We start from the raw sequence: 70,836 nt of genomic DNA, 5'->3' as shown, positions 1-70,836 counted from the left end.
TAAATTCTGTATAATTACTGCATTATATATAATGTAAAGATGTGGAGAGTTTACATGAACGTATTTTACTGGCCTTCTTTTTACAAGGGAATCCAAGCAGTTAGACAAACATTCACAAAAAAGATAAAGTTACATTTACAGGGGAGGTTACACACCAGCGGGACAGAATAATGTGTGTATGTAGTGGTGGAGGAAGTACTGATGCTTAGTACTTAAGTAAAAGTACAAGTAACCTGCAAAATATGTACTCAAGTAAAAGTAGAAGTGCTACATCAACAATCTTACTTAAGTAGAAGTCCAAAGTACTTACTTTTAAATTTACTTTTAAGTATTTTTTTAAGTAAAAGTACTCACACAATGGTTTGTCTCAACATCTGGGGTGTGCCATTTTGTAAAAGCATAGTACATATACTGACTTATGCCTGTACTGATGTCATTGCTTGTAATAATTACAAGCAATTATACAGTATATGTGTATTGGAAAGTTTGGTGTGCTTATTGTGCGTGCACTCTACAATACTGTGTGTACCTTAGAACTATGTGGATGACAAGTTATCTACTAGGTATTACCCACTAATGTAGCATTAAGATAAACCAATCAGGACATGATATATCTTTAAATCATTTATGTACTTGCAAAACTATTCAACATTTCTGTTAAGAGCAGTAAAAGGGAAACACAACAGTAACCAACAGAAGTGGGACAAAGTCATTGCTTTTCAAGTAACAAGTAAGTCTCAAGTCTTTGCCCTCAAGTCCCAAGTCAAGTGCCAAGTCAAGACTGGCAAGTGTCGAGTCAAGTCCAAAGTCAAGACTGATAAGTCTCAAGTCAAGTCCTAAGTCCTGCAGTTAGAGTTTCGAGTCCTTTCAAGTCTTTTCAACTGCAGAATAATAATATATTTTCACCGATCGTGTATGCTTTTAAAATCTATTGTTTTATTAGAACAAGTGCAATTGAAACTGCAGAAATAAATAGTGCTGACATTGCACTATTAACTTCATTTTTAACATTTAACTCATATTTTTTAAGAATATTCTTCATTTTAAACCACTGCTTTACAGAATAAACGCATCTGAAAAAACAAGTGCAACTGTAATTATTTCCATGACATATTGCATTTCAATTAGTTCCACAGCAGTTTGTCCTGTCCTGTAACAAATACATGAACATAACAGACTTAACCGCGGGAAGTGGAAAATAAGATGTACTTGTGTTTACCAACTGTTTATTCAGTTAAATAGCTGCATCCATGTTACCACGTCACGTTTGATGTGGTAATTTCACAGTTCGAAGACTCGTTCTCGCCCCCTACAGTGCAATTCGGCCAGGTATACATCCACGCTAAAATATCAAGGTGAAAGTGTACCGGTTCTTCTTTTGTATTTCGTTTCTTGAACCACAAATGATGAGCTGACACCCAAGAGATTTTCTGTGCAAAGTGTATTCTGTACAAAAAGCAAGCTCGCGTCAGTCACGACTACCGGCTTAAGCGCAGAGGTCTGACATGTTGGGAAGGGGTTTTATTCATAAACAAACAATAAACTCAAAGAAACAATGGCGCGGTGGCCGAAAACAGTTTAACGTAAATAAAGAACTGAAACAAACCCGTAGGCGTGTGGCGATTGCCAGAACTGAAAATACACATTCACATACTATACGTGCACTAACGTCCACGAAAATGCCGGAGACCTGGAAGGGGCGGAAACATCCGGCATTTAAGCGCTGTCAGGATTGGCCACCGGTGTTGAGCACAGCTGCAGTCAAACCTGACAGAGCCCCCCCTCCAAGGGCTACGTCCTCGGAGCCCCAGCAGTACCATCAGTGGAGGCGGCGGGGCGGACGGTGGCAACCACAGGGCTCCTGCCCTGCTGTATCCTCCCCTTGGAGGACCCGGTCCCTCGGGCTGGCTCCCCAGCGTGGTCAGGCGTGGCGGCCCCGGTCCCTCGGCCTGGCTCCCCGGCGTGGTCAGGCGTGGCGGCCCCGGTCCCTCGGGCTGGCTCCCCAGCGTGGTCAGGCGTGGCGGCCCCGGTCCCTCGGCCTGGCTCCCCGGCGTGGTCAGGCGTGGCGGCCCCGGTCCCTCGGCCTGGCTCCCCGGCGTGGTCAGGCGTGGCGGCCCCGGTCCCTCGGCCTGGCTCCCCGGCGTGGTCAGGCGTGGCGGCCCCGGTCCCTCGGCCTGGCTCCCCGGCGTGGTCAGGCGTGGCGGCCCCGGACCCTCGGCTTGGCTCCCCGGCGTGGTCCCGCTTGGCGGCCCCGGACTCTCGTACCTGCACACAATAATCAGGGCCGATCCATCTGGGTACGTGTGGGCCCTGTCTCCACACGTCCCCTCTGACACGTCTTGTGTCACCCCCTGCACCGCGCAGGGAGATTGTCCCAGAGCCTCCGACGACTGTTCCAGGCACCCCAGGCTGGTGCCTTCTGGGACTATGCAGCCCCTCTCGCTGCACGGCCCTTCCTGCCTGCCCCAGCTGGGTCCTCATGCCTACCCTGGGGCTCTATGGCCCATGCCTGGCCCGCCCTCCTCACCGTCTACTGGAGGACCCAGCTCAATCGCTTCCCCACCTACCCTCCCCTCAGAAGGAGCCCCCAACCCGAACTGCACCCCCCAAAAAAATTCTTTGGGGGAGCACCCCCCCCCGGCTAGACTTAGGGGTGGATGTGGTGGAGGGGCAGAGTTCGATCCCTGGCTCAGGCCGATCAAACTCCGCCCTCAGTCTCTGCTGGAAGTCCCGAAAACTCCTTCTGTCGGTCTCTCCCTGCTGCCAGAGGGCTGCGCACCAGCCCCATGCTGACCCAAGCAGACACGCGAGGATGATGGTGGTCTCATCAGTGTCTGCTGCCCGTCTGAAGGGTCCCAGGACCATTGGGCTGTCCCACATGGGGCTGGGCTCGTTGGTGGAGATGGTGGTAGGTGTGTGGCGTGGAGGGGGGTGGACATCTTCTCCAGCAGGTGTGGGCGCTGGTGCTGCTCTGCCATTTCGCTGGGGAACGTCCGGGCAGAGGAAAGGCGGGTCGGCGACTGGAGCAGGAATGGAGGATTCCCTGCGAGGCAGTCCCGGCAGCGCAGTTGCTGGCTGGCGACCTCCCGTCGCCCTCTTCCACCAGCTTTCCTCACACTGCTGGGAGGGACGTGGGTCTCCATGGACCTCGTGACGATCCTGGACGGGCACGATGGGCGGAGCCATCCCGGCACCGACCGCCCAAACGGCGTCATCCTGGTCGTCGTCCGCGTCAACCTCGTACCCCCAGAAGTCACGGGAGTAATCACGGACGCCACGATGATCTCGGACGCGCACGTTGAGCGGAAGCCATCACTGCAATGACCGCCCACCGAAAATCCACGTCATCATCGCTTTCGGCATCTGTGTCCTCCCACCAGTGACTCCGAGGGTCGTCCAACCTGCGGACATCCTGGACCCATGGCATGATCAGCTCCCATGGGCAGTACTCTGGCCATTCGGGCTGGAGCCTGCCCATCTCCTCGCTGAAGGAACGCTGCCGTTGTTGCCGCTTACCCCCCTGGAAGTGACGTGGTTCCCCACGGACCTCTCGACGATCAGGCCAACTCGCGTCTCCCGTGCTCTCGTCGTAGTCGTCGTCCATGTCGTCCCAGTCCACGGGGAGCCTTGCCAGCAGAGCGCAGAGTTCCTGGCTCCACATGCCGAAGATCGTGGGGTTCGCGTCCTCTGCGCTCGCTGCCCACGTCACTTCCTCGCTGCTGCCGACGCCAACGTCTTCGCTCCGCCCCCTCACCCGCTGACGTTGCCACTTCCGGGTTTCGCGGATTCTCCCGGGTGTGACGTCATCACGCGGCGGCGCGTACCACGGCTTATCGGGGAGAAAACGCTCCACCAGAACGGGCGGCGTGTCTCTCCCCTGGCGTCCGCGTTCTCCGCGCCGGGCTGCATCCTTCGCGTCATTTCTTCTCCTCTGCTTCTTTCCTCTGCGCTTTTGTGTGGGTCTCCGGCATTCTGTCACGACTACGGGCTTACGGGGGAAGGAAGCGCAGAGGTCTGACATGCTGGGAAGGGGTTTTATTCATAAACAAACAATAAACTCAAAGAAACAATGGCGCGGTGGCCGAAAACAGTTTAACGTAAATAAAAAACTGAAACAAACCCGTAGGCGTGTGCCGATTGCCAGAACTGAAAATACACATTCATATACTATACGTGCACTAACGTCCACGAAAATGCCGGAGACCTGGAAGGGGCGGAAACATCCGTCATTTAAGCGCTGTTCTGACGCTGTCAGGTTTGACTGCAGCTCAACACCGGTGGCCAATCCTGACAGCGTCAGAACATCGCGTCTTTCTGCACCTCTCTCTCACAACTCACGCCATGTGTCCAAGAGAACTGAACATTAACATAAAGCATTCACAATTTACAATACTGCATTCCTGTACAAAAAGCAAGGTTGCGTCAGAACATCGCGTCACACATCGCGTCTTTCTGCACCTCTCTCTTCAATATACAGTATTAAAAGAACAAAAAAAATATTCACAAAATAACACACATGCAAAATATTTCTAATATGTACATAAATTAAAATGAAAGAAATAACTTTTTGCACACAAACCCCACGCACCTCTCACAGCTCACGCCATGTGTCCAAGAGACCTGAAACGGGTCTCAAAAACAAAATAAAAGTCTTTAGGAAATAAGAAACTAAAAGATACGAGAAAGAAGAAATATACTTATAAATCTAGTGTAACCATTTAACTCCGGCACAATAGCTTGCGTAGTATAGACCCAGCTCCCAACCCAACTTTGTGAATAGATTAACGGCGCTATTTTTTTTATCGCCCGATAAAAGTCTCACGTTAATGCAGCACGTTAATGCCGATAATGGCCCACCACTAGTATAAATATATATAACACCTAAACTGTGCAATTTAAAATGAATTTTGTACAGTTGTATGTGCACTTTGGGTTCTTTTTTGTGGGTTTTGTTTTATTTTATTTTATTTAAGAAGGGAGATTTCCCAACGGCTGCACTGTTTGCCTCTGCTCCTGTGTCATTGAATCCCCTTTTGCAGAACTCTTGGGCCTGCAGGCCGACCGGAATCTGAAGCTCCACCCTTCTGCCCTAAAAAAATCCTCATGACCCCTGCTGGAGCAACCGCTACAGGAACAACAGAAACCACCACAGCACGATGACGTCACTGCTTCAACTCCACAGGAGAAATCCACCATCAGAGCAGCTGACCTATTCTCTCCTCCCAAGACTCGTTCAGGCGCCACTTATGAGTTGAATTCCTCACCATCATCTAGACAATCAGGACCCTCAACTTCAACCCTCCCCATGGACGACTGAAGATCTTCTGAACTCTTCTAAGCACCTCCCAAATGCAGATCGAGGGGGTGCAGCCCTGTCCAGAGGCGTGAATGATTTCATCAGAGAATTCACACCGACATCCACTGAAATGGCTCGAGTCCTGCTACAGACCCTGGGCAGATGCTTCAGTGCATCTCACTGACGTTCTGCGCCACACCCAGGCCAGACAGGTTGAAGCAAGGGTCAAGGAAAAAAAATAAACTCACTCCACATCGCAGCACAGCCCGCCAGCAGAGCAAGAAACAATGTGATGTGTGCTTCACCTGTGGCCAAAGCGGACATTGGGTGAGAGAATGCCCTGACAAACACAGAAGTAGAGGATTTGGCGTTTACAGTGGCGAGAGACGTGGACACAGAGGAGGGCACACACTGATACCCACATACACTCCCTGCATATTCCACACGCCACACTCTCCCCAAACATACAGTGAATTTTTTTTCTTTTCTCATTGTTGATTGTAGTGCAGCCGTGTAAAAAAAAAACCTTGATTTGCCTGTGTGAAGCTCACTGGAAGATATATTGACCCAAAGTAAAACAATAAAAAAAAGGAGGCTAAATGATATTATATGATGTATTAAGATGATGATATTGTTCTTGTTATAACTTGCGTGGTGTCCTTTTATTTTCCTTGAACACAGACCAAGAGCATTTAATATATATATATATATTAGAGGTGGGCATAGATTAATTTTCTTAATCTAGATTAATCTCACTGTAATCTTGGAATTAATCTAGAGTAATGTAAATTAATCTAGATTAATCTATATTTTAGATTAATCTACATTAATCTATATTAAAATGGCTCATTTGAATTCTGCCTAAGGCATTCAGAATATGTGTGCTACCCAAATAATGACTGTTTCCAAAATGCATCACAAACTGCTTGAGAAAGCTGTTCTACTATGATAATTGGTGATGAAAATAAATTATGTTCAATAAGATGTACTTGTGTTTACCAACTGTTTATTCAGTTAAATCCATGTTACCACGTCACGTTTGATGTGGTTATTTCACAGTTCGAAGACTCGTTCTCGCCCCCTACAGTGCAATTCGGCTAGGTATACATCCGCGCTAAAATATCAAGGTGAAAGTCATCATAGTGTAGCGGTTCTTCTTCTGCGTTGTGTTACTTTTTGATTTCGTTTCTTGAACCACAAATGATGAGCTGAAACCCAAGAGATTTTCTGTGCAAAGTGTATTCTGTACAAAAAGCAAGGTCGCGTCAGAACATCGTGTCACACATCGCGTCTTTCTGCACCCCTCTCTACAATATACAGTATTAAAAGAACATAAAAAAAATTCACAAAATAACACACATGCAAAATATTCCTTATATGTACATAAATTCCTCTTTATAGAATATTTAAATTAAATTGTAATTTTCTTGTTGTCGAACTTGTGTACAGAATCTACAACAGAGTGAATAAAATAAATGTATTCATAGTTGGGGTCCTAGTGAACCAGAATTGATCTCTTCATCGATGGTAACTTAAGCACGTTGTAAGTCGCTCTGGTTAAGGGCGTCTGCCAAATACCGTAAATGTAAATGTAAATGTATTTTTTGCCAGTAATTTTAACAACAACTGACATTTACATTTACAGCATTTATCAGATGGCCTTATCCAGAGCAACTTACAATCAGTAGTTACAGGGTTAAGTTTTTGGGTTTGGGTTAAGTGTCTTGCACAGGGACACAGGATTTGAGCCTGGGTCTTCTGGTTCATAGGCGAGTGTCTTACCCACTAGACTACTACCACCTACCAAATTTAGGCTTAGCAAACATAAAAGTACTGCTTAGTTCAAAGCGTGTGAAGTTTATTTGGAGGTTAAAATCCTGCCAAAATGCCATTGAAGTTCCCATGAGCAAAGTCCATCCCCACACACACTGCTCCCCGGGTGCCTTTCACTAAGGGTGATGGGTTAAAAGCAGAGGTCACCATGTGCTGTACTTGCTGTGTATCATTTATATAAACACAAACCCAGGTTTGTCACTGCAGCTCCTCCCATATGGCCGAGGTTTCACATACTAGCGCGGTTCAAATGAAGTTCTTATAAATAATAATGTTTACATTTTTGTTATTGTTATATGATGATAAACTATGAGCTGCAGTCATACAGTGAGCAGCCAACAGGCCACATGAAACAGAGGAATTATATTTAAGACAGGCCCAGACAAGGACGAGATGTGAACTGAGTTGTCAAGAAACCCCTGAAGGAACATTAGTCCACCACCCATACCAAGCAACACCAACAGTCCCTCCCACCCACACATATCTAAACTGTTCTCCACTTTATTTTAGATCAAAGACCAGAGTGTGTCGCCCACTCACAAGAGCATAAAAGGTTAACCAAATATCCACAAAACTCCACAGAGAGAAAGAGAGAGACATGTATATATGAATGTTGAACCATATATAAAAACACAAACCTCCTGATGCAAGATTGATTTTTAGGACCAGAAGGGGACAGATGAGAATGACCAAGATTTTCATTTCTCACATCGCCCTGGAATGATCAGATCCTCACGGGTCACAGACGCTGGACCAAAATCTGGGAAGAAGATAGAGCCGCAGGTTTCTCACTGAAGCTCCTCCCACAACCTTCCATGCTTTGTGCTCATTCCAAGCTGCCATTTACATTACATTTGTCCACCAATGGGAAGCTCTGGCTTTTTTAACTAATATAACTACTGGGATGAGAAAAGGCACATTAAACAAACAACAGCTATGGTTTACTTGAAGCTGCCTACTGCTTCCCTGCGCTAAACAGAGGATAATATTAGAGAGATTTTTACTTCACATTCAAGCAGGTTACAGACTTCTTTTTACAGATTTCTTTGAATGATTATGTCTCCTATGGTCACTAAATATATTTTATATTGCTTTATGTATTTCTTTAAACCTGCAATGAGGCATCTCTGGGTGTTGTTTGAATATCAGCAGATGAAGTTGTAAAATTATAATATTACATTTATTATATTCATTTTAGTGGTATATTTAATTTTTTACATTGTAATGATGATAAAAATACTGCATGCACACAACCGACAGCAGAAGGCTGGTTATTCAGTGCAGGAGTGTGTGAATGAGAGATGAAATGCAGCCACAGAAGCAGCAGGAATAAAAAAAAATTCAAGAGAGCGTCTTCAAACATGACAAACTCAGACAAATAATACCAAAAGCAGCTAAAAAGCTTCTGTTCCAATAGCACAGACTTGTCAGGACAGACTGGCATTAAAAAGGAAGAACAGAATGTAGATTAGAACAACAAGAACAATTACTCGTTGCATTAAGATCATCCACATATATAATACAGTCAATAGTAAATATTGAATGAAACAAAACATGAAACATAACAAAAGACAACTAATTTAGACTCAAGCTTCAAGCACTTTAGCCCGGCCCACACGTTATCCAGAGCGACTTACAACCTGCTTTCAAGTTACCATCGATGAAGAGATCAATTCTGGTTCACTAGGACCCCCAACTATGAATACAATCTTTTCATTCACTCTGTTGTAGATTCTGTAGAAAGAAAAGTATATGAGCAGTCCCTTAATTTGGCCTTACTCACGAAACCATGAGAAAATGTTTTTTGGAAGGAAATTTTAAAATGTACTCAACAAGTGGTGAAAATAGTTCTAATAATGACAGAAGCCGAAGCATCTCGATCCACAGCTCGAATTAGACTTGAAGGCAATGTGACAGTTTAAAACTATTAACCATGAGTAATGATCATGTTCCATTAAAGATTTTTTGGAGAGAACTGTTCCTTAATTTAAAAATGCAATTAATTTGCTTTTAGTAAAACATGTTTTTATTACATATACCATTTTATTCATCATGTAATAATACACTCAAATCAATTTTCAGCTGGACAAGAGAAACGTTTCACTTCACGCTGTGGCCATTTTTAGGTAAAGGTGTTAACACATTTAATAATGGATTTCCAGAAAGCAAAAAATATGTCTAAATTAGATATAAAATGCTGTAAATGTAAATAACATTTAAATGTCTTTTATGGTTATGTCATTCTTTTTGTGTTTTTTTACATGACATTATTCACATTACATCACATTGAAATGGCTGCGTGCTGAGTGCTTCTTTTCCATTGCGAGTATCACAACATCACCAGTAAACAGGTGGTAACGGTTCCTAGAATTTGTTTTTCAAATCCAGTCTTATAAAATCTGCTCCATCGTAACCATACTGACTGTATCCTTCTGTAGCTCCATCTTCATCTTCCCATCATAGGTTGGTCTTAATATTCTTTAGATGTGAGAATGACTGCCTATGTAGAGCCAAACATTGTCAGTACAGCAATACTTACAAGCTGCAGTACTCACACACTCTCCCAGTTTCTCAAAGTGTACAACCTGTTTCAATGTCACCGATGAAGAGTTCTATAAGACTGAGTTTCCAATGCCTTGCATTTTCACATTGAGCCGGTTCAGATGTTCAGTCAAGTCCACAAGATAGTAGAACTTCAGGAGCCACTCAAAATGCTTGACGTTTTTCATTTCAAGAAGTTCAGATTTTGCTCAGACAAGCCACGAAACAGCTGAGCACCTTCCCTCTTGACAACCAATGTACATTGTTGTGCAGAAACAGACCAGGATAATTATTCCCAAATTCATCCAGAAGTGTTTTAATCTGGCGATCATTTAAAGCTTGAGCTACAATAAACTTGACACCCCGAATGACCAGTGACATCACTTCACCAAGCTGCTCTCCTCACATCTGAGCACAAAGTGCAAAGGATGCAGTGAAAACTTAGGAACAAAGGGTGACGAGTGTAAGTAATACAATTGATGGAGACGACTTTCATCAGAAAGGCTTATTTAAGCAATTTCCTTCAAGAATACGTGCATTTGAACCTCCTGTCGGTGTGGGAGGGGCATTGTAGAGTTTTTTTAAAACCAGGCCAACTAACTCAGAAGAAGCCATTGATTCAGCCCAGCTCAATGTTCAACTCCTAAGTGCTCACCTTGCAGAGAATCAAGATGGGCTTGTTCTTCAAGAAAAGTAATTGTTATACATTATTATTAGTTCCTACCATACATTTGTATTAGTTTTTACCATTGTGTTCCATCCATGTGCTTACTGGTTTTTATTAAATGGAGTGTAAATGACCATTGGTCCTGCAGTTGAATACTCATCCATGTGTAGTCTCTGTACCAGAACTCATTTAGTGTCCTCTTGAGGATGTCATGTTGTGTCTTGGGGAAAATCTTAGGGAAAGCGGAACAGACCCCCCGGCACTTGACTGTTAAATGTTTGGTGAGAAGCAAATTAAATAATACTTGGAGTCAACTTTTTATATACCTGGTATAAGCTTTTTATATAACTTTGCATAACTTATATTTTTATATAACTTTCATGCCATTCAGAAACAGTGAGTGAATGAGTGCATAATTCAGTGAAATTTATAGTCCATTTACAGAATGAAAAGCATACCATGAGGTCCTATTGGAGTAGAACAATCGTCCGATGTCTGCAAAGGTCTCTGTGCACCACACTGGAAGATCTCTGAAAGCAGCACCAGATCCTGCAGTGATGAGCACTGATTGGTGACTCTGATGGCTCAGCATCACCAAGATCACTCTCAGTTTAGAAAGATTCTTGTCCCAGTTCATGACTAAAATACAAATTCGTGTCACAAGCGCCAAGCATTCAGCTGAAACTATGTTAGTTTGTAAGACCACATTATGAATTTGTCACAAGGTGAGTTTTGTGACGCATTTGCAGACATGCTAGGAGCTGGGGAGGAGGTTCGGGGGCGTTTGGTCTGTGAGGGAGAGACTGGCGGGGAATGGGGACGTGGAGGAAGCAGTGGACGTGGGGATTACCGGGGCAGAAGAGAATCGGAAGACGGCGGGTTTCAGGATTGTCCGGGAACGTGGGCTGGATGGGAGGGTGTCTTGGGCGGCAGGAAGGTTCATAAATCTATACGATTTATAATCTCAAGTTCGAAAAGGTGCCCAACTCTTGACCAGCCTCTGGTCTGCCTTATTCTGCTGCTGTCACCCTGCTTGTTTTCAGCGGCTGGCTAATGGGCTCATTACTGCTAACTGTAAAGGAAATTTTCTACACACAAGGAATGAAGGTGCAGACCACGGGAGAACGAGTTTAGTTAACCTGTCACGATGGGCTGGACATGGCGAGGAAGGAGGACGCATATGCACGATGTCACAGGACATGGGTTTAATACATAAGGCAAGAAACAAGGGAACATCAACACGCAATGACGGCGAACAGACACGAACAGGATAGTTTTATACAATTATATAAATATACAGCAGGTGAACACGATCAGGGAACATTACACAGGACGAACATGAAACTCCGGTCCGGACTCCGGATCCGGAGTCACCTCTGCCGGTCCGGATCATGACATAACCTTTTTACTCTATGTCATGCAATGTGATAATAATAGAATATGGTTAAATAATATGATTCTCTCAGAATGTCAGTGCAGCCCTGGATCCACCTTTTGATACAAACAAAACTACAAAGCTGAAACTCTTCTCTAGTTTCTAAATCTTCTCTAGAACTTTCATTAAGAACGCTTTACTCAGGCTGACAAAAAATACAACAGTAAATTATAATAAATGGTCTGTCATACTGACAGTTTTCCATAGAATGTACAGTGTCTTCATGTCACGTCTACGGACTTACGGGGGAAGGAAGCGCAGAGGTCTGACATTCTGGGAAGGGTTTTTATTATTAAATAAACAATAAACACAAATAAAGATGGGCGCGGTGGCCGAAAACAGTTTAACATAAATCACGAACTGAAACAAACCCGTAGGCGTGTGGCGATTGCCAGAACTCAAAACACATAAAACAAAACTAGGTCAAGTTCGTGCAGCGAGTTCACGAAAATGCCAGCGACCCCGAACGGGCGGAAACTTCCGGCATTTATGGGGTGTCAGGATTGCATTCCGGTGTGGAGCCCAGCTGCAGGCAATCCTGACAGAGCCCCCCCTCCAAGGGCTACGTCCTCGGAGCCCCAACAGTACCATCAGTGGAGGCGGCGGGGCGGACGGCGGCAACCACAGGGCTCCTGCCCTGCTGTATCCTCCCCTTGGAGGACCCGGTCCCTCGGGCTGGCTCCCCGGCGTGGTCAGGCGTGGCGGCCCCGGTCCCTCGGGCTGGCTCCCCGGCGTGGTCAGGCGTGGCGGCCCCGGTCCCTCGGGCTGGCTCCCCGGCGTGGTCCCGCATGGCGGCCCCGGACCCTCGGCCTGGCTCCCCGGCGTGGTCCCGCATGGCGGCCCCGGACCCTCGGCCTGGCTCCCCGGCGTGGTCCCGCATGGCGGCCCCGGACCCTCAGCCTGGCTCCCCGGCGTGGTCCCGCTTGGCGGCCCCGGACCCTCGGCCTGGCTCCCCGGCGTGGTCCCGCATGGCGGCCCCGGACTCCCGTACCTGCACACAATAATCAGGGCCGATCCATCTGGGTACGTGTGGGCCCTGTCTCCACATGTCCCCTCTGACACGTCTTGTGTCACCCCCTGCACCGCGCAGGGAGGTTGTCCCAGAGCCTCCGGCGACTGTTCCAGGCACCCCAGGCTGGTGCCTTCTGGGACTATGCAGCCCCTCTCGCTGCACGGCCCTGGTGCCAAGGGGGGGGCATTGCCAGACCATCCGGCTAGCCCCTTCTGCGTCCGTTGGGACAAGCAGGCCCTCTTCCTGCCTGTCCCAGCTGGGTCCTCATGCCTACCCGGGGGCTCTATGGCGCTCCACCCCTCTGGAGGCAGACGCAGGCCCATGCCTGGCCCGCCCTCCTCACTGGCTACCGGAGGACCCAGCTCCATCGCTTCCCCACCTCCCCTCCCCTCAGGAGGAGTCCCCAACCCGAACTGCACCCCCCCAAAAAATTCTTTGGGGGAGCACCCCCCCCGGCTGGACTTAGGGGTACCTTGGGGCTTGTCCACCTCGCCTTGGACCAGCACATTCGGGTCAGGAACCTCCTCCCTGGGGTTCGGCTCTGCGGCTGGGTCACCATCTGGTGGACACAAAGAGGGGAAGTGGGGGCGACATACGGACACATATGCCACGCACACACACACAGACAGAGACAGACAGAAGAGAGGGTCGTCTAGTTCCCTCTCTGAGCACTCCGGGACCTCCTCAGGGGGCACAGCCAGGATCTCGGGAGGCGCGACCTTCTCGTTGCCCGCCAGTGCTTGGTCTTCTTGCCCCGGATCCTGACTGGCGCTGGATGTGGTGGAGGGGCAGAGTTCGATCCCTGGCTCAGGCTCTGGCCGATCAAACTCCGCCCTCAGTCTCTGCTGGAAGTCCCGAAAACTCCTGTCGGTCTCTCCCTGCTGCCAGGCAGCGTCGCTGGAGATGGTGGTGGGCGTGTGGCGTGGGGGGTGGTGGACGTCTTCTCCAGCAGGTGTGGACGCTGGTGCTGCGCTGCCATTTCGCTGGGGAACGTCCGGGCAGAGGGAAGGCGGGTCGGCGACTGGAGCAGGAATGGAGGATTCCCTGCGAGGCAGTCCCGGCAGCGCAGTTGCTGGCTGGCGACCTGCCGTCGCCCTCTTCCACCAGCTTTCCTCACACTGCTGGGAGGGACGTGGGTCTCCACGGACCTCGTGACGATCCTGGATGGGCGCAATGGGCGGAGCCATCCCGGCACCGACTGCCCAAACGGAGTCATCCTGGTCGTCGTCCGTGTCAACCTCGTACCCCCGGAAGTCACATGGGTCCTCACGGACGCTGCGATGATCTCGGACACGCACGCTGGGCGGAGCCATCCCGGCACCGACCGCCCACCGAAAATCCACGTCATCATCGCTTTCGTCATCCGTGTCCTCCCACTGGTGACTCCGAGGGTCGTCCACCCTGCGGACATCCTGGACCCATGGCGCGATAAGCTCCCATGGGCAGTACTCTGGCCATTCGGGCTGGAGGCTGCCCACCTCCTCGCTGGAGGAACGGCGCCGTTGTTGCTGCTTCTCACCCCCCTGGAAGTGACGTGGGTCCCCACGGACCTTGCGACGATCGCAGACTGGCGCGATGGGCGGAGCCCAACTCTCGTCTCCCGTGCTCTCGTCGTCGTCCGTGTCGTCCCAGTCCACGGGGAGCCTTGCCAGCAGAGCGCAGAGTTCTTGACTCGACATGGCGAAGATCGTGGGGGTCGCATCTTCTGCGCTCGCTGCCCACGTCACTTCCTCGCTGCTGCCGACGCAAACGTCATCGCTCCGCCCACTCACCCGCCGACGTTGTCGCTTCCGGGTTTCGCGGAGTTTCCCGGGGGTGACGTCATCACGCGGCGCCGCGTACCACGGCTTCTCGGGGAGAAAACGCTCCACCAGAACGGGCGGCGCGTCTCTCCCCTGGCGTCCGCGTTCGCCGCGCCGGGCTGAGTCCTTCGCGGCGTTTCTTCTCCTCTGCTTTCCACCTCTGCGCTTTTGGGTGGGTCGCTGGCATTCTGTCACGTCTACGGACTTACGGGGGAAGGAAGCGCAGAGGTCTGACATTCTGGGAACGGGGTTTTATTATTAAATAAACAATAAACACAAATAAAGATGGGCGCGGTGGCCGAAAACAGTTTAACATAAATCACGAACTGAAACAAACCCGTAGGCGTGTGGCGATTGCCAGAACTCAAAACACATAAAACAAAACTAGGTCAAGTTCGTGCAGCGAGTTCACGAAAATGCCAGCGACCCCGAACGGGCGGAAACTTCCGGCATTTATGGGGCGTCAGGATTGCATTCCGGTGTGGAGCCCAGCTGCAGGCAATCCTGACACTTCACTTCAATTACTGCACACATTTGTACTTATAGATGGAATTCTCACATTCTCCACATCGCTAAAATACAATCACTTGTACAATTTAAGTGAGTGTTATTTGTGTGATGCATAATTTGCTGGTGAAGTTGTGTAGAGTGTCCGGTATAAACAACACAACTCATGGTCTACAACATAAATACAGAACAACAGAACAGATGCAGCATGATGGTCAGTATTTCATCATTTTACAGTTCACATGTATTTGGTAAGATGGTAGCTAGTTGTTGTGTTCCAGTTTCTCCACTTCAAGGCGTTCCCTGCAGGTACTTTCCATACAACAAAGAACCAGTCTAACCAGCACCGATTCAGACGACAGTGTAAATAGTTAGATAAAGATGGCTTGTTTTTAATATAGGAAATATTTGGATAATGTGTATAAAAGACATTTCTTTTGCAACAAATTATAATTATATTGCTATCAAACAAAGCAGAACCATTTCCAAAATCACCGTCCAGCTCTCTGAACTGTGGTAGTAGCCTAGTAGTAGCCTAGTGGGTAACACACCCACCTATGAACCAGAAGACCCAGGTTCAAACCCCACTTACTACCATTGTGTCCCTGAACAAGACACTTAACCCTAAGTCCCCAGGGGGGGACAGTCCCTGTAAATACTGATTGTAGTTGCTGATTGTAAGTTGCTCTGAATAAGGGCATCTGATAAATGCTGTAAATGTAAATGAACTTTAACTCTGAACTATAATGAACATAATAACAGTCCAGAAAGCCCAACCACTTCATGTTTAGAGTTGCCCAGGACTCCAGTTTAGTGTTTCCTTCAGGTCACATTTTGTAATTTAAATCAATTTACACAGAACAGAGTGAAATTTAACAAAACTACATGTACACACAACAGGAAGATTAATTTTTGTTTTAGGTGCTTGATTTAAAATATACAACAGAGGAAATAATTATTTGTCACGGTTGGGCTGGACATGGCGATGAAGGAGGTTTAATACAACAGCGGTTTAATACAAACTACACGAGACAGGGGAACATGTACATGCACAATGACCCGACAGCGAACAGACACGAACAGGATAGTTTTATACAATTATATAAATATACACCAGGTGAACACAATCAGGGAACATTACACAAGACCAACATGAAACTCCGGTCCGAACTCCGGATCCGGAGTAACCCCTGCCGGTCCGGATCATGACATTATTTGATCCCTGCAGATTTTATAAGTTTGCTAACATGCTCTCATTGTTGTGTTTCCTATAAGATTCTTCAAGCTTTTTTGCAGTATGGCAGGGCACGTTATCCAGCTGAAAGAGGACAATCATTTCATGTGGTTTGTACTTGAACTTCATGAGCCAAAGTGATGTCAATGTACACACTTCCCACAATGCAACATGGCGCCATGTCTTACCCAAACCTGGCAAGCATTGAAGTAAAAGGCACCTTCTCCCACTGCACCATGGTCCAATTCTGATGCTCACATGGCCACTGTATGATATTTTGGTGGTGGATACAGGCCAGCATGAATTGTTGTTGAAGTGTTCAACAATTCATGACCTGAAGATGTGTCACATTACACAAAGACAAGAAAAGCAAGTGAAAAGAAAAACATTTATTTGAGAATAAAGTCTCATAATATTTCAAACATGTAAAACTAATATTATGTAGCACAACTTATTGTGGGTCTGTTGATTGATGGTTGTGTTCTGATGATGTGTTAGAGGAACTTCCTTTTGTCAGACATGCAGCGTACCATTCTGTGGTGCCGAACCTTTCTTCAGTCATGAAATTGAGTGTCTGAAGACATTTTTGCTGTTGCTGTTGTGTTGTGTTGTGAAGAGGGAATAACAGGTGACCATTTTTTTTTAGTTCTTCTTTACAAGGTTAATGAGGTTTTTTTTTATTTTTCAGTTTTTCATATTGTACTTTTGATACTGCAGTTTTGGTTTAGGTTTTTTATTCCATTTATTTTTGCTGCTCTTGTTCACTTTCTGCTCTGACTATACAAATTTCCCACTTCTAGGACTAATAAAGAATTATGTTAAGTGATACATAAACTTGTTACTTAACAAAACACCCACCCTGTGTAAATTCCCTGCTGCCCAACTATACACTCATCCCAGGACGTTCTACACACCAGGGGTCCCTGACCTGGCTTCTATCCTGATTCATGACCCTCCCTCAGTATTGAACCTGGGCGTCTGACAGTACTATGATGTCAGGTTGTCCTGTTTCAGTCTTGTTCCTGCCCCACCCAGCAGCATAGAACCGGTCTAACCAGAGCGTGTTTGTATGAACTTCATTTCTCTTTTCTGTTCACCTCCTCAGGCATGTGTAGACCCGCCCTGTCTGAGATCATGTTATAAAACTAGATCCACTGACTGGTTTATCTGGTGATCACTAGTTTGAAAATGGTTCTACAAGAAGGATGTTTATATATTATCATACATTTTGATGCTTGATTAATGTTTTCACTATTTACTAAAACTGTAATTTTCTGAGTGATGATTAAATGAAGTAGGTCTTTTATCCATTGCTCATCTCATGGGTCTTCGTTGTCCTGTCTATTTTAGTTCTCACTATTTTAAATATCTATCTACAATGGCTTTTGTAAATTTCTTGTAATTGTTAATAATCCACATGCTGAAACTGATTTGATGATGCATACATTAAACCATTTATGTAAATGTTTCAACATTACTGTAAATGCACAGGACCAAGTGTGTAAATTTGTATTCTGTGTGTCTTGCTAGCTGCAATCTCACATAAAACAGAAACATTAACAAAAGTTCTCTTGAAATGAGTACGATCCCGCCAGTTTTGGTTAACAGATAAATAAATTGGGTGTTTAGGCGTTCAGTAAAACGTTTGGCCTTCGGTACCAATAAAACTCTAAATGAGAAAAGAAACAAATGAACTACTTTTTAAAAATTTGTTCCATTATCTTAAAACTATAAAGTTTGTGTTTTGTTGATCAGTATAAAGGACTAAACAGTCAGGCTTAAAGAAACCAGATTTTCAGTTCAGTAGCAGGATTTTATTACACAATGTACATCACACACAACCAAACACGTCTAGACATATAAAATAGGTAAACTAAACCCAACATACCTTCCTCCACACATAGGGAATATTTAAATTGAAAAGTTATATACATACATAAACTGTATTAAAGTGCAAAGATCCTAGTAATTAAGAACCAAAAGGTTCCTGTAGGACTGTACATCAGGAGCAACATTGGATCCAGATTTATATTATGTGACAAGTAACACAATATAAAATTAAAAAGAACAATATAATGATAATTTGATGTACAGGTGTAGGTCCAGGATGGAGCGACTGGCAGTACAGATGATAAGAAATGATCTGCTGTCATTTCTTTTTGTTGCAGTCACCAAACCAGACTCTAATGGAGGGACACTTAGTGGATTTTTTGGCTGCGGTGTAGAACTGGATCAGTAGTTCCTGGCAAACAGAACACGGTTCCTCTATAAGAACATTTGTGTTAAAGACTGAATATGAAAACCAGTAAACAAATTGAAATAACTTACTATGTGACCAGAGGCTCAGCAGATGTTCCAGAGCCATCAGACCCCGTATCAGAACAAACAGACGCTGGAGGAGACGCTAGATGAACAGAAAATGTTTAGTTTAAAGCACAAACATACAAATTATAAAGTCATAAGTCATGTTTAAATCCAGGATAACATTACTGATCTTAATATTACGTAATTTCTGAGATGAGTGTAATACTCACTTTTTGTCTTCTTGTAACCTGTATAAAAGAGAAGAGAAAGTATTTTAGTATTTTACTGATTAGTAGTTTCCCCACATGACACCATGTTTGGTGTAGAAGTTACTGATGTTGTTTGCTGCGTCTCTCACCTGATCTTCTCTTCACAACCATCACAACACCAACAACCACAGCGATGAGAACGAGAGCAGCAACCACCAACCCAGCAACGATGCCTGGAACATTATTACCTGCAGTAAAATATTAGTGTAAATCACTTTAATACAGGACTATGTGGAGTGTGTACTGTAATAATACAGTACAGTAATACAGTATACTAGACTGTGTGGAGTGTGTAATAATAATAATAATCTTCATTTAGGATGTTGTTCACCTGAATTGAGCAAACTGTTGACAAAACAGCAGTAAAGTTAATCAAATGCTGAAAGCTGAGTCTAGGTGTAAAATTTTATGAATATTATTTTTTAGTTTAATTCTGTATTTAATGTGTATTTTGAACCAATTACACATTCTTCTTTGTTCTTTTTAATCTACTTTATTAGGCAGTCAGTTACTTAAACGTGTCCAGTTTCTGTGTAGGGTTGGTATAAATGTGTGTAAAAGACAAGCATTCGAGTGTCCAAATTTGACCAATCAGATGGGCCCTTACTATCTTTATAGGCGCCTCCCAAGTAGGGGATATAATGCAAATAATGCTATTGGCTAGACCGGGCCATGTAATGTTAATACTGAGCAAAGCACCGTCCCCACACACTGCTCCCTTGGCGCCTGTCATGGCTGTCCACTGCTCACCCAGGGTGATGGGTTGCAGAGGACAAATTTTATTGTGTGCTGTGCTGCTGTGTAACTTTAAAAATCTGCTCCATTGTAACCATACAGCTCGTATCCATCTGTAGCTCAAGTCTCATCATGTGCAGTGTGGATTCCTGTAAAGAGAAAAGAAGCATTTTTCTGGGTGAATGTGTGGGTGTTTGTTTGTATTCGGGTTTTATTCCATATATTCAGACTTCATTCCATATATTCAGACTTCATTCCATATATTCGGGTTTCATTCCATATATTCAGTTCCCTGTCAATATATATATTATTTATTTCCTGTTTGGCTTGCCATAATAAACATATATATAGATATATATATATATATATCTATATATATACACACACACACACACACACACACACACTTCTACGCCATGTCTGGTGTAGAAGTTACTGACGTTGTTTGCTGCGTCTCTCACCTGATCTTCTCTTCACAACCATCACAACCACAGCGATGAGAACGAGAGCAGCAACAACCAACCCAGCAATGATGACTGGAAGATTATTACCTGCAGCAACATTAATACATTTTCATTATTAGATTAATTTCACATCTTATTCATGAGACTATTTCTAAATAAGCCTCAATGAATTAATCAATTAAGCTGTAGTTCAAATCGATTTAAGAATATATTTTTAACATGCAAAATCTAATTTACACTGTGTTTAATTTGCATTGAAATGTCATTTGAACAACATCACCAGTTTCTAAAATGTATCACTTGTAATTGAGTATTTTTGTCATTTTTATTATTGGTTGTATTTGTGTGACTTCTGTTTAAAGGAGCAGGTTGAAATAATTAGTCTCATTAGTGACAGACACTAGGGGGATAGAAGGGGTTTGTATGGAGGTTGAAAATATTAAAAAAAATATATTTTTTTATGCTTTCTGGACTTCATTAGAATATAACTGAAAAGTTTAAAATGAAATAAGAGAATTTAACAGGAGAATAAAGGATTAAAGGCATTTCTTTAAATAATTTAATTTTGCACAGTGTGATTCTCTCTAAGGAACCAATTTGTTTTAATACATGTTCAAATACACACATTCAAACATACAAGTTGTTTTAGTAAGTTCCTGTATTAATTAAAAATTCTGTCTGCTGCTAGAAGCTCCTGTACCTGCACTGTTGGTCCTGATCTTCTCCTCAGTCAGGATCATGTGGATTGGGTCCCCACTCTTGTGCTCCACCAAACAGGTGAACTGGTTCTTCTTCCTCTCAACTGGGGTCACTTTGAGTTCTGCACGTTTCTGGAAGGTTCCATCATGGTTGGACAACGTCTCACCAACATCTACATCTTCATGCAGGTCCTGTCCATCTTTCTGCCAGCTGATCATCACCTTATCAGGGTAGAAACCTGTAGCGTGACAGACCACTGGAGAGGACGGGTCTGTCTGCAGCAGAGACACCTGAGGAGGGACTAGAGACAGGAAGAGAGGAGGGGAACAGGGAGAGAATTTGGAAGAGAAACAGGACGTCTTAGCAGATCATCCACAACTCAACTCTAGCATTTTGTCATAAGATTTTCAGACATGAGTGATTCCTGTTTTCTGTATTTTCAGCCTGTAAAAAAATAATTCTGAATGATTATTTAATGTGTCTGGGAACAATGTTTACAATTTCAATGTAGACAATAAAAACAATATTTTAAGATGTATAACATATAGACAATAGTTTCTCGTTGTTCTGTGTGCTGCTGTACCTTTTCTCTCCAGGCTGCTCTTCCCATACTGAACATACTTCTTCAGCCAGTCAACACATATCTGTGTCAGGTAGTTCTTCATAAATTCAGCAGCAACTCCATCTTTTTTCTGTTTGGTGATTACAGCCTGTGGAACTGGAGCTACATATGATGTGCTCTTCAAATCCAGTGAGATAAAATCTGCTCCATCGTAACCATACTGCTCGTATCCATCTGTAGCTCCAGTCTCATCATCCCACTCACAGCCGTACATCGACTGAAAAGTGTGGATTCCTGTAAAGAGAAAAGAAGCATTTTTCTGGGTGAATGTGTGGGTGTTTGTTTGTTTATATATGCATCTGATATTAAACTTATTTTTAAATGCAATTATTTCTAAATACTCTAAGAAGTTTTTATACATAAATGCAGGTAGGTCTTCTCCTGCTTGAGCATTACTGCCTGGCGCACGCTGTCGCGTACACGAGCTGACAGGGGAAGAAGGCGCAGGGGCGGGACATAATGGGAAGCATTTCTTTATTAAACACAAAGGAAAATGGCGCGAGGGCCAAAAACAGTGGAAACAAAGGGGAGAACAAAAACTAACCCGGAGGGTGTGCTGATTGCCAGGAGCCGAAAACAGACATAAGGTGAGTGACAGGGTCCACATAAAAATGACGCGGCCTGGATGGGCTGCTCAACAAGTCCTTTATAACCTTTATATAGTTTGCAGGAAGTAAGGGCGCCCTCATTTTGTGAGGTGAAAGTGAAAATGAAGTGATTGTCATTGTTAAACACTGCAGTGACACAACGAAATGTGTCCTCTGCTTTTAACCATCACCCTTGGTGAGCAGTGGGCAGCCATGACAGGCACCCAAGGAGCAGTGTGTGGGGACGGTGCTTTGCTCAGTGGCACCTCAAACCGGCCACCTTTTGATTACGGGGCCGCTTCCTTAACCGCTAAGCCTCCACTGCCCCGAGTTAGGCTGCATTGGCCGGGAATTGAACATAGGCCTCCCGTGTGGCAGGTGAGAATTCTACCACTGAACCACTAATGCTAACCCAAGGATCATCACCATGCAGGAGCACCTGCTGCTTCAGGGGGGCAGCAGGAGATTCTCTTACAGGCTGGAGCGGAATCTAATAAGCAGCTCACAAAGTAAAACAAGATGCTGAAGTGGCTCCTGTATTGTTCCTGGAGGGGTGGTGATCATCCCTGTGTCCACAACACATTCTGAAATGGTATCAGTATCAGTAAGCTGTCTGGCCCAACACTCTTTTCACAGAAAATTTCACATGGGAACTGTGGATTAGATTGGTGAATGGCATTCATTTACAGAAGAAAAACTACAGTTTAAAAGCTCTGGGCCACTGAAAACTCACTCGTTAAGGGTAAATAGGATGTGTAGAAATAGTGTCAACTAATACCTTTCTGGACCAAAACATTTTTCACTGTAAAATTGACCTGGGAACTTTGCTCATCATAGATTTATGGTGAATATGGACATTTCACTGTAAACACACTCACCTATGAACCAGAAGACCCAGGTTCAAATCCAACTTACTACCATTGTGTCCCTGAGCAGGACACCCTGAGTGTCTCCAGGGGGACTGTCCCTGTAACTACTGATTGTAAGTCGCTCTGGATAAGGGCGTCTGGTAAATGCTGTAAATGTAGAATATAAATGTTCTGCTGGGCTGAAATCTCACACCTGTCTAAAGGGGAGGGGAGCTGGGTGCTACCAAAGCAAACATAAGTTATGTAAGGTGATTATAGATTTATTTAAATCATCTTTAATCATCTTCATGCTCCCACTTGAAAGCTCACGTTTCCCATCACTGTCTACGCTAAAAAACGCTGAAAATCTTTTTCATTAACTTTTCTTCGTGTTATTTAGTAAAAATGCTGAAGTTTTGTGTAACTTTCAGTTCAGTTTGTCTGGTAATTTGTATTTTACTCAGACCAAGTGGAGTTGAATCACCTTCTTCTCTCATCGTCTATCAAATCTTACATTTACATTTACGGAATTTATCAGACGCCCTTATCCAGAGCGACTTACAATCAGTAGTTACAGGGACAGTCCCCCTGGAGCAATTTAGGGTTAATTGTCTTGCTCAGGGACACAATGGTAGTAAGTGGGATTTGAACCTGGGTCTTCTGGTTGATAGGCGAGTGCGTTACCCACTAGGCTACTACCACCCTAATCTTCTGTTGTTACTTTCAGAGAAATTAAGCAGATTTTTTGGTTCGTCTGTCTTTTTTATGTGTTATGGTGGGAATAACTATTCTGTTGCTAAATGTGAGAATTAATGGCAATTTGTAAATGTTGCCAAAACTACCAAAATGTTAAGGAATTTGAATACACATTATAAAATAATATTGCAAAAATATGCCGGGTTAATTGCATACATTTACTTCCTTTGGGTGGGATGTCCAAATGGATGTATGTGGAAGTGCATATGGAAACCAGGTGAACTGAACGTCCTGCCTTAAGGTGCTTTGAAACCTTCAGCCTTAATAAGAAGTATAAAGTGGAAAATAATATGTTTGCAGGTATCTACAGGGCTCTGTTGGTCGGTGGAGAAGAACAGGAAAACTGAAGAATCTATAACAGACGAGGACCTCATGTGGACAAATAACATTACTGCACTATAATTTTACTCTTATTTTCATGTGGGTTTGTAGTTCTGAAGAATAAAGATTAAACATCTCATAGAAAAGACTCAGAACTTGACTCCATCAGCCACAGCAAATCAAACATATAAACGTTTTGGATCATTTATTGACAGCAAACAAAAGCAAACAATTTCTTCTACATTAATAAGTTATCATTTCTGAAGCTGAAATGAAAACAGGGGTGGTAGTAGCCTAGTGGGTAACACACTCGCCTATGAACCAGAAGACCCAGGTTCAAATCCCGTTTACTACCATTGTGTCCCTGAGCAAGACACTTAACCCTAAGTTGCTCCAGGGGGGAGACTGTCCCTGTAACTATTGATTGTAAGTCGCTCTGAATAAGGGCGTCTGATAAATGCTGTAAATGTAAATGTAAATGAAAACTGAAAGCTCAACTTGACCTTTAATTAACTTGAATGACCATGGAACTTTGATAAACTAAAAGATTTTACTAATGACTAATCAAATTATTATTTAAAACCAGGATTAGATTTCTACTCACCGCCTGACTGGTTAAAACGCTGCATTGCTATACCCACGTTGGCTTTGAAGTTGGCTTCATGTCCCTGAGCAATCTGGGTTACTCTGGTCCAGTATTCTGGTTCTATATTATTCTTGATCCAGTCCACCTTGGGAACATATCTCCTGGTGTTACTGTCGTAGTAAACAAACTGTTCTCCATCCACCAGGCCAACATCAGTGAATTCTGGGAAATTAATTCCCCGCGTCACTCCAGTGTAGAAGTACTGCAGGGAATGAGAACCTGTAAATAAATATTAAACACAACAAAATAATTAATAAAAATATAGAAAATATATCTCACTCAATTAACTCTAAGAAGATGAATTTAGCTGAATAAAATTCATGATAATAAAAAAAACACAACAATAACTGAAACTGAAAATATTTTATTAATAAATAAGAATAATTAGTCTGTAGACGAGAAAAGCAATAATCAACAAGAAAACGCATTAAATTAAATCAATTAAACAATAATAACGTTTGTGTAATAGCGAACAGAATCCAATTAAAATAATAATAAAAAGGCCCAAAGAACTTCCAAAACATTTGTTGTTTGTACCGCGTACCTCCAGAAACAAGATGAACGCAGATTATGAAAAGCAGAGCAGCAGCCTTCATGTAGGAGTTTAATCCAGGATCTGAATCCGGAATTTAAGACTCCAAGTGACTTGACACCCCGCCGTCCGGAGTTTTTATATCTGAGAATCTGAACCAATAGAATCGCGCAGCAGGTCTGACGTCACTTAAAACCAGGAAGAACAGCAGTGGACTTGAATCTCGGAACTGAAAGCAACGTCCTAAAAAAATGGTCACTGCCAAACACTTTATAACATGATATTTTATACCCTGTATTATTGTCCATTTTGTGTATTTCGTTAAACCCAATTAATGCAACAGATTAACTTGCAGAACTAAATTCCAGTTTGAAATAAAGGGGACGAAGGACATTACTTGTAAAAAAAATTACATTTCTAAATTCAAAACTAGTGTATTTATTATATTTAAAAATTCATCTGAACGTTCAGACTGACATGTAAACATGTTTGGACAGCCATTTTGTTGCAATGACCGATTATTGCATTTAATTTGAAACGGAAGCATGTAAATGTTGTACATGATTTGGTGGGATGTTCCTTTTAGAATTGTGCCTCGTACTATAAACTATTTACCATGATCTCTTTTGTAAAATTAAACTGATGGCAAAATAAGAGTAGGACAGAAAACATTTTTTGGCCTATAAGCAAAGCTAGTTTATCTCTACACAGAGACTCGTGCAGGGTGGTAGTAGCCTAGTAGTAGCCTAGTGGGTAACACACCCACCTATTAAACAGAAGACCCAGGTTCAAACCCCACTTACTGTGTCCCTGAGCAAGACATTTAACCCTGAGTTGCTCCAGGGGGGGACTGTTCCTATAACTACTGATTGTAAGTCACTCTGGATAAGGGCGTCTGATAAATGCTGTAAATGTAAATGTTGTGACTTGACTTGAGACTTGACTCGGACTTGGATGTTGTGATTCGTTCATTTTGTGGAATTATTTATGTAACCGAGCTGTACTTCAACATTGCATCCCTCATTTGAGTATTTCACACAGACATCTTTGGACGTAAAAATCTGCTTCGCTTTCAGAACAACGAGGACTATTCTGAACTCTCAGGTCAGGGGACCTGGCCGAACCGAACCGCCGCGTTCCGAAACAAAAGCGGGGAAAACTCTGCAGAATTAACACGAGTCTGTAATGTTCGCAAACGTCCGATTTGGTCGGATTAAAGCAAACTACATCGTGCCAACCAGTGGGAGACGAGAGACTGCTGTGTCTTCATTTTCACTGAGACAAAGCGGACTCGGATTGGTCGCTTTGTCCCGTGGAGGTGGACTGTGTGTGTGTGTGTGTGTGTGTGTGTGTGTGTGTGTGTGTGTGAACTCTGAGTGGTGCTGCAGTTGCAGATCGTGGTTTTATGGGTAAGATGTCGGCCTGCTGAGGGAGTACAGCTGCGTGCTGGTGGTCGCTGTTTACCTCCCGCCCGCCCAGCGCTAATGCTAACCAGGCGCTAGCAGAGTTGTACCTGATCCTCAGCAAACTTCACACGATGCACCGTAAATTACAAACCATGTATGAATAAATAAATTCAAATTTTATTTTTATCACATACACAGTCCTACACGGTATGATATGCAGTGAAATGCTTTAATTGTTCTATATAAATGATCACATATGTGTATAATAAAATAGTGTTTGAGTGTATTCTGTGTGAATATTTTCACAAAATGGTAGTATTATACGATATGGCAAGTCGTGTAACTTGGACAATGATGTACAGGAATTTTTATACATTTTTATTCAGAAATAACAGTTTCAAATAACAGTTTTTGATTTTAAGTGATTCCTTTTTCTTGACAACCTCTCCGGCCTTTGAAAAAACCCTTTCACGTGGCACAGAAGAAATCTATCTCCAAACTATATTAACACTATCCAAACTCTAGTATCCAAACTATTAAAACGCCATCAAAACTCTGAACTGACCGCAACTCTCCATCAAAAACCAACATTTTGACTGGAGCCTGAGGGCTTTATATTGCCTCAAACCTCATGGCAAAATCTGAACCTCTTCCTGAAGCAGTCACGTGGTACAGCCGCAGCGAGGCTTTGGACGTCATAATTTTAGGCTCCTCCCCTAAATGAAGCAAACCTCGATACGTGCTCAAAACGCCCCCTCCACTACTCGATACACACTCCAAAGCCTCGGTACATCCTGTAACATCACTACTGAAATTATGCCTGTCCGGCTGCTCAAAGCTTGTGCTGATCAGCTAGCTGAGCTGGTGTGTGTGTGTGTGTGGACTGGAGACTGGAGTGAATCTATTCTTTCATTTTGATCTAAACGTTCAGCAGGTGAAAGTTACGTGATGAGCTGTCTGAACTGAAGCAGGCTGTGTGTGTGTCTCGCAGGACGAGACTAGAGAAGAGAGAGGCTTGTGAAGCTGTTCGCTAGTAAAGCAACGACAATTAGAGTAGAACGTACGGTGAAAGCATCAAATAAGCAACTTCAGTGTCAGTAGTACTGGAGTTGTGTGATCTAACTTAGCCTGAGCTAAATACACAAGACACGGGGATGAGGAATTTTAGTGATTCAAGAAGATGGGAAATTTAATCCGGTCAGATAAACAGGGAAGGGGAGGGGGAGAGGAGCAACACACACTGAATGGAGAAAGAATAGCCATTTTTGAATAAACCGGGTTAAACTATCTCACTGAAAAAGCCTGGGTGTTAAAATACCCACATGTCCCAGTCCCACAGACCCATGCCTGCCTTGTCTACACTTTAATTAATTATTCCCATTCAATTGCTCAGCTCCACATTGGTACTATTTGCTGGCTCATTTCCGGAAACTCGTGCCCACGCAGCCAACAATAAGCATTCATTGGTTATTGGTCATCATGTGACTGAAGGCATACTGATGATTTTACTGAAATAGAATTGATTTTTAATAGTTAAATGTTATTGTTGAGGGGCACATACACTGTTAATAATACATTTATTAAAAAATAATGAGACGTGCAAAATGGTCGGTTTGTTATCAGGCGCATGAGGCTGGAAGTGTTGTGTTGTTGAGTTGATCAGTTTTTGGTGATGTGCATTGAGAGCATTGAGAACTCTGACTGCTTGGGGGAAGAAGCTCTTGCAGTGTCTGTTAGGTACAGTTCTGATGCAGCAGAACAATCTGGCAGAGCTTGTGTCCTGCAGCCAAATGTCTTTTGAAGACGTGAAGGTGCCTGATTTTCTCTGAATAAACTCGCTTTGCCTCCTTAATGTCCCTCTGGCTGTAGAATAAGCTTCTCTGTCTTTGGTTTCGCAGCTTAGCAGAGAACCAGGGTTTGTGGCTTGGCACCTTATCCAGGTTCTACGTGGGGGTGTACTTGGTCAGCAACATTTAGTTAGGTGGTACATCAGCATGAATCCAGGAACCAGGGTTTCCCATCAGAACCCAAATCATCACACTGCCTCTGCTGTCTTGCCTTCTTTCCATCATGCATTCAGCTGCGTTGTAATTCTCAGATGTAAAAGGCAGTATGAATGGTACATAAAACAAACTGTGATGCACTGTATGTTCCAGCAAGAACTTTCAGCAAACTGAGCTGCTGTGGATCTTCTGACATCAGGTCTAATCATCACCATGTGCCGCTGTAATGAGATAATATTTACATCACATGTCAGTGGTGATAATGTAATGTAATGTAATGTAAAATGTGCACTCCTGAGAGAAAAATTTAATAAGCAAAGGATATGTGGTTTACTAGTTTATGTTGGTTTGTCTATTTTACTGTTGAATTCCGGTAGAATTATAACAGAATTAATAGACTGAAGTGTCACATTGTACACAGTCGAGTAAAGCAAGTGACAACAAAAACATCCATTAAAGAAAAACTAAAGGAAACTTGCTCCCAAGCTCTGTTGCAGGTCATACAGAGAAATGTACACATATCTATGTCCTGGTTTCATCTTTTTTACCATGTACTGATAAAAACTCCTATTCAACTTTAAAATGTACTTTACTTCTAACAGACAGCTGTGTTTTATGGTTTTGATTCTGGAACTCTCTCATATAAGGTAGAAATGTTGAAATGTGAAAGTTGACATAATAAGAGACAAATGTTTAATGTGCTGCTTGCCAGATTAATTTATTCATAAATGCCAAAGTAAAAAGTAAAAAAAATCCATATTATGTTTTCACAGTTTTTGAGAGCTGCTAAGTGGACCTGTTGTAGTTTTCTTTTGGAACTATCTAATTTAAGGTCATGTTGCTGTCTCAAATTTGACATATCTAGAGACGAATGGTGGAAGTTCTTATTCAACATTAATTATTTAAGAAATGTCATTAATTAATAAAAAGTCTCCATATTACATTTTACAGCATTTATCATATATTATTATTATCCATATTAGGTATGAACAAAGAATGAAAGTTGATAAGTTTTCAAGGTCCGATGATGAACTACTAAGCTGAACAAGGTTTCTCTTAAAGAGCATCGGGCTTTCAAATGATACCGTAAATATCCTATAAGGTGTGCGTGACTTTTTAAAGCGCGTCTAGATTTACAGAATCTACAACAGAGTGAATTAAATAGATGTATTCATAGTTGGGGTCCTAGTGAACCGGAATTGATCTCTTCATCGATGGTAACTTGAAAGCACGTTGTAAGTCGCTCTGGATAAGGGCGTCTGCCAAATGCCGTAAATTTACCGTTTTCAGTGGTGTCACCAGCTGGAACTCGATATGCAGTTAATGTCACAGTTTTCCGGTGATTGAAATACTTTTTTAAAAGCTCACGTAATCCTAAAATATACTCAGCAGTATAAAAATAGATCTTTTAAAGAACAAAGTTGCAAACAACATTAAAATAAGCCTGTGAAGCATCTCAATCGTCCAGGGGAATTTGTCTGGAAGTTGAGTCATGGCAAGTGACAAAGTTGTGTGGATACAGAATAAAACGTCTCTACATTACATGACTCAACAACATTAAAATAAGCAACATCAACAGAAAACCACACATGATTTTAAAACAGACACTGTAACCAACATTGTGCCAGATACTGCCCTCTGGTTTCAGATACAAATCTGATGTTGTCTCGAAAACAATTGATTACTTATTACCCAAATTCTGTATTGAGGGAGCGCGACAAGAGTAATGAAACTGCGCCCCCTGGTGACACGAAGGTCGTGGTGACAGAAATCGGCGCAACACCTCATTCACAGGCAGATCAAGATACACAAGACTGATGCCAGCCTGCATGTCCTCTGTGGAGGTGGGGACAGATGGACAGATCGCTTTATTTTCTCTGATGGTGGTCTACAGACAGGAATGCTGTTTTTTTGTTTAAGAAAGATCAAATAATTTATTTCTAAGTTGGCTAATTATTTATTAGACACACAGCATTATAGCTAAATACAGTCATACAAATACAGTTTAACAATGAAGTACACTTCAATTTTATATAAATATCTTCATAATACTCTGAAAAGCGTACTGGATAATGGGGGTGGTTCTTTCTAATACTGTCACCCAACATGTACTTCCTGTGAAGAACAACATAACACAGTCAGACACTCTTTTCTCTTAATTAATCACAGGCAGACATATTCTCTTAATTAATGTTGAAAGTGAAATGTTGCTGTACTGATAGACGATGTTGGTTTCGAATTATTCCATCTGTACAACACCAGCTCCTTTAAGAGTCTGTTCATTTCTTTGGACGTGAGAAAGCTTACAAATTAATCAGGGCATCAAATAATTATTTCCCGCACTGTACGAACCTTTCAAGAAATAGGATTAAGTTCATCAGAATAACCCAATAAAAGCTACTGAATAGTTCGTATTTCCCCCACATGACACCATGTTTGGTGTAGAAGTTACTGCTGTCGGATCCCATCCTGGGACATTTATCTAGTGTACCGTGTCGGGAATAGAACTCGCAGCAGTCCGGTCACTACCTGCTGCACCACTGTGCGGACACGAACGATTCTTTGTTTAGTTTTATTCGATGATTATGCAGCGCTTCTGTCGACTTCTGAAACTGACGAATCGGTCGAAACTGAAAACGCGACACCGGTGTCACGGCGGCGGCGACTTGTCCGCAGCTCGGCGCCTGTAGCTCGGGTGGCTGCTGATGTTAGAATCTTAGAATCAAATTTATCTTAGAAACACACGAAGTATTTCCACAAGGGGTGGAATCGACCTGAGAGGTTTTACTCAATCCCTTTGGCAAAATGAAGATCCTGTTCATTCGGAAGCTTTTGCTCCAGATTGTGCTCAGCAGTCCTGCATCAGGAGGTATGTGTTTTATTTTATTTACTCGGACTGATCTATAGAGTTTAAAGTGGATTAGATTTGGGGTTTTATGTAAACATGGTTCAGTAACAATATTACAATACCAGACGTCCTTATCCAGAGCGACTTCCAATCAGTAGTTACAGGGACAGTCCCCTCCTGGGGACACTCCGGGTTAAGTGTCTCGCTCAGGGACACGGTGGTAGTAAGTGGGGTTTGAACCTGGGACTTGGCGAGTGTGTCACCAGACCGGTCAAGTTAAAATACCAAATTCACGCGTGCTGTAAGAATCTGAAACACATCTGGCACTGTGCTGTGTAGCCCTGGTCTAATTCTGACCTGGGAACAGTTGTTACCATCACCGGTCTTTCTCTGTTCTTGTGCTCTGGTCTGATTTTCCGGGCATAAAAACGAGATTATGAATAGTACTACGGAATTACTACAGAATATTCTTGAAAAACTTCTTTGATTTGCACTTTTTTACTCCATGTATTCATGTGGAAGACAATTTTCATTCCTAAACAAAGTAAATATTTGGCTATTCATTTATTCTATATAATTCTATATGAATTACACAGTGCATGTACTAATTGTGATAGTTGAATAATTATAAAATGTTGATGTTTTATGAAATAAAAATCTTTATAAAAACTAAAGTTGCTGTTTCTTCAACAGTGATTCATTCCTGGACAGGATTGTACATGGTGACTACAGGAACAAAGGATTTTCCTGGTTTTATTGCTTTATATTTATTTGATGATGAAATGGTTGGACACTTCGACACCAGGACCGACCGGTTTGAGTTCAAAGAGGAACGGGTGAAAGAGCTGGGCAAGCAGTATGTGGAACAGAAAAACAATTTCATAACTCTTTTAAAGAGATACAAGGATACTATGACAACGATCATAAATGACTTGGTCCACACACAAGCTCAAGGTAAGATTGACATGCATCTTCAGCCTTTTAGAATCATAACAGTTTCAATAGGGGTGGTAGTAGCCTAGTGGGTAGTAACACACTACCCTATAAACCAGAAGACCCAGGTTCAAATCCCACTTACTACCATTGTGTCCCTGTGCAAGACACTTAACCCTGAGTGTCTCCAGGAACCGAGCTGCTGGTGTAGGTCTATCCAAGTCTTGGTTAATGGCAGAAAGTCAGAAAGTAAAGATGGAAGAGCTGCTATCAAGTCTCTTATTAACTGCTGTTTTGCAGTTTCAGAGCCCACCAGCCACTTTTGTTGAGGATGAAGTAAACAGGGAGGTAGATGTTCTCAGTAGAAGTCTGTGTTGTGGTGATGATTAACTTTATCAGATCTGATTAGCTGCAGTAAACTGCAAGCAAGAGCACAATTTATATTTTGGTCATTATTCTTTTCAACAGAGTCACTTTATACTGTGTATATTGTTGTATTTACAATCCTCTTGAATAAAAAAATCACAACCTTAAACATGTTTACCTGAATAAGTCTAATGTCCTGATTAGAAATCTTTTTCTTTCTTGGCAGTGCATTATATGATGTGCAGGTCTGGCTGTACTTTGAATGATGAGACTGGAGCTACAGAAGGGTACATTCAGTTTGGTTATGATGGAGAAGATTTCATGTCACTGGACTTGAAGAACCTTTCTTGGATTGCTGCTACACAACAAGCTGAAATCATTAAAAAGAAATGGAACAAAGCTGATGATGACTTCTGGAAGAAATACCTGACTGATGAATGTGTTGTGTGGATAAAGAAGTCTGTGATGTATGGAAACATGAGTCTGGAGAGAAAAGGTACATCACACAGAGAAACACAAAGTAGGACTGTAATCAGTAGGGATCAGTTTTACAAGTCGTGCCTCAAAATTCTATAACATAAGAGTGACTGTATTAAATAAATATATTTATCAAAGAAATAAACTAATCACAGTGTGATCTCATATTTGACACAATAAAACATCAAAATAGAAGTGAGAAATACAACTGAAATAAAATAATAAAGAATGTAACTGTGTTTACAGTCTAAACTGACTGGTAAATCACCTCCTGTCTTCCTGTCTCTAGTCCCTCCTCAGGTGTCTCTGCTGCAGACAGTCCCCTCCTCTCCAGTGGTCTGTCACGCTACAGGTTTCTACCCTGAGAAGGTGAACATCAGCTGGCAGAAAGATGGGCAGGACCTGGATGAAGATGTAGATGTTGGTGAGACGTTGTCCAACCATGATGGAACCTTCCAGAAACGTGCAGAACTCACAGTGACCCCTGATGTGTGGAAGAAGAACCAGTTCTCCTGTGTGGTGGAGCACAAGAGTGGAGACCCAATCCACACGATCCTGACTGAGGAGAAGATCAGGACCAACATCAGTCCAGGTACAGGAGTGACAGCCATTAAATGGAAAATATGTAGGAGGACCAATAACGGCTCTGTAGTTGTAGTCTGTAGGGTGCTAGTCGCCTAGTGGGTAACACACTCGCCTAAGAGCAAGAAGACCCAGGTTCAAATCCCACTTACTACCATTGTGTCCCTGAGCAAGACACTTAACCCAGGAGGACTGTTCCTGTAACTACTGATTGTAAGTCGCTCTGGATAAGAGCGTCTTATAAATTCTGTAAATGTAAATGTAGATTAAATAGATCTTTGTTAATCTTACTTTAAATAGTATAGGAGGAAGTTCAGGCTCCCCTTCAACGTCATAAAATTCAGGCTTATATGGATGATTTTCCATTAACTGAATCCATGTAACACAGACTAAATCACACCCACTCCACTGATCCAGAACTAGATTTTTAATTCTGACTACACAATACACCCTACACAAAAACATCAGGTTTGTGACATTATGGTTACAACTTGTTTTATATAAGGAATTATTAATTCTTTTCTGACAATAATAAATAAATAACATTTAATATACAGTGGGTTGCAAAAGTATTCAGCCCCCTTGAAATTTTTTGTCACATTACAGCCACAAACATGAATCTATTTTATTGGAAAGACCAACATTTTTTACGAATAAATAACTGAAACGTGGGTGTGTGCGTAATTATTCAGCCCCCTGAGTCAATACTCTGTAGAACCACCTTTTGCTGCAATTACAGCTGCCAGTCTTTCAGGGTGTGTCTCTACCAGCTTTGCACATCTAGAGACTGAAATTCTTGCCCATTCTTCTTTGCAAAACAGCTCCAGCTCAGTCAGATTAGATGGACAGCGTTCTGCCACAGATTCTCGATTGGATTTAGATCTGGACTTTGACTGGGCCATTCAACACATGGATATGTTTTGTTTTAAACATTATTGTTGCCCTGGCTTTATGTTTAGGGTCATTGTCCTGCTGGAAGGCGAACCTCCGACCCGGTCTCAAGTCTTTTGCAGACTCCCAGAGGTTTTCTTCCAAGATTGTCCTGTATTTGGTTGGATCCATCCATCTTCCCATCTTCCCCAGCACCCCCAGAGCATGACGCTGCCACCACCATATTTGACAGTGGGGATGGTGTGATCAGAGTGAGGTGCGGTGTTAGTTTTCCGCCACACATAGCGTTTTGCATTTTGGCCAAAAGTTTTGGTCTCATCTGACCAGAGCACCTTCTTCCACATGTTTGCTGTGTCCCCCACATGGCTTGTGGCAAACTGCAAATGGGACTTCTTATGGTTTTCTTTTAACAATGGCTTTCTTCTTGCCACTCTTCCATAAATGCCAACTTTGTGCAGTGTACAGCTAATAGTTGTAGATCTCTGCAGCTCGTTCAGTCACCATGGGCCTCTTGGCTGCATTTCTGATCAGTGCCGTCCTTGTTCGGCCTGTGTGTTTAGGTGGATGGCCTTGTCTTGGAAGGTTAACAGTTGTGCTACACTCCTTACATTTCTGAATGATCGCTTGAACTGTGCTCAGTGGGATGTTCAAGGCTGGGAATCTTTTTGTAGCCTCAGCCTGCTTTAAATGTCTCAATAACTTTATCCATGACCTGTCTGGTGTGTTCTTTGGACTTCATGGTGTTGCTGCTCCTAATATTCTCTTAAACAACCTCTGAGGCCGTCACAGAGCAGCTGTATTTGTACTGACATTAGATTACACACAGTTGCACATTTAGTCATTAGCACTTATCAGGCAATGTCTATGGCCAACTGACTGCACTCAGACCAAAGGGCTGAATAATTACACAATTAAACTTGAAACTGTAAGGGTTCACACAAAAATCTGAAAGTGAAGTGATTGCCATTGTGAAACACTGCAGTACAGCACACATTGACACAGTGAAATGTGTCATCTGCATCACCCTTGGTAAGCAGTGGGCAGTCATGACAGGCGCCCGGAGAACAGTGTGTGGGGACGGTGCTTTGCTCAGTGGCACCTTGGGATTAGAACCAGCAACCTTCCAATTACGGGTCTGCTCCTTACACTGGGGGGCACCAATCATTTATTCAGCTAGGGGCAGTGCGAATCCTGAACCACAATGGAGCAGACCTGCTGACTAATAGTTAATTGTATTTTAAATACACATGATCAAAAAGTGCTGATGGAACATGCCAGATAGTAGCTATATGCTCAGGTAAACTTTGAAATTTAAGTTCAATTACTTAGCAAGACACAGCAGGAAGCGGGGATTTCCTTCCTCCATCTTACACAGATGACTAACAGGTTGTCCAGCCTATCTGAACCTTCCCACTCCACACAGTCCAGAATAAAAGTGATTTTTACTTTTACTGCAGGTAATGATGTTCCAGGCATCGTTGCTGCAGGTAATGATGTTCCAGGCATCGTTGCTGCAGGTAATAATGTTCCAGGCATCGTTGCTGGGTCGGTTGTTGCTGCTCTCGTTCTCATCGCTGTGGTTGTTGGTGTTGTGATGGTTGTGAAGAGAAGATCAGGTGAGAGACGCAGCAAACAACATCAGTAACTTCTACACCAAACATGGTGTCGTGGGGAAACTACTAATCAGTAAAATACTTTCTCTTTTATACAGGTTACCAGCAGGCCAGCCGTGAGTATTACACTCAATTCAAATACAGGCGTTTTTTTTTTCTTTTTTAAATATTTTATTTGTCTCGGGGAGAAATAAACCTGTAAATGTTTAAATCAGATACTTCAAATCAGAATCTTCGTTTTGTAAAAGATTCACTGTAAACAAATATGTAAGACTTTCAACATCTTCTTTTCTAGAAACTGGTCCAACAGATCTTACCAACACCCAACCTGCCAACCTGCTGCCACTAGTCACCCAGGCAACTCACCCAGGCAACCCATCTGCACCAGTTTAAAAGCTGAAACACAAGTAGGATTTTACTGTCATTTGATCTTCAACGTACATCACAAAACAGTACAAGATTTTCCTCAAATGATCTTTATTCCTTGTCTTGCTCTTTTTGTATGGAGAAAATGTTTCAGATCTTTGAGTTCAGATCATGAAAAAGGGGAGCAAAACAAGTGTTGCATTCATATATTTTTTCAGAATCCAAAAACGTTATTTATCCCAGAGGAAATTAATTACATCAAAACTACATGCGGTAGAAAGTACCAATAATTGCCCAATGAAGCTAAAAATGAAAAGGACTCAATAATATAATATTAATACTAGAGGTGGGCATAGATTAATTTTCTTAATCTAGATTAATCTCACTGTAAGCAAGAGTAAGCACAATTAATCTAGATTAAGATAGAGCAAGCAAAATTAATCTAGATTAATCTACATTACATTAATCTACATTAATCTAGATAAAAATGGCTCATTTGAATTCTGCCAAAGGCATTCAGAATATGTGTGCTACCCAAATAATGACTAAAAGTAAGTCTTTGAGAACGGGTTTCTCAAGCCAGGTGGTGCATTAGACCAGGAGCTCATCTCCTATTTCCAAAATGCATCACAAACTGCTTGAGAAAGCTGTTCTACTATGATAATTGGTGATGAAAATAAATTATGTTCAATAAGATGTACTTGTGTTTACCAACTGTTTATTCAGTTAAATAGCTGCATCCATGTTACCACGTCACGTTTGATGTGGTAATTTCACAGTTCGAAGACTCGTTCTTGCCCCCTACAGTGCAATTCGGCTAGGTATACATCCACGCTAAAATATCAAGGTGAAAGTCATCATAGTGTAGCGCTTCTTCTTCTGCGTTGTGTAACTTTTTGATTTCGTTTCTTGAACCGCAAATGATGAGCTGACACCCAAGAGATTTTCTGTGCAAAGTGTATTCTGTACAAAAAGCAAGGTCGCGTCAGAACATCGCGACTTTCTGCACCTCTCTCTACAATATACAGTATTAAAAGAACATAAAAAATATTCACAAAATAACACACATGCAAAATATTCCTAATATGTACATAAATTAAAATGAAAGAAATAACTTTTGGCACACAAGCCCCACGCACCTCTCATAGCTCACACCATGTGTCCAAGAGACCTGAACCGGGTCTCAAAAACAAAATAAAAGTCTTTAGGAAATAAGAAAATAAAAGACAAGAAAGAAGAAATATACTTATAAATCTAGTGTAACCATTTAACTCCGACACAATAGCTTGCGTAGTATAGACCCAGCTCCCAACCCAACTTTGTGAATAGATTAACAGAGATATTTTTTTTATTGCCGATAAGAGTCACGTTAACGCAGCACTTTAACGCCGATAACGGCCCACCACTAATTAATACATTTACATTACATTCAGATAACATTTACAAAATTTCTCAGACGCCCTTATTCAGAGCAACTTACAATCAGTAATTACAGGGACAGTCCCCCCCTGGAGCAACTAAGGGTTAAGTGTCTTGCTCAGGGACACAGTGGTAGTAAGTGGGGTTTGAACCTGGATCTTCAGGTTCATAGAGTGTGTCCCCCCTAGGCTACTACCACCCTACTAAAAAAAAATTATGAATTAGATAGTCTCTGTTATGACTAAAATATCATGTATTATAAAAAAAATATAGATTATTTAGAGTATGCACAGTATATAGACACAAAAATACAATTTCAATTAAGTAAAAGTATTTTGAAAAAAAGAAGCATATTGCACCTAGAAATCATTGCACAATACATTATGTATAAGTAATATTTAAGTAAGAATCAATGTATAAATACATTGCACATGTTAAAAAGTTGTTACAGTTATTATGAGGATAAGCGATAGAGGGAACGATTATAGAATCTGATTGTGGTGGGAAGGAAGGATTTTCTGTGGCATTCAGTGCTTTGATGAGACTGTTGCTGAAGGTCAGTCACCACACTGTAGATGAGTGGGTGCTCAGAATTGCTCATGATGACCTGTGTTCTGGACAGTGGTCTACTTTGTCTAGTTCCCTGCCCACCACCGAGCCTGCCCTCCTGATCAGTTTGTTCAGTCTCTTAGCGTCAGTCACCACAGCATAGAAGATTGCACTGGCCACCACCATCTCATAGAACATGAGCAACATGGTGTTGCAGTCTAAAGGATCTACAGTAGAATATTTGCTTACTACCTGGCATTCTGATTCTTGTCCCCCAGGCGACTGAAGAACTGTCATCTACTAACACACCAAGCCAAACCAGCCACCCAAGCTGCTCACAAAACGGCGTTGCCCTCACGGACTAGAACCAGGCCAGAAGCTCCAACCACAGCTGACCTGAGATGTTCCTCCTGCTTCTCTATCTCTCCTTCGTTTGCTGGGTCTGCTGTACTTGACAGCTGTGTGATGACCTGTGACCAAAATAGTCACAGGTAGGATAAGAGTAGAAGGAGTGCAGACACCCAACCAGTTCTCAGGTAAAGTGGAGCGCAGTGTTTTACCACCACCAGATGTCAGAACGATCAACTTTTGGGGAATCAGACAGGTTGTGGATGGATGCACAATATGAAACATTCACAGTACCAACAGTATTACCAGGGGAAGGGTAATACCTTGATACCTCAGCATCAAAAACAGGGGGAACATCGGTTTTTGATCCTACAGGAAAAAGGAAATCCCAAAAAGAGCAAAAAGGATCAAGGTTATCTTGAGTCATAAGTTGGATAAGACAGGTAATTCAGTTCGGCTGGAGTGGGGACAATCTTCAACAATGGGCGAGGTCCTAAACATACAATGCAATCAGATTTCGCAATGTCACCAGTAGCTTCTGCAAGTAACAACAAGTTATTCCTGTGGCCAAGTTTTTTTTTTTTTTTTTTTTTTGTCAAAACAGACCAAATATCAAATTATTTTTCCCTTTAAAAACCATTTGGTGTAAAAACTTAAGACCGATTTAGAAAACCATCTGCCGTTTCCCCAAAATGTTTAACTGTCACCTGAAAATAATGGAAAAGAACAAGTCTGCATAGATTCTGCAGGCAATTGGTGGTAATCTGGGCAAATGCATGTTGCAAGCTTAGACGATTGTCAAGTCAAATCTGTTTCTTATTGCTCAGATCTTTGATGTTTCTTCTTGTTGACTTTACCGGACGATGGTAGCGATGGTAAATCAGTGTTTATTCAGCCCCGCCCTGCTCAGCCTTGGGAGCAGACGTTTTCTCAGCGGATGTTTCGGCTGCCTTGCTCTCTTTGCCATCCTGAGGTTCGGTGGTCTGGGCGGTAGTTGATGTTGCATCTGTAGCGCCGCTGGTGGGGCTCCTGGTTCTCTTTGTCTTCCTCGCCTTCCCTCACCAGTCTGGGACGTGGGGGACCACTTGGTCTGAAGCCTCTGTAGTAGTTCTGCCTCACTGGTTTGCTCTGGTCTGGACCACCCTGGTTGTCACTTCCTTCAGTTCCTTCTGTCATTTCCTTTCGTGGTGCGCTGGTATATGGGGGGCGGCTGCCATAGCGTCGGCAGACAAAGTACGGTGGATAGCGCCACCTGCCAGGGAACAAAGTTCTGCGTTGCTGTGGCTGTGCGACCCCCTCAGGAACAATTTCCTGGCTCTCTCTCTTCTCCCGCCCCTCGCTCTGGTAGTTATCCTGGTAGTTGCGTGGGGGTCTCCTCCGGCGTGGGTACCGCCTGTAGCGGTTCCGGTCAGCGGCGTATTTGCTGCCCTGGACTGAGACCCCCCCTGGGCCGGTGACATTGGCCGCCTCGGCACCCTTCTCCCCTTCAACGACATCAAACTCCACAGTCTCACCGTCCCCAACACTGCGGAGGTATTTTCTTGGGTTGTTTTTCTTTATGGCAGTCTGGTGTACAAAAACGTCTTCTTTTGTGTCATTCCTGTTGATGAAACCGTTGCCGTTGCGACCGTTGAACCACTTCACTGTCCCCAGGACCTTTGTTGGAATGTGTGTGAGTGTGTCTGTGTGGGTGTGCATGACCTTGGTTGGAGCCTCCTTCAGGGCTGCAGCCGCGCCTTCGTTTGGAGCTCCGCCCCGCTTCACCCGTCAGTCTGTTTGGGATTGTTCATGGTGGGTGTGTTCTCCTCTTTCTTCATTGGGACATTCTCGTAACCAATGTCCTCTTTGGCCGCAGTTGAAGCACACATCCGATTGTTCCTTGCTTCGTGGTCTCCACTGTCCTCTCCATCTTTTGGTGCCATCTCGTGCCCAGTGTCCCCTTTGGTTACATCTGAAGCACACATCCGGTCCACGATATGAAGTGGAGTTGGCAGCAGCATGCTGCAACAGAGCCAGTTGTGCCCTGTGGGTTGAATCTTTGTTTTTGTTGTCTTCTTTGATCCTCGCTTCCGCCTGTCTGGCCTGGGCGTGGCGCGCATGGCGCAGAACTTCAGCGAGACGCACTGTAGCATCTGCCCACATGATGCAGGAAGTCTTTGTTGCTTCACTGAGGGGGGGAGAAGGCCATCAATGAAGGTATTTTTCAGGAGCGCTTCGTACGGTGTCATACCTTGTCCAGGGTAATCATGGGGGCGAGCAAGGCCGCTGTGGTCATCAAACACAACTTGGAGTCGAATCAAGAAATCTTCTGCTGACTCCAAAGGCTGCTGAGCACACGTGCTGATTTTAGAAAGGTCACAGGCAGTAGGAAAGTTACCAGCGATCGCGGTCACAAGTCCTTCAGCCCAGCATCTGTAGTCTGCATCTCCCCGCACTGCACCGTTTTGATCAGCAGATGCCCAACCAGGGGTGCAGGGCTGATGATGGGTAGTGAAATGTTCACGTAGCTGACCATACTGCGCAGGGGTCATGTGCCTCAGCAGGACTCGGGCCTTTCGGTGGATGTCGGTGTGAATTCTCTGATGAAATCGTTCACGGCTCTGGACAGGGCCGCACCCCCTCGATCTGCATTTGGGAGATGCTTGGAAGAGTTCAGAAGGTCTTCCGTTGTCCATGGTCTGTAAACAAATGTAGGCCCCCCTGTCCCAGCGACCTGAATCATGGGGAGAGTTGCAGTTGAGGGTCCTGATGGTTCAGAAGATGTGGTGGCAGACCGGGTCTTGGGTGGAGAATATGGGGCGGCTGCTCTGGTGGTGGTTTTTTTCTCTGAAGTTGAAGCAGTGACGCCATCATGCTGTGGTGGTTTCTGCTGTTCTTGTAACGGTTTCTCCAGTGGGAGTTGCTGCTGTTCCAGTGGGGGTTGCTGTTGGGGGTAGGGCGGAGGGATGGAGTCCAAACTCAGGTTGACCCGTGCGCCCTGTAATGACGGATACAACGAGGCAGGTGCAGTATCAGAGAAATTTTTTTTGGTATCAAGGTTCAGCGTGGTCTCCCCTGTTGTTTTCTTTCCCACAGTCAGCGCAGTCAGAGCGTTCTGGGTGTTTTGCTTGTCTCTTCGGTCGCTCTCTGCTTCCCATATTTTAAAACAGTCTTCCATTATAAACATTTTCCGAATTACTTTACTTTTACTTGACTGCAGTATTTTTTGCCTGCTGCCCTCTAGCCCCTCCTTCAGCTTTTTTAGCTGAGTTTGACTAAGAGACCCACCCGCAGGAAAACCGTAATTTTCATGCCAGTCCACCAGATGATTACACACATCATCACCATATTTCTGTTTCATCTGTATCATTAACTTAGTTTCGGGACTAATAGGAGTGTCACTTTTCCCACTTTTATTTCCCATTTTTTACGCACACAGCTTTCTCGAGTTTGCCCGGGGAATTCACAGCCCAACGAAAACAACTGCTCTTGCTAAGAGAGCTCACAGATAACTAATGGCTCACAATTCTTCCCGTTTCACGTTTTCCCTTTGTGCTCTTGCCTTATTACTCACACTGATTGAAATATTACTTAATGATTGAATGATTTTTTTTTATCTTGTAAAGAAGGCTCACACTTATTTCACACTCGATCTCCAAGATCGTTTTACTCAGAGGACTTTAACCTCTATTATCCCACACTGGATCTCCAAGATCCTTTACTCAGAGGACTTTAACCTCTATTATCCCACACTCGATCTCCAAGATCGTTTTACTCAGAGGACTTTAACCTCTATTAAACAAAATAAAAAATGACACTCGCTTAGTTGGATCAACTCAGTTGACTACAGAATAAAGCAAATATGCAATTCCCCTTATCAATTTGATTTTGGATTTATTAATCTTCTAAATTCTGCAGTTTTCATTAAATGTTTGAGAGGTGGAATATTTTAGCTCACCGTGTTCACCCAGACGACAGAAAAGAGAAAAATCCCGGCAGAATCAACCAAGGACACTGACCGCAGTCCCAGTCACTCCGAAACTCTAAGACGAGGTTTTGGAGATGGATCTTGGTGACCCAGGGTGACCAGCCACTCCGGTCATGTCCTGGCGGATTCACGCAGATCCTGTTCGTCACGCCAATTGTGGTGGAAATTCTGCCTTCTGGGGAGCTGCAATAAAGGAAGTCAACTGAATTGTTTATCCAAGTTTATTTTACCGTGCAAGGGGGGACCCACAAGAGAACATCCCCCCCGCTTGATTACAGTTCACAAGCATTTATACATCTGGGGTGTACAAGGTCGAAAAGCAAGCTCGCACCACTTTGGACAGTGGCGCCCATCAACGTCACAGAACCTTTCTTTTATCAGTTTATGTCTAGTTTTTGCGTCAAACTTTTGCATCAACAAGGTCAGACCTAAGATACACAGTTGTCTTCTGACTGTTCCATGACCAAAGGTGAAACACGTGGAGAGTCTGGCCTACTAAATTTCGTGGAGTGTCTGGGCCTACTAAATTTTCCTTCCACAGCTGCTCTTCAAAACATGTACCATGCCTCAGACACAAAGGGGCAAGAAGATGACAAGACTGCAGTGAACTCTTCTTGCTCAGGGACACAATGGTAGTAAGTTACTACCTGTGACTTTGTAGTGTTCTAGTTCATGCGACAGTGTTCCCCACTAGGCTAATAGCACCTTGTTTACTCTGGTGGTTTCATGATCCGGTCCAAAAGGGGTTACTCCGGTCCGGTATCCGGTCCAAGTTTCACGTTAGTCATGTGAAATGTTCCCTTGTAGTTTTCACCATGTGTCAAATGTATAAAGCTGCCCTGTTCGTTTCTGTTCGCCGTCAGGTCTTGAAGTTATGTTCCATGTTCACCAGTGTCATCGAATGTCTCCTCTGTCCTGTTCTTCACAAATTAAACCCTGGTTTCGTGATGTCATGCGATTGAGTCCTTCTTCGTATTCCTCGGTACCTATTCTCATCGTCTCCTTTCACCTGCGTCGTCATGCCAACATGGTTGTGACAGACTACCATCTCGCCCCAGGGTGTGGCCATGGAGCCCAAGAAGCTGGAAGCAGTGGCATTGTGTCCTCTACCCACGACGCTGAAACAGCTGCAACGGGTTCTTGGGTTTGTGAATTTCTATCGTCGCTTCATCCGTGGCTACAGTACAGTCGCAGCACCACTTACTGCTCTCACCCAGCCTTCAACACGCCCGTTTCACCTGACCACTGAGGCCATTCATGCTGTCAAGTCCCTGTGCCCTCGTTTCACTTCTGCTCCTGTTCTTCAACATCCAGATCCATCACTTCCGTTTGGGTTGGAATTGGATGCGTCAGAGGTGGGTGCTGGTGCTGTTCTCTCTCAACCCGGTCCGGACCGGGAATTGCACCCGTGTTGCTTCTTCTCGCGGAAGTGAAGGATCTGGATGTTGAAGAATAGGAGCGGCGGATGAACTGAGGATCAGACGAAGGACTTCAGCTTGCTGATGTGGAATACAGGATAGGGTGGTAGTAGCCTAGTGGGTAACACACTCGCCTATGAACGAGAAGACCCGGGTTCAAATCCCACTTACTACCATTGTGTCCCTGAGCAAGACACTTAACCCTAAAATTGCTCCAGGGAGACTGTCTCTGTAACTACTGATTGTAAGTCGCTCTGGATAAGGGCGTCTGATAAATGCTGTAAATGTAAATGGACACGGACGGTAGGAGGGAGCTGGAGACGGTAGGCGAGGCGAGCCACACTCTGTCCCACTTGGAAGCACGACCGCCAGCACACCCGCCGCACACACTTCCGAGTGGGACAGAGAGTGTCGCTGTCCACCCAGGACCTTCGTCTCAGGACTGAGTCGCACAAACTGTCCCCTCGGTACATCGTCCCATTTCGGATCCTCAGCTGGATCAACCCCCTCGCCTACCATCTCCAGCTCCCTCCTATCTGTGTCCATCCTGTATTCCACAGTCACCAGAATCAGAACGTGAGCACGTGTAGGAGGAGACGAGGAACCTCGGTGCGGTGGAACACCAGGAGGCTGATAGATTCATTCCTGCCCTGATCGAATCCTTTGTGATTTGAATTTGAAAGAGAAACAGGACGTCTTCATATCAGCAGATCATTCAACAAACACTCAGTTTATATTCAACACTTCACTGCAAGGTTGGTGATTACAATATGAATGGAAAATAATTTGATCAAAATAATATTTTAAGATGCACGTCTTAATTATAACATTATCTGTCCCGGCGCAATGTTTCTCTTTGCTGTGTGTTCAGCTTCACCTTTTCTCCTCAGATTGATCTTCCCATACTGAATATACACACAAAAGCACTGCCAGCTATGACTGCTCAGGAAATCCATGCTATGCTGAAGGAAGACGAGGCCATCGGTCCAGTTTTGTTCTGTAAAAGCCTGAAACAGAAGCCCAGCCGTAGCGAGAGGATTCAAATGTGTAATAGGGGTCTTCTGCTTTTAAGAGTGCTGGAGGTTAGTGGTACATGACGCCATCAGAGATGGCAGTAGATGGGTGGTGGAGCAACTGGTTTTACCAGAGAAATTGCACGTGCATGTCAAGACAGCACTTCATGATGACTCTGCACACTTAGGAAACCCAGGTGGCATGAATATGTGGATGCCATGACTCACAACTGCACACGACACGACTCCAGAGGGTACACACCCTACTACTTGATGTTTGGCAGACATCCCAGACTCCCAATTGATCTGGTTTTTGAGCTGTCCACCACAAGTGAGACAATCCAGACCTTGCACAACTGTCAGTTTATTTGTAATTATTAGTGTTATACTTTTTTTTCTCTTTATTCTCAGATGGGCTATAGCAGGGGGTTACACCCCTTTTTCCTTTTTTTTTATGAAAATAAAACTAAGGACAAATAGGCTAACCTATGTTTGTGAATTTCATAGTTTTTTTTTATGTACATCATGAATGTTTCACAGAAAGGTTGAAAAAATCGACAGAATACTCGATTCCAAAAAATATTTGATAGTCGCAGCCCTAATCTGCTGTTATTTCTGTTTGTTGCCGTCTCAAACCAGACTGTGATACAGGAGCACTAAGTTGCAGTGTAGAACTGGATCATCAATTCCTGGCAAACAGAACACGGTTCCTCTATAAGAACATTTGTGTTAAAGACTGAATCTGGACCCCAGTAAATAAGTTGAAATAACTTACTATTTCACCAGACACTCAGCAGATGTTCCAGAGCTATAAGACCCCATATCAGAGTGAACAGACACTGGAGGAGACTATAAAATTAATAGAAAAAAATTTGCTTAAAGAACAAACATACAAACTACCAAAAAATCAGCACAAGCCATGAACAATTAATTGTGACATAATGAGCTGGGAATGAAAATATTATGAATGAATGAAATGTCTGCCCCCAACACGATGCACCCAAAAATAGCAAAAGCCAGGTTAACATTACTGATCTTAATAATAAGTCATTTTTTTCAGATGAGTGTAATAATCATGTCTGACCTTCTTGTAGCCTGTATAAAAGTATTTTATTATTTTACTAATTAGTAGTTTCCCCACATGACACCATGTTTGGTGTAGAAGTTACTGATGTTGTTTGCTGAGTCTCTCACCTGATCTTCTCTTCACAACCATCACAACACGACCAACCACAGCGATGAGAACGAGAGCAGCAACAACCAACCCAGCGATGAATAGAACATTATTACCTGCAGTAAAAGTAAAAAACACTTTTATACTGGACTGTGTGGAGTGTGTACTGGGTCAATATTAACATGTTTAATAATAATAATCTTCATTTAGGATGTTGCCCACATGAATTTGGCAAAATTTTGTCAAAATTAGTTAAATTCTGTGTTTAATGTGTATTTTGAACCAATTATATATTCTTCTTTGCCTAATAAAGTAGATTAGATAAGTACATAAGAACAGTCAGTTACTTAAACGTGTCCCATTTCTGTCTAGGGTTGGTATAAATGTGTATAGAACATTTGGAGGCATAGAAGGGGGTGAGTTTGGAGGGCATTTATATTCTGTTTTTATTTAATTATTTATTTAAGCTCTCATTATCATCATTATTATTGGCTATTGTGCAAATAACTGAACTTTAATTGCATCCTCATCTCCATACAGTGAAATGCTCTCCAACACACTTTGTTTTAAACTGGTTCTATCAAAAGGACTTTAGAACAAGAAACCACACAGAAACCACACATCAGGGGTCACTTTGAGTTCTGCACGTTTCTGGAAGGTTCCATCATGGTTGGACAATGTCTCACCAACATCTACATCTTCATGCAGGTCCTGTCCATCTTTCTGCCAGCTGATCTTCACCTTATCAGGGTAGAAACCTGTAGCGTGACAGACCACTGGAGAGGAGGGGACTGTCTGCAGCAGAGACACCTGAGGAGGGACTAGAGACAGGAAGAGAGGAGGGGGACAGGGAGAGAATTTGGAAGAGAAACATCATATCAGCAGACCATACAACAACCTTCAGATATTTAAATATGTATAAACTTGTAGATGATTCTGGTGTACATTTAGTCTCTGCTTTACTGTGTTGTTAGTAAATATTTATTTTTTACATTATCAGGTTTACTGGATGTCTTTTGCTTATTTAATGTGTTTGGGAACAGAATGTAAATGTAAACAATAACAAGAATATTTTCTGATCTTAATAATAACACATAAACAGTGTTTGTGTTTCTTGTTGTTCTGTGTGCTGCTGTACCTTTTCTATCCAGACTGCTCTTCCATAGTAAACATACGTCTTCAGCCAGTAAATACATTCCTGGATCAGGTAGTTCTTCCTCCGCTCAGCTTCAGCTACATCCCATTTCTGTTTGGTGATTACATCCTCTTTAACTGGAGCAACCCAAGATGTGCTCCTCAAAGTGAGATAAAATCTGCTCCATCGTAACCAAACTGCTCGTATCCGTCTGTAGCTCCAGTCTCATCATCCAACTCACAGCCGTACATCATCTGAAAAGTGTGGATTCCTGTAAAGAGAAAAGAAGACAGAAGGGGAGTTTATATCTGTGCCAGTGTGCGTTTCTACTGTATTTACTGTATTTTCTGGGTGAATGTGTGGAGGTCCTGGAGATCCCAGAGAGGGAGCCAGACGACCCTCTCTTCTGTCTGTCTGTCTCTGTGTGTGTGGGCGTGTCATTTTTGTCCGTATGTCGCCCCCACTTCCCCTTTTTGTGTCCACCAGATGGTGACCCAGCAGCGGAGCAGAACCTCAGGGAGGAAGCTCCTTCACTGGTTCAGGATGGGGTACCCCTAAGTCCAGCCAGGGGGCGTGCTCCACCTACGTTTTTTTTGGGGGGTGCTGTTCTGCTTGGGGGCTCCTCCTGAAGAGAGGGGGGTGGGGAAGTGATGAAGCTGGGTCCTCTTGTAGCCGGTAAGGAGGGCGTGCAGTGAGAGGGGCTGCATGGGCACAGAAGGCAACAGACAGGGTCCGGGACCCGGGACCGCCTCCACCTCCGAATGACACCGGAAGTGTCAGAGGGGACGTGCGAAGACAGGGCCCACACGTAAATGGAAGGGTTAGCCCTGTTTTATGTGTGAAGGTTTGAGGGACCGAGGCCACCATGCGGGACCACGTCGGGACCACGCGTATTTACCTGATCTTATTTTAAATTCTCTAATGTCAGAAAAACAGTCAGAAAACTAATTTGAAGTGTCAGATTTTAGTGTTTTATTATTATCTTGTCTTGTATTATGTCTCTTGTATTATGATTGTGAAACACTGCATTATTGAATATACCTTGGAGAAGAATGAGAAGCTAGCAAGTATTGCTAAAGGTATAAAATGCTAATCACACATCCAAGGATATCCAAATTTATTCAAAGACTGGCTTACATGGTGCTTGGAGGCATCAGGAAAAAATATCAAAGTGATTAAATGTGGAAAATTTGTCTGTCATAATATAGTTTGTCATTCCATGTTTGATGCCGTGTACATCACCTCTGAGATTCTGTTACACCTTTCTGATGCTGGCTACAGTATACTTATTTTTCACCACCACTGTGTGAACCCAAGCCACTATGAGGTGACAAGGTTCACTGTGGACGGTCAAGAACAAATCCTTAGAATCCTGAGATTACAGAGGATAATGATGCTGCAGTTGACCTGTGCACAGAGGCATCCAGCTGCTATGTTAAATTAACAGGCATCACTTATTTGACATTTGAAAGTTCCTAGTGCAGGTTCTTGGTGTCTTGAAACCAGTCTCAGGTAGTAGATCTGTGCCGTGCTTCTGAGCTTGTTAGTGAGGCACTGGACTTAAAAAGCATCCATGAGGAGGACTGTTGGTGAGGGTCATCTCCTGCTGAGGATGAGTCACATCCAACAAAGAGAAAGAGAACAATGAGCAAATAAGTGTTGTGCTCTCAGCTTTGGTTCATACAGACTCTGGTGACCCCCACCCCATCATAATAAAAAGTAAAAAAGTGAAGTGATTGTCACATGTGATACACAGCAGCACAGCACACGGTGCACACAGTGAAATTTGTCCTCTGCATTTAACCCATCACCCTGAGTGAGCAGTGGGCAGCCATGACCGGCGCCCGGGGAGCAGTGTGTGGGGACGGTGCTTTGCTCAGTGGCACCTCAGTGGTAGCTTGGCGGATCGGGATTCGAACCGGCAACCTTCCAATTACGGGGCCGCTTCCTTAACCGCTAGGCCACCACTGAAAAGTCTCTGAAAAGATTCCTGCTTTGGTTAAATCCCAATCATGTAGTGTGCACTTGCCGGTACCACTTTCCCACTTCCAGGTTGTGGGTTCCTCATCACATTCCCTTCCCAGATCCCATCGGCACGGATAGTTGTCCTCCCAGGTGTAACCAGCGTCAGATGCAGCTTGCTGTGTGTTCATACGCTCCCCTTCATAAGCCCCGACCCTCATGGCGGTGTCCCTGTGTCTCTGTTACATACTGGATTGTTCTGTGCTGGAGTTTGTGTTGTACAGGAATGTGAATAAACTGCTAGAGAGTGCTGGGCAGTGGGTGTGTCAGCAAGCAGGACTGATGACCTCACAAGATAAGGCACCAGACTTGTGAAGTCAGCCACTCATCAGAGCACAGGAGGACATTATTCAGTGCCAAGCGTGGTGGTTTATTATTGTAAGACCATTGGTGGGCATATTTCACTCCCCACCTCGGTTGTAACATATTTTTAACTCATCTTTGTTCAGGGGGTTGGACATGTCTTAACATGTCATGACAAAACCAGTTATCCAGAGCACCCCACCTCCTCATTTCCCGCCTCTGTTGCCACCATGTGCCCCCTTCACATTTCTGTCTGTCCCCTCATATATGCCCGTCTAGAACCGGCCCTGCTGTGTGTTTCTCTGAGCTGTTCTTTTAGCTGCTGTACCTTTTCTCTCCAGACTGATCTTCTACTGATCTTCCCGTAGTAAACATACTTCTTAAGTCCTTTTCCAGGTACTTCTTCCAGTAATTAGATTCATTGCATTTTGTTTCAGCCTGTGCTCTAACAAAAATTCAATCAGTGTTTTTCATCCCACAGACAGCCATACCACTGCTGTAAAGTGTAGAGAATTTTAATTAATAAAGAAGCTCTATGATCATCGTTCATTTAAATGTTTGTTTTCTGCTTTGCACTTATGTCACTTTGAGTTCACATCTTTAATGTAAATAACTGTGTGATTGTGAAGGTTTATTTTATGTTGGAGTAAAGTCTAAATAAACTTTTATTTTTCTAATTTTACTGGGCTTCTTTTTGTAAAGGGATCAAGCAGTTAGATAAAGTCCGCAGCAAAGATTAAGTTGCTCATACAGGGAACTCTTGTAAAATTGTGCGTGCGTATGCGTGTGTGTTTGTCACCACTCAAGCACTGCCCGAGCTGTGCAAATAGCCCCACTTCCTTGTGGGTAACCCTACTGAGGAAAGGCTAAGAGAGAACATCCCTACAGAAAAACAATGCACTGGTGGTGTGCAAAGGCAGGCCTAAACAGAGCAAGGGCCCTTCAGTCTCCTGCAGCCAAGAAGAGGGCTGGTCATCTTGGGTCCACCAATCAGGGTTACCTCATCATGGTGAAGACTGGAGGTGACGCAATTCTGGCGCAAATAATGGCAATTCTGAAAGACCCCATAGAAGAACAGCGCTGAGCTGAATCCCTATAACATTGACATGGCAGCACTGAGTGAAACCAGGCGACTGGATTAAGGATCATTAACAGAGGAGATGAGCTACACCTTTTCCTGGAATGGATACTCTACTGGCAAACATGATCTGCATGGTGTCGGAATGGCCAAGAAGACCACACTGCTTCCAAGGCTCACTGAAACACCCGTGGGCATCAGTGAAAGACGAATGACTCTCCATGTCCCTCTGGTGAGTAATAATTTGGCACAATTCTTAGCATATAAGCTCTCACCTTGGTGGACATCAAAGGCACAGGAAATCCAGTCTTTTGCAGATAGGAATAACAGGCACAACTTCTGCAGTCAAATCTATTTATGGACCAACAACCCAGAGCATCACGCCCCTAAAAACATTAGATGATTATAAAACATGAAAGACCAGAACAAAAGACCTTCCAAGATGGATGCTTATGTGGACCCCACAATTCTGAGTGAACGGCCTGAATATCCACAAATCAAATACATACGTTCAGGGGGGACACCTCTGTCCACCAGCACTTCACCAATACATCAGCAAGGCCTGGGCAGATGAGAACATCCCACAGCAGTTGAGAGAGTGGCCAGCATGGTCACCATCTAAGGGTGACAAGGCCACCTGTGTAAATTACAGGGGCGCATCACTACTCACTGTGGCTGGGAAGGTTCTGGATTCAGAGTCTGGTCAACAACATTATACAGAAAACATGTTACCCGAGTCACAGTGCAGGTTCAGAGCAAACAGGAGCACAGTCGAGCTGTCTTTACAGCTCGGAAACGTCAGGAAAAGGGCGGTGAACAACACAGGGAAATGTTTATTGCCTTTGTTGCCCTAATAGAATATTTTATTTTATTCCAGCATTAATAACATGGTCAAAACCCAGACACAAAAGTGTTCATACACAGAAGTACAGAATCTCTCACGAGGCATGTAGCACAGAACCAGCTACAAACTCACAGACCTGCAGACAGAAGCATACGTATTTTTAGAGGCCTGTTTCACCACTGCTCTGTGACCAAGTATGTCAGCCATGTTTACTCATACAGAGATTCCGAGCAAGACGGCTGTATGAGTATCGAGGCAACGATTATCAGACATCAACTGCGATGGAAATATTATAATCTCTGCTGGAGGTCAAAAGAAGCGCAATAAAGACCTACTGAAAACTTTAGCAGTGAATTCTTACCCCTAAGGGGGGAATTTAAATGTCCAAAGAAACACTCAGGTTAAGGCCTGATAACTATACTCTCTTGTGGGGTCTGTGTGTGTTGCAACGTACTGCTGTTCAATAGAGACAATCAGCTAAATTACATCACAAACCCTATTAGTGCATAAAAACATAAAAAAGATCTTCATACTTTTATCGTGATTATTACAATGAAACACTGCTGATAAACTGTTTTAAGTTACAGTTAAAAATGTTACTGACAACTTTTTCCATCTTAAATGTTTGGCTTTCACTTTACTGGCAAAGAGAAGAGGGGAAAAAAGAGAACATTTCACTGGCAACTGGACTTGTTATGGATCCTTCTTTTCACCTTTCCATTCCAGATGGCTTTCTCAAGTCTGACTTTTAAAATAGTTCTTTCTCGAATCAGACTTGAGAAAGCCCTCTGGAATGGAAAGGTGAAACATTGTGAAGGATCCATAACAAGTCCAGTTGCCAGTGAAATAACTTTTTTTGAGATAACCATAACCTGGATGACTGAGAACCTTCACAGATATTGAGCACAAATGATATTTTCTGCTGGTTTGTTTCAGCCACCAAACCAGACTGTGATGGAGGAGCACAGAGTGAACTGCAGTGTTGAACTGGATCAGTATTTCCTGTGGAAAATAGAACATCTGTGTTAAAGACTGAATCTGGACACCAGTAAATAAGTTTGAATAACTTACTATTTGACCAGAGACACATCAGATGCTGCTAAGCTATTAGACCGCGTATCACAGCGGATCATAGCAGAATCTGCAGTAGACCCTAGATGAACAGAAAATATTTAGATAAAAGCACAACTATACAAATTTAGACATTAAATTAAGTTACACACAAGTTATTGTCACGGCCAACACACCTCCAGCCCACCAGAGAGCGGAAGTGAGAGCGGGCAGCGGCCAGTATAAAAGCCAGGAGACCAGAGACGCTAGAATGCTTTTCCTACGCCTGACAAAACCGTTCCTTATAACCACGACCTTTGTCTGTCCTCGATTTTTAGTTTTGCTGCCGCTCTTGATACGACGATCGCCTGACTGACTGAACCTCGTGACCGAGACCTTCGCCCGTCCCTGACCTTCAGTTTGCCCCCTTTGCTAAGACGATACTTCATGTTATCCCACCTTCCTGCCACCCAAGACCTCCTCCAGTCCAGCTCACGCTCCCGAACCGTCCTCAAACCCGCCGTCTTCCTGTTCTCCTCTGCCCCGGTCCACCCAGCCTCAACCCCTCACCTCCTTCCCCGCTGCTCCCCACGGAGCCAGAGCTCCATCCCCGCCGCTCCACTCCTGTTCCCACTCACCTCCTGCCTCCCTCTCACAGACCAAACGCCTCAGAAGAATGTCCGAAGCTCGTCCAGTGTCCTCTCCCGGTACGATGACTTGTTCTGCCACTCCAAGAATGTCTGCAAGTGCGTCACCAAATTCACACAGTGACAATTATGTTTAAGTACAAGTTAAAATAAAGTCTTAATATTAAGTAATTTCTGAGATGAGTGTAATACTCACGTCTGGCCTTCTTGTAATCTGTATAAAAGAGAAGAGAAAGTATTTTAGTATTTTCCTGATTAGTAGTTTCCCCACATGACACCATGTCTGGTGTAGAAGTTACTGATGTTGTTTGCTGCGTCTCTCACCTGATCTTCTCTTCACAACCATCACAACACCAACAACCACAGCGATGAGAACGAGAGCAGCAACAACCAACCCAGCAACGATGAATAGAACATTAATACCTGCAGGAAAAGTAAAAATCACTTTTATACTGGACTGTGTGGAGTGTGTACTGGGTCAATCTTAATAATGTATTAATAATAATAATCTTCATTGGGCCACCTGAATTTGACAAATTCTTGCCAAAATAGCAGTACTTTAAATTCAATAGTGAAGTCTGAGTCTAGGTGTCGTTTAATGTGTAGTTTGAACAGAACCAATTATACATTCTTTAAATAGTAAAGTAGATTATTCAAATTCAGTTTCTTACATGTGTCACTTTAAGAATTCATCCATGTTTTGTGTTTTAAACATTTGTGTTTATACGGGTTGGTGGAAATGTGTGTAATAAAACTAATATTTAAGTCTTTTTAATACAGCTCACTGAAGATTTGTACACAATAGAACTTGTCCGTTCCACCCGGTGGTGTGTTAGGTGCAGATGGAGCTGAAGATCTTTGCCTGAACCAGACAGGTTTTTACACTGAGTTGCGCAGTAAATGAGCGGTCAGGTGATGCGTTTCAACCAGCGAGAAAGATGCAAAAATGATGAGAAGAGTTGAAATGGACTGTCGATTAGATTTTTGATGAACCGGGGTGTACGGAAAACTTTGACCATGTTAATAAACGGCACATTGTTGACGTGCACATTTGAAGCGCCCAGCTTCATTCTGGTATGAATAAGACCTTAATAAAAGGTTTTTTTTTGTTCTATTTGTACAAGTTTTAATTGTGTCCTCAGCACCATAAAGTGAAATGTTCTCCACCACACATTATTATAAACTGGTTCTATAAACAACACTTCTGACAAAGGGACTTTAAAGCAAGAAGACTGATGATTCTGTCTAGAAGTTCCTGTACCTGCATTGTTGGTCCTGATCTTCTCCTCAGTCAGGATCATGTGGATTGGGTCTCCACTCTTGTGCTCCACCACACAGGTGAACTGGTTCTTCTTCCACACATCAGGGGTCACTTTGAGTTCTGCACGTTTCTGGAAGGTTCCATCATGGTTGGACAACGTCTCACCAACATCTACATCTTCATGCAGATCCTGTCCATCTTTCTGCCAGCTGATGTTCACCTTATCAGGGTAGAAACCTGTAGCGTGACAGACCACTGGAGAGGAGGGGACTCTCTGCAGCAGAGACACCTGAGGAGGGACTAGAGACAGGAAGACAGGAGGGGAACAGGGAGAGCAAATTAAATTAAAATTAACATATTGATATTTTGAATTATCAACAGAAACAACTAAAGATCTGTTCACCACCAGTTAACTCAATAGTGTGTGTGTGTGTGTGTGTGTGTGTGTGTGTGTGTGTGTGTGAGACTGTACTGGGTGGAATCAGTGTATACATTTACATTTATGGCATTTATCAGACGCCCTTATCCAGAGCGACTTACAATCAGTAGTTACAGGGACAGTCCCCCCCTGGAGCAACTTAGGGTTAAGTGTCTTGCTCAGGGACACAATGGTAGTAAGTGGGATTTGAACCCGGGTCTTCTGGTTCATAGGCGAGTGTGTTACCCACTAGGCTACTACCACCTGTATACAAGTTGCCTTCCTGCCTTGTGGATCTTTTTGTTTTACTTTACTTTACTTTACTTTGCAGACACTTTTATCCAAAGTAACTTACAAGGAGAAGACACCAGCAATTCTCATTCATTTTTGTTTGTACACTTTTCTATTTAAGAAGACTTTTCCTTTTGTTTTTGTTTATTTTTTATTAATATTTTCTTTAATTCATAAGTATATGGCTTCCCCCTATTCATGTTACAGAGTTTAGAGGTACAACTTGTAACATGGATCCCTACTGACATTACATATCAGTCCTGCTGTGTGTTTCTCTGTGTTGTTCTGTGTGCTGCTGTACCTTTTCTCTCCAGACTGATATTCCTGTACATCCCATACTTCTTTATCCAATCAACACAATCCTCTTCCAGGTATTTCTTCCAGAATTTAGCTTCACCTCCATTCCATTTCTGCTTGATGATTTCTGTCTCTGTTCTTGCAGCAACCCAATCAGAGTTTTTCAAATCCAGTTTTATAAAATCTTCCCCATCATAACCATACTGACTGTATCCATCTGTAGATCCATATTCATCTTCCCACTGACAGCCGTACATCTGCTGTAAAGTGTGAACTCCTGAGAAAGAGAGAATTCAATCAGTAAAAAGCTCTATGATCATCATTAGTTTTCATGTTTGTTTGTAGTTGTCACTTTCTGAGATTATGTATTTAATGTAAATAGCTGCTTTATTACATTACATAAATTAATAATGATTTAAGTTTATATACGTCTGTAATTAAATATTTTACTGTGTAAATTCTGTATAATTACTGCATCATATATAACAAAAAGATGTGGAGAGTTTACATGAACTCATATTTTTCTTCTTTTTACAAGGACAAACATCCACAGTGAAGATAAAGTTACTTTTACAGTGGAGGTTACACACCAGCAGGACAGAATAATGTGTGTGTGTGTGTGTGTGTGTGTGTGTGTGTGTGTATGTGAGAGCAGGCAGAAAATGTACACTTTTTTACTGTAAGTGAAAGTGAAGTGATTGTCATTGTGAAACACTGCAGCACAGCACATGGTGACACAATGAAATGTGTCCTCTGCATTTAACCATCACCCTTGGTGAGCAGTGGGCAGCCATGACAGGCGCCCGGGAGCAGTGTGTGGGGACGGTACTTTGCTCAGTGGCACCTTGGCGAATCGGTATTCAGTACAGATGAAGGAGGAGGAGCAAACACACGGAAGATGGATGAAGGAAGGATGAAAGCAGGATAAGTATTTTCAAAAACAAATGAACATAAAAGTAACATGGCAGAATCCTCACTTTCCCAATAAAGACAGAAAGTTCATCTGACACATAAACTCAAATTAGAAGAGTCCTGATCATCACCCGGTCAAACTAACTCAACACACCTGAACAGGCATTACGTACACCAAGGTGTAACTAATACACACACACACACAAACACACACCACAACAACATTCTACATGTGAGTAGTTACATGCAGGGTGGGGGGTGCAGGGTCATGCAGGGGTGGGACTGGTGCAGGTGACACTGAGATGAGTTGAGACAGGATACAGGGGAGGGGAAAACAGGGCAGAAAGGCTGAGAACTTGACATTTACAGTTTTACATTCTAATCAGAGGCTTGAGACTTGCAGACAAATAAATCTTCCATCTTCCTCCTCCTCATATCTCAGCTCTTCCCCAGTTATACTTCACTTCTCCATTTTCTCTTTTGGTAATGCTCATAAAGTATGTTTGATGAAGTGTGTGGTGATTTAAATTGTGCAAAGGTGAAGAGGTGGTGAGGTTCATGTCCATCTGAGGTGTGGGCGACCGTGTTAAGTTTAGTGTTTCACTGATATTACAGATGAAATGTGCCATCTTTTCTAGAATTGCTGAAACTAACATGTTTTGCCTTCACAGTTTCTACTTAATTCTGCAGAGTTATAATAGAAGCTTCATCCCTGGGCAACAACTAAAACTTCAGAGGTGTTTGGATTTGAAGAGGATGAAGGTGCTTGTTGAAGAGCAAGAGCACCAGCCCCCATCATGCACACATTCTACCGAGGAACCATCGAGAGCATCCGGTCCAGCTGCATCACTGTGTGGTTTGGAGCCTGCAATGCGTCCTGCCAAAAAACTCTCCAACGCATAGTCAGAGCAGCTGAGAGAATCATCGGTGTCCCTCTCCCCTCCCTCCAAGACATCTACAGTACACGCCTCACCAAGAAAGCCCTCTGCATAGCAGCTGATCCCACCCACCCAATGCAAACCTTCTTCAGCCTGCTGCCATCAGGGAGGAGACTGCGGAGTCTCCAGGCCAGGACCAGCAGACTGAAGGACAGCTTCACCCATCAGGCTGTCAGGAAACTTAACTCCCTCCCGGCTCTGCCCCCACTCCCCTCACTCCCCTCTTCTGCTCCACAAACTTTCTGAACTCTAAATCACACAAACTGACCATGCACCAGTCACTCTGTGCAGCTCTGGTCTGCCATCTACCTCACTTTCACTTCGTCACTTTAAACTTAAAACTCTGTTGCACTATTGGTATTTGCAGTCTCCTGATGTTGCACTCTCCACCATGTGCCCTTATTTGTACATGGTGTTTTTAAAATTGTATATTGTGCCTTTCTTTTTAAATTGTATTTATACTCTGTATTCGTTACTGTTACTGTTTTTGTATTTAATGTTATTTTTATGGGTCAGAGAGTAACGTAATTTCAATTCTCTGCATGTCCTGTACATGTGGCAGAATTGACAATAAAGTTGACTTGACTTGACTTGACTGACTTACCTTGATCTCCAGTCTGATTAAATTCAGTCATTATGATTGTCAGATTCTCCTGGAATTTCCATGTAAAAGCTGTGAAGCTCTTTATCTGATCCTCCACATACTTCTCTCCCAGCTCCTTCACCCAGTCCTGCCGGATCTCAGACTGGTTGTTCTTACTGTCGAAGTTTCCAGTCACTTCATCATCGAACAAATTTACACCAACAAATTCAGGAAGATCCTTTATTCCTGTAGATGCTGTGTACAATCCTGTCCAGGAATGAATCACTGTTGGAGAAGAAACAGGAAATTTAGTAAAGCAGCAAATTAAACTCTAATAAAATCATTTTAAACTCATGCCTTTGTTTAATTTAAACTCAATAGTTGAATAGTGAGAACAAATCAGGGTGGATGGTGAATTTCCTTGTTTATTAGATATATATTTAGACATATTTTGTGCTGATGACAGTGCACATGTAGCTGGTAAGGAAACTGGCTCGTAATTAGAATGTTGCCGGTTCGAATCCTGATCCACTGAGGTGCCACTGAGTAAAGTACCGTCCCCACACACTGCTCCCCGGGCCCCTGTCATGGTCCCCACTGCTCACCAAGGGTGATGGCTAAAAGCAGAGGACACATTTCGTTGTGTCACCATGTGCTGTGCTGCAGTGTTTCACAATGACAATCGCTTCACTTTCACATGGTGGGAGACCAACTGATTTTGTCACTTCTGTGCCCCCCCAACACCAACGCCCCGGTAAATCCTAATTCCTTATTGTGCACTTGACTGAAACATTTCCTCACTACTGGTTTGTGGGTTCCTTATCACATTCTCTTCATAGGGCCCTTCAGCTCGAACCGTGATCCTCCCGGTGAAACGAGTCGTCAGGAGCTGCTTGGTCCCTTATTTAAACCCGCTGGATGCAGAAGGCACCAGAGTCGTCCTCCAACACGTAAACCGAGGCGTTTCCCCTCGTCTGGGGTTTTATGGGTTTTTTTTCCGTTTTGCGAGACGTCTCACAGTGACCGTGGGCCTGAAGACTGAAAAGGGACAAGTGTCCCAGTCACATCCACAGTGTCACGTACGTGCCGCCCCCCCCCCAACACGCTTACCTTCCCCAGAGTATTAGACTGTGTGTCCGTGTCTGCGTGTCATGTCGGGGTGCCCTGGTAAGTCCCAATTCCCTTATGTGCACTGGGCGTGTCTGTTATCACAGTCCTGGGTCGTGGGTTCCTCAACACGTTCCCTCCCCAGGACGGTGACCCTCACGGGGTAACGAGCATCTAATCCTCCTCGTTATAAAAGACCCGCGTGATCCAGCGTCTACAGAGCGGTTCTCCAACGCGACATCCGGAGTCTTGTCCCCTTTGTGTCCGTGGAGTGTTTGTCTCACGACCCTGCCTGACGTCTCCCGCAGGAGCGATCGTGAGAGGGGGGACACCCCGGACAAGCGGCGCACCAGCCCGAGGGTCGAGTGGGATTCCGTGGCTTGGTTTATGGCTTTTTTTTTACATTTCCCTGGCTTTTTGTTACAATAAACTGTTCTTCCCCTGACACCTGGCCGTCCATCATCCTTCCCCAGCAAGACACACAGACGCAGAACCGTCCCTGAACTGGGGGACTCTGCGCTTGGGGGACTCTGCGCTTGGTTTTTCGTCTTCCGTCCGTCCGCCTCAGTGGTGACAGATTTATTCCCACAGCAGTCAGGTTGTGAATTCCCACTCAAATACCGGAGTGTGAGCTGCTCTGATAACAGGATGTACACATAGTAGGTTAGAGAGGAATTTAATGCTGAGCTGCTCCTAAAGCCACTCGTGTTGGGTTCGAATAACCGTACAAGTAGAATGTTACGTTTGGTTCTTTCAGTTGTCATTTTATATATATATATATATATATATATATATATATATATATATATAGAGAGAGAGAGAGAGAGAGAGAGAGAGAGAGAGAGAGAGAGAGAGAGAGAGAGAGAATATACAGAGAAATATCTGCCTATTACTAAAATAATTTCAGAATTTTAAACCGATCAGATTATAATTATCAATGTATACCACAAATATGAGAACTAACATTACTCTTTAAATCTGGCCTTATATGGATGATATTTTCACGCGAATATGCCACGTGTTGCCAGCGTTGCCGGTTCGAATCCCGATCCGCCACTGAGTAAAGCACCGTCCCCACACACTGGTCCCCGGGCACCTGTCACGGTGCCCACTGCTCAACAAGGGTGATGGTTAAAAGCAGAGAACATTTCGTTGTGTCACCATGTGCTGTGATGCAGTGTTTCACAATCACTTCACTTTCAAGAGTATTCACTGTGAAATTATTCCAAACCCTTTCACTCTTTTTTAAAGGAGTGCTAATACAGGAGTGTATCACAAGTGACAATCACTTCACACTGAACTTTAATAATAATTTATTAGAATGGAAACATACCTCCTGATGCAGGATCCACAAGTAGAAGGATAATTGCAGTCAAGATCTTCATTTTCTAACTCGCTTCACTTCGTATCGGTCAGATCCCCGGTTATCCTCCGACTGATTCAACTTTGCGGAAGTTCCTCATATTTATTGTCTCGTCACAGAGTTTAGAACCAATGATGATGGTCGAGAACATCATGAGCGTCACTAAAATCTGGATAGAAGTCAGAGCCGCAGGTTCTTCTTGCAGCCAAAAAGTGACCCGACGTTCACTTTCAAACTTAGTTAAAATGATCTCAGGGAGAGGAGGGTCACCTGGCGGGGCGGTGGGATACCTGGCGGGGCGGAGGGATACCTGACGTGGCGGAGGGATACCTGGCGTGGCGGAGCGTCGCCTGACGTGGCGGAGGGATACCTGGCGTGGCGGAGGGATACCTGGCGGGGCGGAGGGATACCTGGCGTGGTGGAGGGATACCTGGCGTGGCGGAGGGATACCTGGCGGGGCGTCCTGTAACACGCAGGGCTCCGGGTTTGGAGAATGAGAGTTGGAGGTATGAACTTTCACAGGTCTCACGATTCGATTACGATTATCAATGCCTCGATATCGATGCATCACGATGCAGCCCATTCATTTTTTACTAAGTCACATGACGCTTTTAATTACAAGAGTTAAGTTCTGGTTCCTGGTTCTCCTGTGTGGACGCTGTGATTTGCTAAAATGGTCTGTGCTCAAACCGCGCTCACCTGACGCCGCAAACGCCAGAAAAATATGGAATCAGATTTGTGGCAAATTGTTTTGGAAACAAAACCTTTCTAATATCAAACGAAAATACGACGTTCAAATGTCAAATAAGAGGTTGGAATTTTGACATCATGCGTTTTTGCCTACATATTTTAGGAGGAAAAGTTTCATGGAGAAGATCTTTTTTAATCAAAACAGTGTTACAGATTGTTGAGATACGTTACAGATACGTCTGTAAATGTCTGTCTGCCCCCCTCCTCCCCTTTCCTGAACCCTGAACTTCACACCCTGATCATGTTTTCAAGAATACTGTTGTGTGCAATAGATTCTGTTACATGCAGAATTTTCTATAGATTTATACTCTTCATATGAAAGTCACAAATCTAAAGGCCTAATCCAGAGATCTAAGAAGATCCGTTACTGTAAAGTTTCTAAAAATATGAAACAAAGAACCTTCTCACAAACTGAGCAATGTTTTTAATTGTTTTGCTGTAGTGCGTAATGATAAATGTATAGTGTTCACATTTTTGAAAGCTTCGAGCTGGTGTGAAAGTTTGAGTTTTGAAGTGAGAAGGTGTGGATGTGTTTAGACATTGGGGAACATGGAGGAAACGTTTGTGAAATGTGTTTTATAGAAGGGGTCAGTCTGGAGGGTATATATATAATAATTAAATCATTCAATAATTCATTTGTCATTGTCATTGTTATTGGCTACTGTACATTTTAAGATGATTGTAGAAAAGATCAAATGACTTTTTCAGTTTTTTTGGATTGTTTACACACTAAAATTAAAAGTACACTATTACGTGTACACGAGCACGTTGTACACTATTAGCAAAACCTTAAACTCAAGAAGCAAAACATGTTGTAGTTGTTCCATTTCAAATCCAATGCTGTGGCAAGCAGAGCCCAAATCATGAAGATTGTGCCGCTGTCCAAATATTTTGGGCTTATCTGTAACTTTTTTGACTGTAAAACATTTATATTACAGTTTTTTTGGATTGCTTAAGCACGATTTTCAAAACAGGGCCCGTGTTTTCAAACCAGTACTGACACCGAGGAACAGTGTCCGGCAAAACTGTGTAGCTCAGTGTAGATGTAGTACACACATTACAGTACAGTAAAAGTATGCAAGATCACACTGCTAAAGTGAATACAGACCTCTGCATAATAGTGCCGCAGTCGTTTCACCCTTTCGGAATTACGCTCAAAAGGTGATAAATTTGCTTCATTTGAATATGTTTTTTTTTTTTTAGGATGCGTGGCAGTGTTGATATTGAGACATGATGGATATCGTTGGAACTGGCATGGTTATTGACAATGTTAGCTTGGAGCTGTTCGAGTGTTATTGCATTGTTGCCAAAACCATGTTCACTTTTTCCCTCTCTTGCTGTTCTGTGAACACAGGAGGCCTTTCCCCCCGTGTCGTTCCTGACCCTCAACAGTAAACATTAGTAAAGTAATTTCACAGGACAAGGTTGTACTCACAGTCCCTCAGCACCAGGCCGTGGTTGACAACGTGGACAACCAGTGTTGCACAGATCTCATTTGTCAGATTCGGTTCTCTTTGAGCACCTCTTGGCTTCGTCTTCCTCATCCTCTTCTTCTACCTCCAGCATGGCCTCCATCTCTTCCTCTTCCTCTGTTGATTCTCCCCTTCCTCCTCCTCCTGCTTGTCCTCCTCCTCCTTTTGCAACAAGTGTGAGGTTGACAATGTGCTTATAGTTGTGCAAATATGGGTTGATGTTTTACTTTTTGAGTGTAAGTTTTGCTAATAGTTTACTACTTTTAATGTTAGTCTGTAAGCGATCCAAAAAACAAAATTAAATTCACCTGAAGAAGACTTGTACAATACACTATATAGTTATTACATTTATGCCAGATATACTTATTTTTTCTTTTGTCCCCATCTTGTCCCCAACCCGCTCCCTCTTGTTGTGCCCGGCCAGTCTGTGTCTGTGCAGTGTGAGGCTTCTTCTCTCTCACTGGGAAGTAGATCCTTGTCCCTGGGCCAGGGCAGTGTGACAGGTCATCATCACGCATCTGATGGAACCTTTAGCCAGAGCACCCGACTCTGAGTTTGGTGACGCTGGACCTCTGGAGAGGTCACCTGTGTGGCTGTTCATGCAGGTGGAACTAGAAGGACCAATGTGACTCTAAACATCATCGGTAGATGACAATAGAAAGATATTATTGTGCAAAATTTGGTACGTAAATAGTTACATGTGTTACCGGAGAACCTGGCGGAAACCCACACCAACACGGGGAGAGCATGTAACACACACAGGTCCCAGAACAGCCTTCTCGCACTCTTCCCTGTGAAGATGTGCGACTTTTCCTCAGCGCTGAGACTGTGGCTGCTCCCTGCTCACAGTTCACAGGCAGCCGCCAAGAACCTGGCAGCAGAACGCAGGACCGCAGTCACTTTCCTTAAAGTACTGAAGCTTTCTTTTAGCTTGAGGAGGACAACGTTCTCAACCAAGCCACCCACCATCTAACACGTCAAGGTGAGGAGGTTAGAAAAAAAAGGACAGATTAAGACGTAACGTAACGTGTTGTGGCGAGTGTCCCTGATCATTTCAAGTTGGTAATGGCCAACCCCTCTCCAGGCGAGCCCCCCCGGGGCAAAGGACATCACGTCCCACCAATGCCTCATGGCCTGTGGGATCATAATCTCTGGCAAGGACTCCCACCCCATTTTTCTAACCGCGTACCTGTTTTGGACATTGGCAGCATGGACCAGCTGGGACTCTCCAACCTCCCATGGTCGAGGCGTCGGTGGCTCATCACCTCCACCGACCAGGAGAGCTGCATCCTCCTCAACAGGACCATCACTTCCAGGTAAAGTGCAGCGCCTCCATGTCCCCGTTCACCCCATCATCCCTCATACTCCCTCCCCTCAGCTGGTACCCCAGACAAGCTTGAGAGTGGAGGGATAAACATTGTTCGTCCCTGTTCACTTTCCCCTCAATTTTCTCAGGGTTCCTTAAAAATTGCTCTAGCGCGTCCAGTCAAAAGAGAAAATGATTAAAAGAGCGTCATATCTCTTCACCTCCACAAGATGGCGCTCATGCACGGCCTGTGTGGCTGCGCGGAGAGCTGGCGCGCATGCGCAGTTTGGCCGCTGTGTGGAAAGGCTACAGGCTGCAATTCGCGCCATGACCCCCCGCGGGCTGTTTCCTCACTTGCAGCAGAAATATTCTCCCTCCTGAGCAAAGGAGCGATAACGGAGAAAAAGACCCAGAGCACCACTCCCCTGAAAACATTAGACGATCATAAAAACCTGAAAGACCAGAACAAAAGACCTTCCAAGATGGATGCTTATGTAGACCCCACAATTCTGAGTGACCTGCCTGAATATCCACGAATCACCAGCCTCAATCAGCCTCCAACATTCCGAGAGGCAACAAGCCCCCCGACACCGACTTCATACCTTCAAATACCTACCTTCAGGGGGGTCACCTCCGTCCACCAGCACTTCACCAATACATCAGCAAGGCCTGGGCAGATGAGAACATCCCACAGCAGTGGAGAGAGTGGCCAGCATGGTCACCATCTAAGGGTGACAAGGCCACCTGTGTAAATTACAGGGGCGCATCACTACTCACTGTGGCTGGGAAGGTTCTGGATTCAGAGTCTGGTTAATAATTAATAACATGTTCAAACCCATACACAAAGGTGTTCATTTTTTAATCTAGATTAATCTCACTGTAATCTTGGAATTAATCTAGATTAAAATGGCTCATTTGAATTCTGCTGAAGCCAGGTGGCGCATTAGACCAGGGGCTCATCTCCTGTTTCCAAAATGCATCACAAACTGCTTGAGAAAGCTGTTCTACTATGTTAATTGGTGATGAAAATAAATTATGTTCAATAAGATGTACTTGCCTCGGTTGCACTCAAACATAGTTTGACGATGACTCTTCCCCTGCACTACATCAGTACTTGGCCTGGCATCCTCCGCATTAGCTAACGGATGCTTTGCGTTTAGGTGGTACTTGAGACTGGAAGAACTCCTACAGTAAACTAATTCCGCTTTGCACAAGGTGCAAACAACCTTAGTCTTGTCAAGGTTTCCATTGGGAAGCTTCTTAAAAATAAATTTTCCCTGAAGCAAACCCGGCGGCTTCATAGCTGGATCCATGTTACCACGTCACGTTTGATGTGGTACTTTCACAGTTCGAAGACTCGTTCTCGCCCCCTACAGTGCAATTCGGCTAGGTATACATCCGCGCTAAAATATCAAGGTGTAAGTCATCATAGCTTGCGTAGTATAGACCCAGCTCCCAACCCAACTTTGTGAATAGATTAACGCCGATATTTTTTTATCGCCCGATAAGAGTCACGTTAACGCAGCACGTTAACGCCGATAACGGCCCAACACTAGTTCATACACAGAAGTACAGAATCTCTCACAAGTCATGCAGCACAGAACCAGTTACAAACTCACAGACCTGCAGACAGAAGCATACGTACTTTTAGAGGCCTGTTTCACCATGGCTCTGTGACCAAGTATGTCAGCCATGTTTACTCATACAGAGATTCCGAGCAAGACGGCTGTATGAGTATCGAGGCAACGATTATCAGACATCAACTGCGATGGAAATATTATAATCTCTGCTGGAGGTCAAAAGAAGCGCAATACAGACCTACTGAAAATATCACTAAAGAGGTGCAACATCGAGCTGGGGAACCTGGAGCACATTGCTGTCAACCGCAACATCTGGCAGCAGCTGCACTCAGAGGGGATACAAGGACGGCCAGGAGACAACAGGCGAGGAGGAAAAATGTCTCCCAGTAACATCACCGCCACTTTCACACGTCCCACCTGCAAGAGGAGTTGTGGGTCCAGGATGGGATTATACAGCCTGAAGATTTCGTCCACACAGGTTTACTTGTCATCTTCACTGCCTTTGCTGCTGATAGTGTTGATCATGCGAGTAGAAGATTCTTTTTCATTTTAATAATTTATTTTTTTCACCAGGTCAGAAGACAGTAAGTACAGTAAGTATTCTGCATGTACACACAACATTCTGTCCCAGTGGTGTATAACATACATCAAACCCGATGATGACGTCCACTTCTGTCCATTTCGTACTTTTATCGTGATTATTACAATGAAACACCGCTGATAAACTGTTTACATCTTGAAACCCAGGATTTTAAGTTACAGTTAAAAATGTTGATGACAACTTTTTCCATCTTACTTTACTGGCAAAGAGAAGAGGGGAAAAAAGAGAACATTTCACTGTGAGAACATTTGTTGCAGCCACCAAACCAGACTGTGATGGAGGAGCACAGAGTGAACTGCAGTGTTGAACTAGATCAGTATTTCCTGTGGAAAATAGAACATCTGTGTTAAAGACTGAATCTGGACACCAGTAAATAAGTTTAAATAACTTACTATTTGTCCAGAGACACATCAGATGCTGCTAAGCTATTAGACTGCGTATCACAGCGGATCATAGCAGAATCTGCAGTAGACCCACAGAAAATATTTAGATTAAAGCACAACTATACAAATTTAGACATTAAATTAAGTTACTCACAAGTTATTGTCACGGCCAACACACCTCCAACCCACCACAGAGCGGAAGTGAGAGCGGGCAGCGCCCAGTATAAAAGCCAGGAGACCCCGAGGAGACCCTCTTTGTTGAATTTATTCCCCAGAGACGCTAGAATGCTTTTCCTACACCTGACAAAACCGTTCCTTATAACCACGACCTTTGTCTGTCCTCAACTTTGAGTTTTGCTGCCGCTCTTGATACGACGATCGCCTGACTGACTGAACCTCGTGACCGAGACCTTCGCCCGTCCCTGACCTTCAGTTTGCCCCCTTTGCTAAGACGATACTTCATGCTACCCACCTTCCTGCCACTCAAGACGTCCTCCTGTCCAGCTCACACTCCCAAACCGTCCTCAAACCCGCCATCTTCCTGTTCTCCTCTGCCCCGGTCCACCCAGCCTCAACCCCTCACCTCCTTCCCCGCTGCTCCCCACGGAGCCAGAGCTCCCCCCCCCCCCCCCCGCCGCTCCACTCCCTTTCCCACTCACCTCCTGCCTCCCTCTCACAGACCAAACAACTCTGAAGAATGTCCAAAGCTCGTCAAGTGTCCTCTCCCAGTACGATGACTTGTTCTGCCACTCCAAGAATGTCTGCAAGTGCACCACCAAATTCACACAGTGACAGTTATGTTTAAGTACAAGTTAAAATAAAGTCTTAATATTAAGTAATTTCTGAGATGAGTGTAATACTCACGTCTGGCCTTCTTGTAACCTGTATAAAAGAGAAGAGAAAGTATTTTAGTATTTTACTGATAAGTAGTTTCCCCACATGACACCATGTTTGGTGTAGAAGTTACTGATGTTGTTTGCTGCGTCTCTCACCTGATCTTCTCTTCACAACCATCACAACACCAACAACCACAGCGATGAGAACGAGAGCAGCAACCACCAACCCAGCAACGATGCCTGGAACATTATTACCTGCAGCAATGATGCCTGGAACATTATTACCTGCAGGAAAAGTAAAAATCAGTTTTATACTGGACTGTGTGGAGTGACTACTGTGTCATTATTAACATGTATTAATAATAATAATCTTCATTGGACCACCTGAATCAGACAAATTCTTGCCAAAATAGCAGTACGTTAAATTCAAAAGTTTTCTTATTCTGTGTTTAATGCATAGTTTGAACTGCACCAATTATACATTCTTTGCATAGTAAAGTAGATTATTAAAATTCAGTTTGTTACGGGGGGGTCAAATTATGGCCTGTTTGTCTTTTTAATCCAGCTCGCCGAGGATTTGTACAGAATTGCGAAATAAAATCATAATTATGAATGTGTTTCTTAGAACTGGTCCTGGGGTGGTAGTAGCCTAGTGAGTAACACACTCGCCTATGAACCAGTAGACCCAGGTTCGAATCCCACTTACTACCATTGTGTCCCTGAGCAAGACACTTAACCCTGGAGTGTAACTACTGATTGTAAGTCGCTCTGGACAAGGGCGTCTGATAAATGCTGTAAATGTAAATGTAAATGTAACGCCCGGCGTTCCACCCGGTGGTGTGTTAGGTGCAGATGGAGCTGAAGATCTTTGCCCGAACCAGACAGGTTTTTACACTGACTTGCGCAGTAAATGAGCGGTCAGGTGATGCGTTTCGACCAGCGAGAAAGATGCAAAAATGGTGAGAAGGTGCAGAGTTGAAATGGACTGTCGATTAGATTTTTGATTAACTTTGATGTTAATAAATGTATAAACAACATTATTGATGTGCACATTTGAAGCGCCAACTTCATTCAGGCTTGAATAAGAGCTTTATAAAAAGTTTAATCCTCAGCACCATACAGTGAAATGTTCTCCACCACACTTTATTATAAACTGATTCTATAAACACTTCTAACAAAGGGACATTAAAGCAAGAAGACTGATGATTCTGTCTAGAAGCTCCTGTACCTGCATTGTTGGTCCTGATCTTCTCCTCAGTCAGGATCATGTGGATTGGGTCTCCACTCTTGTGCTCCACCACACAGGTGAACTGGTTCTTCTTCCACACATCAGGGGTCACTTTAAGTTCTGCACGTTTCTGGAAGGTTCCATCATGGTTGGACAACGTCTCACCAACATCTACATCTTCATGCAGGTCCTGTCCATCTTTCTGCCAGCTGATCATCATCTTATCAGGGTAGAAACCTGTAGCGTGACAGACCACTGGAGAGGAGGAGTCTGTCTGCAGCAGAGACACCTGAGGAGGGACTAGAGACAGGAAGACAGGAGGGGAACAGGGAGAGAATTTGAAAGAGAAACAAGACGTCTTCATATCAGCAGATCATCCAACAAACACCAATTTTATATTCAACACTTCACTACATCTACCTGACATTTAACACTTCAAATACAACTGCAGCACAGTTACACATTATTATTAGATTACTTTGTGATTATTTGTTGTTGGACAATAGCAGATTTTTAGATAATTCCTCTTTTCTTTATTGTTCTTTTCTTTATTTTGTCCCTGTCTGGCTCTTGTGTTTTAATATTTTTCTAAGTAGACCACATTTCTTTTGCTGTTTTGTTTTAGTTTATTTTTGATGAATATTCTTTAATTCATCAATAAATGGCTTCCCCCTCTTTATGTTACAGTGTTTATAGTCATGACATGAATCCCTACTGATGGTACATAGCAGTTGTTGTACCACATCGAAAAGTGGAAAAAATGTTGAAAATATTTCGGTTTTAATAATGAGAACTGAAAGATAGTCTGAAAACGCATTAAAACAAAAAGAGACGTCATGCAGCATCACACACATGTAAAGCTCGACAGGGGTGTGTGGTCACGTCCCTGCTGTTAAAGACCCCAATTACCCTGACACTAATAATGATGCATCTGAGAGTGATTCAGCTCCAAAAGATAAGATAAGATAAACCTTTATTATCCAAACCAGGAGCACCTCAGCGTTATATCAGTCCTGCTGTGTGTTTCTCTGTGTTGTTCTGTGTGCTGCTGTACCTTTTCTCTCGAGACTGATCTTCCCGTTCATCACATACTTCTTTATCCACTCAACACAATTATGTTCCAGGTAGTTCTTCCAGAATTTAGCTTCACCTCCATTCCATTTCTGCTTGATGATTTCTGCCTCTGGTCTTGCAGCAACCCAATCAGTGTTTTTCAAATCCAGTTTTATAAAATCTGCTCCATCGTAACCAAACTGACTGTATCCATCTGTAGCTCCATCTTCATCATCCCACTCACAGCCGTACATCTGCTGTAACGTGTGACCTCCTGAGGAAGAGAGAGAACACATTTTGTTGTGTGCACTGTGTGCTGTGCTTCACAATGACAAAGTAAAGGAAATTTTCTGCACACAAGGAATGAAGGTGCGGACTGCGGGAGAAGTTTCCAGATGAGTTTATTGAGAAGATCTCTGTACGCGATGCAGGATGTTCTGAAACAATTCTGCTCTCTGTTCACTTTTTATTGTGGGCAAAAGGGTGTGGAGCCCTGGAGACCAACTCCAAATAAGACATGGAGCTTCACCAAAAGACAACCTGTGTCATCTCAGATAAGAGGTGAGAGGGGGGTGTCCCGGGCGGGTGGACTCAACAGGACTAGTTGTGGTTTACACACACAGAGATAACAGGACTAGTTGTGGTTTACACACACAGAGATAACAGGACTAGTTGTGGTTTACACAGCTGCTGCTCACAACTGAACATGGGGTCATATGCAAACACTGAAATACTGCACACATAGTATATTTAAATAATCTAAGAGAGGAATGCCATATAAACATAAATAATTATTAATAAAGTAAACACATTTCCTACATCAATCACTTCACTTTCAGAGAGAGAATTTTAATCAGAAAAAAGCTCTAAGATCATCATTTGTTTTCCTGTTTGA

General features: G+C 43.6%; 6 protein-coding genes, 2 long non-coding RNA genes and 1 pseudogene across 9 annotated transcripts in view; 2 read left to right on the top strand and 7 right to left on the bottom strand.

Annotated features, from left to right (window-relative positions):
• LOC114774201 (H-2 class I histocompatibility antigen, L-D alpha chain-like) overlaps positions 1 to 7,904 on the bottom strand; it is an 8,900-nt gene extending 996 nt beyond the window's left edge. The window contains exon 1 of the mRNA XM_028966125.1: positions 7,768 to 7,904. Within this exon, the coding sequence (XP_028821958.1) occupies positions 7,768 to 7,831 (64 nt within the window). The 5' untranslated portion in view covers positions 7,832 to 7,904. The remainder of the gene's footprint in view (positions 1 to 7,767) is intronic.
• A 10,817-nt stretch (positions 7,905 to 18,721) lies between these two features.
• LOC114774188 (class I histocompatibility antigen, F10 alpha chain-like) lies at positions 18,722 to 25,214 on the bottom strand. Of its 2 annotated transcripts, XM_028966111.1 has the most exons (8): positions 25,123 to 25,214; positions 24,537 to 24,797; positions 21,382 to 21,654; positions 20,800 to 21,099; positions 20,097 to 20,186; positions 18,990 to 19,784; positions 18,862 to 18,879; positions 18,722 to 18,731 (listed from the first exon to the last, which is right to left on the bottom strand). In XM_028966111.1, exons 1-6 carry the CDS (start codon positions 25,172 to 25,174, stop codon positions 19,756 to 19,758), a joined length of 1,005 nt encoding a protein of 334 aa, XP_028821944.1. In that variant the 5' UTR covers positions 25,175 to 25,214; the 3' UTR covers positions 18,722 to 18,731; positions 18,862 to 18,879; positions 18,990 to 19,755. The 2 variants fall into 2 exon arrangements, with proteins under 2 accessions (XP_028821944.1, XP_028821945.1); XM_028966112.1 differs by lacking the exon at positions 20,097 to 20,186.
• Positions 25,215 to 32,903: 7,689 nt separating this feature from the next.
• Positions 32,904 to 33,668, top strand: LOC114774260 (major histocompatibility complex class I-related gene protein-like; the record flags this gene model as incomplete). Its single annotated transcript, XM_028966201.1, has 2 exons — positions 32,904 to 33,162; positions 33,433 to 33,668. Coding segments are annotated over exons 1-2 (495 nt in total), but the record flags the coding sequence as incomplete, so codon positions are not given.
• A 6,130-nt stretch (positions 33,669 to 39,798) lies between these two features.
• LOC114774195 (nuclease-sensitive element-binding protein 1 pseudogene) lies at positions 39,799 to 40,705 on the bottom strand (annotated as a pseudogene).
• A 6,358-nt stretch (positions 40,706 to 47,063) lies between these two features.
• On the bottom strand, positions 47,064 to 48,325 carry LOC114774259 (HLA class I histocompatibility antigen, Cw-5 alpha chain-like). The gene is given in 5 exon segments (XM_028966200.1): positions 47,064 to 47,072; positions 47,117 to 47,299; positions 47,601 to 47,785; positions 47,788 to 47,889; positions 48,205 to 48,325. Coding segments are annotated over 5 exon segments (600 nt in total).
• Positions 48,326 to 51,764: 3,439 nt separating this feature from the next.
• On the bottom strand, positions 51,765 to 60,800 carry LOC114774176 (HLA class I histocompatibility antigen, B-38 alpha chain-like). Its single transcript, XM_028966086.1, has 9 exons — positions 60,703 to 60,800; positions 58,284 to 58,547; positions 55,834 to 56,106; positions 54,824 to 55,123; positions 53,887 to 53,985; positions 53,759 to 53,776; positions 53,554 to 53,655; positions 52,937 to 53,018; positions 51,765 to 52,867 (listed from the first exon to the last, which is right to left on the bottom strand). Coding segments are annotated over exons 1-9 (1,191 nt in total). The 5' UTR covers positions 60,755 to 60,800; the 3' UTR covers positions 51,765 to 52,866.
• A 355-nt stretch (positions 60,801 to 61,155) lies between these two features.
• Positions 61,156 to 65,098, top strand: LOC114774212 (uncharacterized). The gene is made up of 3 exons (XR_003744759.1): positions 61,156 to 61,238; positions 63,379 to 63,936; positions 64,163 to 65,098. It is a non-coding gene; the product is annotated as an uncharacterized LOC114774212 (long non-coding RNA).
• Positions 65,099 to 67,487: 2,389 nt separating this feature from the next.
• On the bottom strand, positions 67,488 to 67,857 carry LOC114774217 (uncharacterized). The gene is made up of 3 exons (XR_003744764.1): positions 67,817 to 67,857; positions 67,689 to 67,706; positions 67,488 to 67,585 (listed from the first exon to the last, which is right to left on the bottom strand). It is a non-coding gene; the product is annotated as an uncharacterized LOC114774217 (long non-coding RNA).
• Positions 67,858 to 70,609: 2,752 nt separating this feature from the next.
• LOC114774258 (BOLA class I histocompatibility antigen, alpha chain BL3-7-like) overlaps positions 70,610 to 70,836 on the bottom strand; it is an 8,104-nt gene continuing 7,877 nt past the window's right edge. The window contains exon 7 of the mRNA XM_028966198.1: positions 70,610 to 70,641. Coding sequence (XP_028822031.1) covers positions 70,610 to 70,641 — 32 coding nt within the window. The remainder of the gene's footprint in view (positions 70,642 to 70,836) is intronic.

The sequence above is a fragment of the Denticeps clupeoides genome, unplaced genomic scaffold, assembly GCF_900700375.1.
Source record: "Denticeps clupeoides unplaced genomic scaffold, fDenClu1.1, whole genome shotgun sequence".
NCBI lineage: Eukaryota > Metazoa > Chordata > Actinopteri > Clupeiformes > Denticipitidae > Denticeps > Denticeps clupeoides.
Note: the sequence above shows the minus strand (reverse complement) of the source record. Positions and strands in the feature narration are given on the sequence as shown.

Coding starts and splice junctions, on each gene's coding strand:
- LOC114774188 (XM_028966111.1), bottom strand. CDS start 25,174: ATGAAGGCTGCTGCTCTGCTTTTCATAATCTGCGTTCATCTTGTTTCT. Junction 21,100..21,381: donor GAGCAGCCTGGAGAGAAAAG/GTACAGCAGCAC, acceptor TCCTGTCTCTAG/TCCCTCCTCAGGTGTCTCTG. Junction 20,187..20,799: donor GATCAGGACCAACAGTGCAG/GTACAGGAGCTT, acceptor ATGTTGCTGCAG/GTAATAATCTTCCAGTCATC.
- LOC114774176 (XM_028966086.1), bottom strand. CDS start 60,754: ATGAAGATCTTGACTGCAATTATCCTTCTACTTGTGGATCCTGCATCA. Junction 58,548..60,702: donor TGTGGATCCTGCATCAGGAG/GTATGTTTCCAT, acceptor CTTCTCCAACAG/TGATTCATTCCTGGACAGGA. Junction 53,019..53,553: donor CTGTGAGAGGGAGGCAGGAG/GTGAGTGGGAAC, acceptor CTGTTCATCTAG/GGTCTACTGCAGATTCTGCT.